The sequence below is a fragment of the Passer domesticus genome, chromosome 4 (genome assembly GCF_036417665.1).
Source record: "Passer domesticus isolate bPasDom1 chromosome 4, bPasDom1.hap1, whole genome shotgun sequence".
NCBI classification, from domain to species: Eukaryota; Metazoa; Chordata; class Aves; order Passeriformes; family Passeridae; genus Passer; species Passer domesticus.
In genome coordinates, this window is record NC_087477.1 from 64,702,082 (window position 1) to 64,774,170 (window position 72,089).

The 72,089-nt window shown below is 35.4% G+C and overlaps 2 long non-coding RNA genes across 3 annotated transcripts; one reads left to right on the forward strand and one right to left on the reverse strand.

The window, feature by feature from the left end:
- Window positions 1-7,209: 7,209 nt before the first annotated feature.
- On the forward strand, window positions 7,210-21,301 carry LOC135299422 (uncharacterized). Its single transcript, XR_010361407.1, has 4 exons — window positions 7,210-7,457; window positions 8,202-8,277; window positions 13,587-13,701; window positions 16,567-21,301. It is a non-coding gene; the product is annotated as an uncharacterized LOC135299422 (long non-coding RNA).
- A 36,952-nt stretch (window positions 21,302-58,253) lies between these two features.
- Window positions 58,254-61,400, reverse strand: LOC135300059 (uncharacterized). Of its 2 annotated transcripts, XR_010361931.1 has the most exons (5): window positions 61,343-61,400; window positions 61,026-61,125; window positions 59,775-59,882; window positions 58,727-58,834; window positions 58,254-58,373 (listed from the first exon to the last, which is right to left on the reverse strand). It is a non-coding gene; the product is annotated as an uncharacterized LOC135300059 (long non-coding RNA). The 2 variants fall into 2 exon arrangements; XR_010361930.1 differs by lacking the exon at window positions 58,254-58,373 and having other exon boundaries at window positions 58,382-58,834.
- Window positions 61,401-72,089: the final 10,689 nt, after the last annotated feature.

A 72,089-nucleotide genomic window follows, 5' to 3' on the forward strand; every position in this document is an offset into this window, starting at 1 on the left:
GAGTGATACTGCAGTGTACTGAAATCACACTGAAAATAAAAATTAGACTTAGCAGAGCATACCAGATCTAATATCAATGTGATTATTAGTACAGATCTCTATAATATACTCTCTGTCATGATGTGGGATATCCCCTGTCTCAAGGAAGAAACACATGGCTTGACCAAGCTCAAGCCTATTGCTCTCTCCCAATTCTTGTTGATTGCTTTTTATTGAAACAATTTGAAATAAAACATCTACACAAACAGGTGTTCCCATAAACTAATGTAGCTATCCATATATAGTAAAGGACACCCTGCAGTTCCCTTTGTACTAGTCTGGCCTTCTTTGCATCAGGAGTAGTCAGTTCACTCATTCTTCCCTAAGCTTCACAAGCATGCTGTCCTTGCCTGTCATCTCTGAATTTGCTCTCATTATAGTTGATTGGTCACAAATAGCCATAGAATCCAATAGGGAACAGATGAAATTAATGAGTCACTGCTCTTCCTTTTTTTAAGGATGGTGGCACCAGTCTGCACTCTGTATTATATAGTATTTTTCTAAAGTACTAACTTATATTAGTGCTTTGAATACTATAGAATATATTTTGATGAAAGCCGTGAGACTTGCAAAAGAGGAGGTTCTTAAGCAGCTAAGTGATTATTCTTCAGACATTCTGTTTGAGTACAATACCTACAGAGTGCCTGAAGCATGCTTATGCACTTTAAGCACTTAGAGAATGTCAGTCTTACTGGCTCTTTTGAGAATGTCACAAATTAGCAGGTTTCTAAGTCAGCCAGATACATGAAATGAAGCATCTGAATCTGCAAGTCTTCCACCAATTCTGGAAATGTTAGTGAGCTCTGACAGTAACCTTTTTTGGAACATGAGCTTTGAGACTGTAATGTTTGAAATAGAATAAACTCAGATTTTCTAAGTAAGGAATATAACTAATAAAGAGTCTTAAAACATTCTTCCTTTCCCCCTCTGTTTTCTTGGGGTAGACCCATTTTATTCCAACAAACTTCAGTGATTAGTAGTACCTAGGAGCAACAGTTTGATTCCTGCCTTTAGAGGTTTCCTAGCTCTCTGTGAAGTAAAATGGGGAGTTATATTTATTGGATGGAGAATTTTACTAATACAAATAAATTGAACAATAAAAATATAAATTAGAAAGTAATTTAATTTCCATGTATACAATTATGAGTATTTACCACACTTTTTAAACTTCTTTAGTATATATCATACAAAATTTAGTTCTTTAAACAGAACATATGTAACTCTCATCTAAAATTTATTTCTGCGAAAGAGGAAGTTATTGCTAATCCAGCAGAGATCAAAACAGGCTTATCGACTGACTTTTCAATATATGCATCTACTGCTTTCCACTCCCAGCTCCTCCAAGAAACATCATAGTTTGATATATGTATTTAGAAATCATGTAATGATACTACTCTGACTAAAAGCTTTATTTCAAAATTATCATCTTGAGTAACTTAGTGAATAATTGCCATTATTCATTTAGCAGATGAGGAAATGCTACTAGAACAATACTTTTGTGTAAAAGTTAATACTTATTGAAATAAAGTACTAAGAAATATATAGGAGAGGAAAATAATAAGTTGCAGATTTACTCCTTTTTCACTTCTCCTTTTTTAAAGCCCTATCACTTGTCAGAAAGATTCATCAAAAAGAACTAAGGATTTTGTTCACTCATTTGTCCCCCCCAAAAAAGATATACTTTTTTCCTAACCAGTCCTAGAACATTCACTGTCAACAGCTTGTTCCTGTGCATTCAACAGAAGATGTGCAAGCTTAAAATGGGATTCCCTCCTCAAACAGGAACTCAACCAAGTTGGATGGTACTGAAATGTCAAGTGGCACAAATGGCTGGCTCACAGAGATAAGCACTAGAATGTGGCCAGCTGCACCTGTTTATGCATTTTGGATTCCCAGTGGGCTAATTGTGTAATATTGCTAAGGAATCAAGAAACTTATTTCAACTTTTTTTTTTTTTTTTTTTTTTTTTCTGTCTGATGCTGTGCAGGATTTTACTGCAGACTGGGTATTGTATTTTCAATGCAGAGTACCTCTCCCAGGGTATTTTTTCAGTGTTTCTTTTATTAGCATAAATAATTAAAAACCTGCAGTACAAGAAAAAAACTATTCATCATCTCACTGTTTAGGGAACCTATAGGAAATGTGAGTCTTTCCTTCAATAACTTTTGTAATACCATGTATGCATGCATTTTTCTTCTCCCAAAGTCCCCCAGTGTCTTTGTGACTAAAGCTAAGCAGTCTTCAGGCACTTTATTTTCAGAATTCATTTTAGTCATATTTTAGCTTTAGGAAGAATTTTACCCTCCTTATTAGATTAGCCTTGTGGAGGAAAGGTATTTCAAAATTTTTCATCATGAAGGAAGGCTGTGATGTTTGGTTTAAAAACTTTATTTTACCAACTTAACAGTTACCCAGTGTATATAATCATTTGAAAGCATTACAGTCGTAGTGGAATTTCTAAAATATGGTGTACAGAAATTATGTCTACTGTTGTGACATGTAAGCTCTTCTTCCATTTCTGGTCATTTGGACACTACTCATGGGGCTGGGATGGGATTGGGAAGTGCAGAGTAAACATGCCAGCTGCAGACCTGGAGATCTGTATTTCTGCAGTACATATTCTTCACAGAAAATGAGACAAAACCTGAGGAAACAACAACAGTCAAAGTGGAGAAGGTGTTGTGTTTTTTCTGTATTTGATGTATGAAAATGGAGAGCAAGGAGATGGTATATTTGTATCAAATAGCATGATTCTGTTCTGGATAATGACTGTCAGAAAAAAATATCATGTCCACCTAATATGGTGAGAGTTTAATTAACTTACCAGCTATCACTACTCTCTTATCTTTCATTTTGTGGTATTCACAATGACTATGTTGTCAATGAACAAGGAAAAAAATAAAATCAAATCCAACCATATGGTTTGGAAATAAAATCCATATTAGATTTGCAGCCTCTAACTCTGCAGTTCTGACAGAAATACAGCAGTTGAGTTTATTTTATAGTCATTAAAATGAACAGATTTTCTTCATGATATAGTTAATAAAGAGTTCTGTTAAGTAAGGTGTCATTAACACACATTTATTCTGAAAGAAATGAACCATTTAATTTGTCACTTCCCTTAATATTAAATTTGTGTGGGGACCCTTGAACAACCAGCCTGCACTATTTTTTACAATGTGTATAAAAATGACAATGTCAGAACATGAAAAATAATCTACTACATAAACGTTTTGCTGACAAAACATACATAGCTAAAAGCCTTATACCAAACTATTTCCTAATATGGGAATCAGCCCACACACCTGTCATCTTCATTCCTGGAAACTCCTCATCCAACTACCAATATAATCAAGTAACATACAATCATAGAATAATTTAGCATGGAAAAAGCCTTTAAAATTATTGAGTCCAACCACAAACGTAACATGGACGGGACCACCAATAAACCATGTCCCCAAGTGCCATATCTCTAAGACGTTTTAAAATCTCCCAGCAATGGTGACTAGACCACTTCCCTTAGCAGCCTGTTCCAATGCTTGATAACACTTTCAGGAATTTTTTTCCTAATATCCAATTTAAACCTCTCCTAGACAAACTTGAGGACATTTTTTCTCATCCTAGATGCTTCATGCCTATCCGATATTGACATTCATGAACTCCATAGTGTTATAAGGTACATATCCCCTTAAATTATTTATCAAAATTACAATGATCTTGATCCCTTTAGCTGTCAAACAAAAAGAAACCAGAGAAAAAATAGTAATAATAATTTTTAAAAAATGCAGTGGAGTTTCACTCCAAAGTAATCATTAATGTGACACCCAAGAGAATAAGCTGACTGATCGGGGAGAAAGTATTTACAAAAACATTGTCTCAATATAGGGACAAATTTAGGAGAAAACACTCTGGAATGAGTTGTCTTTTCCATAAGGGTTCCAAGAACCCCTTTCAACCACCAAGAAGTGAATACTAGTGAAAGTAAAAAAACCCTGACAGCTTACTGACAAACAGAATGCCCACAAGACACGGGAAAAAGGTAAATAAATGTTAGATATTAAACTGTCAGACCTTACCCCCTCACACACACTGGAACAAAAACCCAGAATGCCAGGTTAAAAAAAATATTGCTGGCTCACACCACATAGCAGAAGATGGTGCAGACTTTTCTCTCCGGGAAAAAAAAAAAAAAAAAGAAAAAAAGAAAACAAACAGGAGATTCATGCAGCAGCTCAGGCAAAGAGATGAAAACCTACGGACTCTCCGGCATTGATTCACTCTCCAGAGCAGATGAAGGAGATGGGCCAGAGCCTCTGGCATGATGTCTCTCCCTGGCTTGGCCTTCCTGAGGTGTGGGGCTGAGATGAAGCAGCCCCTCTCCTGCTAATCCTGGCCAACACCATTCCCACAGGTCCTGTTTTCCCTGATCTTGGACTAAAGAAGCTGTCCAGCTAGCCTTGAAATGTAGCCAAAGGATTGCTGCTGCAGCTTCTCCAAAGCCAGGGAAGGGGAAAACTTCTTGCCTTAAGTACCAACAACCAAGCTAGCCAAGCAAAAAACCCCAGATCATACTGCACCCTCAGACACCTGGGGAGTGAGGCCTTGAAAAAGCCCACCCATGAGCCCAAGGGTCCCCCCTCCCCTGGACACACCTTAAAGATACAGCAACCATTTTGGGCATAAAGCAGAGGATCAGGGACTAGACTATCACCATAAATTACCCCAAGACAAACATACAAGACAAGGGTGGATGAAGAAATGGTTTTAAACTGAGAGAGAGTAGGTTTAGATCAGATATTAGGAAGAAACCTTCACTTCTGTGGGTGGTGTTGCCCAGAGATGCTGTGGATACCCTGTCCCTGCTAGTGTCCAAGACCAGGTTGGTTGGGCCTCTGAGCAATCTGGTATAGTGGAAAGTGTCTCTGCCCATGGCAGGGAGTTGGCACTTGATGCACTTGATGATCTGTAAAGTCCCTTCCAACACAGGCCCTTCTATGATTCTATGATTACAAGAAGACTTTTTATCTTCCAGTTGTGGGACTACAGTTTTTAGCAGACTCCTCTTCAAAGGTACTTTGTCCAAGGGCAACCACCTCATAGTATAAAACTTCTGTTCACTCTGTTGTGGTCATTAATAGAGATTCAAGCCATTTAGCGCTAAGTAAAAGAGAGTAGGTCATAAAATCTGAAGCAACAAAATCATAAAAATTTAGCGAGAACGAATTTTTAGCAAGTTACAGTGAAATAAAGACTAAGGAAGAAAAACTTAGAGGCAGAACCAGAACAAAAAGAGATATAAAGCAATCTGATATTTGCAATAGCTCTATTTCAAGCATGATGTTCTCTCTAGGACCGAGATGTTGTTCAGCAATGTTGGAAATCAGGAAGCACAAAAAATCAGGATGCACTAAAATCGAAAGTACGTTAGAAGTTGCATTTCATCTTCACTGCATGGCCAGTGATGTAGAAGACATGATTCACTGACTAAAAATAAGTGCAGAGATGAAGATGTCCTTGAAAATGCCCTTAGTATTCTAACTGACCTTTTCTCTCTAGGAAATAATACGGTTTATGAAACATTTGTCTTCAGCCAGGGAAGACAAAGGAAATGAAAAGCTGACCAGCTTTCCTGCCAGATCATACCAATTGGCATGCATATGGAGTGTATTGAGCTGGATCTTTCAATCAAAATGTAAATCATGTGTCATTACTTATTATCCAGGCTCTGAGCAAGCTTTCTGCAAGCCAAAACTCATGGCTGACAGATTTTTGAACACTAAATGAGTTGTGATACCGGCAGAGATACAGACTCAACACAGGAAAACTGATGTGCAATTTATTAGCATACCAAAAGGAAATGAGACCATATTCCAAAGAAGCCATGCCTCATAAAATTATGTGGATATTGCGATATTTACAGAAGCTGAAGCAAGTAACCTACATTGGAAGAGACGTTCCTCTTATAAAGCTTTGTTAGTAGCAAACACAGAAAATAACCCAAACAAACAATCTAACAAAACTTTACGGAGTTCATCCTATCTGTAATCAAAATCAAAATCATGTAGGAGTATAAAAGAAATGCCATTGTGAATTTGAAAAAATTCAAGTAATTCGATCAAGGAGTATGGGAGCAAATTGTACAGATTCAAAGGAAACAAAATACATTATGAAAATCTTTGGGAAATACAAAAGATATAAAAGTAGAAAGTAAGACAAAGAACCAAGGAGAAATTGTCAAGAAATATGTTATTTGAGATATGATTTTTCAATAGAAGACTCCACAGAAATTAACTGAAAAAATGAAAATGTAAAAGCTGGAACATGGTATATGAAAGCAGATTTAAAATTTCAGGAAGCTGGAGGTTGAAAACACACAGGATGAACAGGAGAAAATTGAATCATTTTCATAAAAACAGGGAACATAAAGGTCTGGCAGACTAGAATGTAAGAAAGGATGCATTGTCAAAAATAGCTCAGAAAATGAAACACGTAACATACTGCTGGTAAAAATCTGAATATATTTTAATAGTAAAGACAAGGAAATACATACAGCCTAACCTGCTAGTCCAAATATTTCAACGATTTCAGAAAAAAACCAAACGTGATTTGTAAGGAAGAGAGTAATTAGCAAAGAAGTTGACAGAATTCAGGAAAGTTTAAAGAATCAAATTAGTTTGCTAGAATTACTAAAATCATTTCAGTGAACAGAGGAAGCTGGGCAGCTGGGAGAAGACATGGTTCCTTTCTGTGAAAAGTACCTCAGTGCAGAGTAGCAAAGATATCCACAGAATGTTTTTTAGAAATAAAATCAACAGGTTTATCACACAGATATAATAATGTAATAATATGGTCTCATAAGTCAAGCATTCATATCAGAAATAAAATGTGTTGTATGTTATTTATGTCATCTCATTTTCCATGCCAGAGCCCATCAGACCCTGAGATCCCTTTTGGCCTTGTCATGTCCCAGGCCCCAGGGCCACATCTCCACCCCAGCACAGTGAGCCCCTCTCCCTGCGCTGCTGCAGGGCCCAGGCTCCCCGGCCATGGGCACGGCTGCACCGGGCTATCCACAGCTCCCCAGCCCAGCCCAGCCCTGGCTTGGCTGCAGCCCAGGGAGGTGCCCAAGGATGGGGCTGAGGTGCCCGAGCATGGGGCTGAGGTGCCTGGTTGGCCCCAGTTGCGACAGCGGGACAGGCCGGGCAGTGAGGCCCAGCCCTGCTGCCCTGGAGGGCCCTTTCTGCTCCTGTTCCCTGGACCCTGGCCATGGCCAGGACAGTCAGTTGTCCAGTACAAATTCAGTGTGGTAGTCTCTCATTACATAAGCCCTTGCCAAGTTTTCCTCTGCTATGTCCCTACAGCTACATCACTGAGACAACAAAGCCAACAGTGTTTACTTAAAAAGAGACGCTCATGTGGTACATGCTCCTTGCTTTGCTAACATAATCTATTTCCACTCTACTGTGAATACAATCTTTTTTTCTTGCAAATCTATCACTTGAACAGTGACTAAATTTTTACTAAGTGTTTCCAAAATAATGTAATTATTCCTATTTCACAGCCTAGATATGACGTGCAGTAAAATCACAGTGAAAAGCACACTCTCATTTTGTGTCTATGCATTCCTTTCCTAGTCTAATACCACTAAGTACACATTTTAAATCTCCTACTGATTCCAGTTAGAGCCCAGAAAACTAGAAAGTTTTGATTGTTATGTCTTGGTATCTAAAATTCAATAGTTAAAAATGTTACCACTATTGTGTTATAAAACTTAGTAAAGAAGAAAACTGAATGCAAGAAATCATAAGAAAGCAGCAGATCAAATTGAAGTCCTCAGACAATGATTCCCTTAAATCAATAAGGAGAATGTCAGTAGACAGGACACTTAGAAGAAGTATATTAATGAGACTAAAAAATGTGACATGGAACAAGTAGTCATGTTAGCTCTAGCATCTTTCTTCTGTTAAAATATTGCATCTTTAACAAGGTAAACTGTGCTTTTTGATTATAACTAATAATATAGACTGATTTTTAAATGCTTTGTGACAGGGTCTTGTATTTCCTGGGAACAATACAAAGTTTCTCAGCTTTAACTACAGTCTCAAATATGTCTCTAACCAGGAGAATAATAGTTTTCCTCACTTTTTCTATTGTCCCTGCAGAGGTACTCCAAACATCTGATACAGGTCAGCCAAGGTGACACTGTTACCCAGCCTGGCAGCCCTTCAGAAGTGTCAGGTATGTTTCAGTCACTCGTATTCTATAGAGGTACTTCTATGCAAAGACAAACAACCAGTTTTGTGGTTTTAAGACAGGACGTGATTGCAGCTGGGTATTCCATAAGACCAGCTTGCTTTGAAGTGGTGAGCAGGGACCATTTAGTCATAGCTGCTTTGGGACAAAGTATTTTCATTCATATTAAAAAAAAGATGACCAATAGCATTTTTCTGTCATATCATAAACCAAAAGTAGTTGTGTTGAAATACCTGGACAGAATCCTAATTGGAAACAGACAGAACTTCCTCTCAAAACACAGACAAACCAAAATCAAAGCCTTAAAAGGGTAGAATTAATTAAATATGAGTATAAGGAAATGCCCAAACTGAAAACATGCTGCTTTTTGCCTAATCTTCCTAAAATGTTCTGTAATTCAACACTGACAATTTTGGGGGTTGATGTGGGGTTAATTTTATTTAGCAATTAAGTTAGTACATTTTCAAAATACTTGTTCTATTTGCATGAATAATCAAAATGCATTTTGCTTTAGAAGGGCATTTGGCTGGACTTAAATTATAGAAATTCGGCACTTTATTCAGTGAAGAAGTTTGGAAAGTGTCATTTGTTGTTTGTCTCTAGTTTCAGAGAACATCTGCAGAAAACAATTGTCTCAGTATAGCATCCTTAGAAACTACATTTGTTAAGTTTTATAAACTCAGTTGGTGTGATTTTTGGTTTAAAATAAATGTTCAGGCATGTAACAAGGGTGAATGCCTCTGTGATATGATGGATAGGAACAAAACTACCTACTAAATACCTATCTATTGCTTAGGGCAGGGAATTGTAATACACAGTCTCCTCAGGTTTCTTCCAACCTGAATTATCCTATCCTCCTATGACACGCAATAAGAAGTTAGGGGAGGGATTTATTGTGACAGTGGAAAGCTGAAGATGCTGCAGATGCAGGCAAGATGTGGCTCAATCATGAAAACATCTCTTTTGAACTCTCAATCTCTTAATTTATTAGCAAGATGAAGGGTATGATGAACATGCACAAACTCTTATGCTCTACTTTATGTTCGTCTGTAATTTCAGGATGCAGCATACCTTAATAATAGCACTTAAAACCAACAAGTGTCTTTGTGGTTGCTTAGTATCTTTTTTGGAGTGAGCTGCAATTTTTGTTCTTTCCTGTTAAAAGAGGCAGATTCTGAACACTGAAATTTAGTCTCCAGGCAACCATCCAGCTCTTGGGTGGCTGGCTAGACACCACTTGAATTATCTCTCTGTGTGTAGCAGTTAACAAACAACTGTCTGGTATAAGTCATGGATTGAAATTACAGCAGTGAAAGAGGCATAGATTTTCTGGTTGAAACTCTATGGTTCCATCTTGACATGTGTTAACATTATCCAGAAGAACATGTGCTGATAAAAAACATGGCGGAAGAAGTCTTACATGGTATTGTGTTTACAAATTCACACGCAAAACTTATTTAGTTCTAATTATGGAAACTATTTAAAACTGTACATGCACATGTGTGTGTATATCATCTGCATAGGATATAAATATACATGTATGTGCATACATTTATGCATAGCTACAAATATAGTTCTGTGGGTAAATAAACCAAAATAGTAGAATATAACTTGTGGCAGCCAAATTCCAATATGTAACTCTGGCATTTATTTTTCACATGCTACATCATAAAGTCTGTGAAACTAGTCCAGCAGATAATCAATTCATATTACCATTTAAAAATTACCTATTATAAACCTTTCAAAGCATGACATATTTAATACCCCTAATCCCTACTTACTCATCTTGGGTTTTGTGTCTTCATGTACAAATTAATACTGAATCTCAAGTAGAGAAATACTAATGGAATAGTCCTAGGTTCAAATCAAATTCTGTTAATATAACCATATTTAAATTTAATTTTGTATATATCAAAGCTTTATTTTTCAGAGAGAGTCTCTTTGCTACCTTTTTTCTGGTTTTTTATATTTTCTTCCATTTATTTTATTTTTGTGTCCACAATATAATTGGAGCCTTTTTAAAATCTGAAATTAGAACAAGAATAGTTAAAAAGCATCGTATTCTCAATATGATACTTATGTACAGTTGAAATAATGATGTCACACAAAAAACTTGTGTTTGCTTTCATAAGAACTGTTTGATTTTCCCATTCACTTTGACAATTTGTTTCAAAGAAAGTAATCAAAAGAAAAATTTAGTTTCTCTAAGTATTTGTGTTTATATTTAATACCTTAAGACTAAGGTATCTAAGAATCCTTTTGGACTATTGTCGATAATAAATGATAAGCTTTATTACAGAAATAAATTTCTGCTGACCTGGTTGTAAAAACAATAAAAACAATACTAAAAGAGCAAAATACATCTGGGGGAAGTGACTTACTTAGTCATCTGTTCTTCCTAAAATAGAATATAGGAACTCAGCTTTCACATCATAGTTCAGAAAAAAATATATGTTAAAGTTACTGAACTAGAATTCTGTCTGTTTCTCATGCAAATGCCATTAAAATGTACAGGAAAGGTTACTAAGGCCTTAAAAATGGCTGAGGATTCAAGAAAAGCTCCAACAGAAATCAACAAGATCACAATAGCTTTTCTGTTCAGCATATCAAGAAACAAAAATGATCTTACTCAATTATCAAGGACTCACAGAGAAACCTCCTAAGTCACGGAGAAAAGGTGTAAACTGAGTCTTTGGAGTGCTGGTTCACTTTCTCCTGGTACCTATTATGAAGGAAAAATTCTTTATATAGGTCATAGTATGTTGATCCTGTGAGCACTTCCGCTTGCCAGAAGATGCTCCAAGCCCTATACCTACTTTATCTTCTGATCTCTTGGATTTGATGTCATGTGAAAGTAGTCCCCTCCAAAATTATGACTACACATGTTCCCCTACATTGGAGTAACTTAGTGTTAGACTGTAGTTTGTGCTGTCAAAACTTGTGTGTGTGAGCAGATGCCAGATTTCCACAGAGTTGATGCACAAAGGGAAAGTGCTAGAGCTCCAACTGTCAACACCTCTATTTGTGAGCAGATGCCAGGTCTCGGCAGAGTTACAACACAATGGAAAAATGCTTCAACTGTCAACACCCTATATGGGAGCAGATGCTGGGTTTTGGCAGAGTTAAATGTAAGAGAGAAATACAGCATTAGCACCAAGCTTGCAAGGGAAGTCTGGGCTTTGCCAGAATTTATATCAAAGAATGAAATCGCCTAGGATCTCTCCACTGACCATTGCCTCAGCTCATGCATTGAGAATAGATGTCAGAAGTGTTTATATATTTGTTACCCACTTCCAAATTCAAAGTTAATGTAAGTTGGGAGAACAACCAAATCAAATCAAAACAAACAGATCCAAATAGTTGTCTGTTTTCCTACTGTTGAATTTAATCTGTGATAGCAAGGTGTTGTTAAACAATCAACATCTATCATTGTAGTTTGTAATGGTGAGAAAGAATATGCTTATTAGAGAGGCTAAAAGACAAAAAATTCTACAGTGATGCAGAGGGTTTCACAAATGAGTGATTAGATGGCTTAAGCACCAACAAAAGTATCAGCAAAACTACTTATATTGAAATATGATGTTATAAAAGTGTGACTTAGCAGAGTTTGATTACAATGTTCACTGTATACTTACTTCACAGATAATGTAAAAATTATTCAAAACAACCAAGTGAGAATCAAAGTTATCAGGATAAAATCAAACTTATCAATAGAGAATCTTAGCATACTGTAATATAAGGGTCTATGTGATGTCAGTCACCGACCAAAGATCCACGTAAGTGTTTCCATCAATGAGCAACCTCGAGAGGTGTCCCAGCCCAGGAGACAGAAGCCAGCTCAGAGATGTCTCCCAGCTGAGATGGAGCCAGCTTCTGAGCAGGAAGAGCTCAAAGAAAGCTTGCTTAGGCTGTTGTGTTTATGGAATAAAGTGATTGGCTTGTAGTTAAATTACATGCAATAAGAAAGTTATGCATGAGACTCCTTAATTTTGTTCCCTGATAAATGAGCCTTGGAAAACCATTCATATATCAGTCATGGTTGGTGCTCCAAACTCACTGTGGGACTGTTTCTTCATGAGTTTTCAGAGAACAGATTGGAACTAGATATGTGCTTCACCCAATACTGGCTTAGGCCTCTATCTCTTTCGGAGACTGTACAGAATTACTACTAGATTGATTAATGACTTGAGTACATCCATCACAGAGGGACCATGTTTTCAATATTTGCTTCTGTAAGTACCTTTATATCCTTGTATGTAGCGGCAGCCACATATTTTGGGAATAGTAGTGCTGCTAAGTAATAGAAAGATCTTTGTACACTTTGATTCAGAATGGAATATAAAGAAATATAAGAATAGTATTCTTAGATTCATTCCAAGTGAGGAGAATTTTAATGTGCTGTTAAAGACCTCTGTAATTTAGGTCCACTGAAAATCTATAGAATTGAAGAATCAATAGAATAGTTTGGGTTAGAAGGGACCTTGAAAGGTCATTTAGTCCAACTCCCTGTCACAAGCAGGGACATCTCCAAACAGATCTGGTTACTTAGAGCTCCATCCAATCTGACCTTGAAGATTTTCAGGGGTGAAGCACATCTCTGGGCAACTTTTTCTAGTTAGTGTTTCATCACCCTCATTATGAAAAATCTCTTCCTTATGCATAATCTTAATCAAAACTCCTACAGTTTAAATCATTACCTTTTCAGTTGTCACAACAGGTACTGCTAGAAAATCTGTCCTCATCTTTCCTATAGGCTCCCTAAAGTAATGAAAGGCTGCAATAATACCTTCCCTAAGGCTTCTTTTTTCCAGGCTGAACAACCCTTGACTATCTCAGCCTTTCCTCGCATGAGAGGGGTTCCATTCTTCTTATCATTTTTATGGCCATGCTCAAGACTCACTCCAGCATGCCCACATCCTTCCTGCCCTGAGCTGAACACAGTACTCCGTGTGAGGTCTCACAAGAGTGGAGTAGAGGGGCAGAACCACCTCCTCTGACCTATACAAAAAGCTCTCAAGAAATAAAAAAATATAATATTATTAGTTTTAGAGATATAACTACTTACTACTTACATATTTAAATGAGTTTTCTACAAGATTTTTTTTTTTCCTAACTTGGGATGTGCAAAGAAGTGCTTAGAGAGATGATGGCATTTAACACCTGATGTGGATTGTTTGTCTATATGCCAACTCAATGTTATGTTAGGGTTTGAGCTATTCGTTACATGTTCCATCATTATAATTTATCATATAATATTTTTTTAATTATAATAATTCATCTTTCTGTCTTTTCAGTGTAGATAAGGAGTTGAATCTGATTTCACTAAGAATGAAGAATAACCTTTCTAGAAGTATATTCCAAGAACTTGTTCAGGAGAAGCATATTCTTGCATTTTTACCATACAGTAAGGTGTGATAGAAATAAGGGATAACTCTGGATGGTGTCTATGGTACAGTTGGTTTAATACCTACAAGTCACTGATGATTTAGAGTAGCCAGTGACTTAGGAAATTGAAGAATGAACAAACTGTTGTTCAGTGTATATAGGAAGCAGGTGAACATGGCATTGTCCAAAGGCAAAGTGGATAAACTTGAATTTATTCTGAAGTATACCAGTTATATCAATATGTCTTATGCCAGAGTCAGGTCAGAGCACAATGAGAAAACTTTAACTGGATGCATACGATATAAACATTGCATATTAATTGCTGACCTTAAGAAACAGGAGCCAACATAGACTATTTTCTCAGTCATTCATAACTTTCTGAAAATGTCAGTCTGAAGTTGTCTAAATTTAACCCAATTCATAAGTAAACAAGGAGTTATATTTTTCCTTTTACTGAAGAATAATGAAAAACTAAATGCTGCAGAATTTTCTGTGGGTTCCTTTCAGGTGGCAGCTAATTAATATAATCAAGCCATTTGGGATGAGAATGACAAAGGTAATAGACAGGGAAAAAGTATTGTAAAAAAGATAGAAAACTCTTTTAGAGATGTAATAATATATAAAATTTCTTAAAAATTAGGTACTGGTTTATTTCCTATATTCAACCTAGAACTCTCAAAGGTCACCTAGAGAAACTGACTTCTGATGTATAATCCAAACTTTATCAAAGTTATAAACTTATTAAAAATATATTAGGCATGTCTAAAACTTGGTTTCATGCAAGAAAGTTTTTTTTGGTTTTTTTTGTAAAATTTCTTATTAATAGAGCACCTTGGACCTTAATTTGCAGAAAGTTTTAGAACATTTAGAATCACTTGCTATTTAGTGGGACATGAGATATGACTGAGAAATATTTGGGTAACACAAATGAAAATATTAAGAAATTACTAAATACTTTAATTCAGTAATGAGTATATTACTGCCAAAGGCTGACTGTTCTAACTTCTGAAAAAAATCAGATCCTAGCCTGATTAGAGATATTCAACAAATGAAAAATCAATTGCTAAAAATTCTGTTACTTCATCTAGCAATCCTATTACTAAAGCTGATAACTTGATAACTCTCTAGCTGCACAGGGCACAAGATGTACTCCAGTTTAATTATATGCTTTTAACTGTGTGGTTGAGAAGCTGTCTCCTGCTTCAATTATCTTTGTTAGGTGCAGTTCTACTATATATATTTTTTTTATTTATTTTTTTAATAGGATATACCTAAAGTATTCCAGATACTAAACCAGCCAGACAGGAAAATATTCAGACAATTAACAATACTTCACAGTATACCAATTTGCCTTTGCATACAGCAATATGCTTGTCAGAACACCCAGCATAATTTCATAATTAACCATACTATAAATGTTTGAACTTTTATTACCACACTCAGCATTCTGTGAATCAATCTTTGTTGAATCACCTACATGAAATTTATAAATGTTTAACACATTATATGTAAAGATTATTAAGGCACAACATAGCTGCCAGATCAACATCTAATCTAATTAAAAGTTAATCTAAAGTTATGTAAAAATGCAAGGTTAGCATTACAAATTGTCTTGCTTTACAGTATTTCTGTAAAGAGGGGGAAGAGAAAAGAAAAAAAACTAATTGTAAAAATCTCACATAACCTTTTCTACAAAATTTCAGGTCAAATGTTTGCCAAGCAGTTTTTCAGATAATTAATAGTACATGTGAAGGAAAAAAAAAATCGGTATTGTATGCAGACAGTAGTTCATATTTCTTAAGTACTTGTTTTCTGAGGTATCTACTTAATCATCACTGCATTCCTGTTAAGTGAATCATCATTATTATCAACATATGACAGATAAAGAAAGGGATAGATGGCAACCTGTTGGAATGCAAGCCTCTCTGAGTTCCTCAGAGAGGGAGATGAATGCAGAGGTTGAATTGAAGCCTTTGGAGAAACTAATATATATTAAGCCACATAGATTTGAAGTAGAAGTATAGGTTTAAGTTTTAAGCAAACAGATGTGTAAGTTATAGTTTAAGTTTTAGGTTTTAAGTAAGTAGAAATGCATTCTAAGTGCCTTAAGAAACTGTATTAACTAGCAAAGGTCCTAGCTAAAAGTTCAGTAACTTAGCCCTAGTCATAACAAAAACATAGCAAAATTTTTCCACTAGAATGGATAGAATTATTCACATAAAACAGATAAAATTACATGTGTAAACAGATAGAACTATTCATGTAAATAGATAAACTTATTCACGTAAAATTTAAGTAAGAAAATAGATAGTACATTAGCATAAATAGATAATATTATATATGTAGTTATTAAGTAAGAAGTGACACTACTTTCGTGCTACTTTCCCATAACAGAATCAAGTTCAGATTGGTTTAGAGAGAATGTTTTAGAATCATGTCTTTAACTAATTGGATGTTTTACAAATCAAAAGTCTCATAGTGGAGTACAAGGATCGTCATCATCATCTGTCACCATATTTTATGAAAAATCCTTTGCTAGGACTTTTCTCCTAGCTGAGAAGCCTCAGAAAAGAAATGTAAATTATTAACTATCTGATGCCTGTGGAATGTGGTCTGGACATTGTTTACCAACAGGTGCATCTGTGATTGGTGCATGTTGGTTGTTTCTAATTAATGGCAATCACAATCAGTGGGCTCGGACTCTTTGGGAGTCAAGAGTCTTTGTTATTCCATTCCATTCCTGTTCTTTCTAGCCTTCTGATGAATCTTTCTCTCTCTACTCTTTTAGTACAGTTTTAATCTATCATTGTAATATAATATATATCATAATATAATAAACCAGCCTTCTGAAACATGGAGTCAAGATTCTCGTCTCTCCACTCGTCCCAGGAGCACCCCACAAAGCATTCACCACAATCATCTTCAACATCACCTTCACCATCATCATCATTATCATTGACCACCACAGCATCAACACATCAGCAACCACTAGAAGAAGAAGAAAGGAAGAAAGAAATGCTGTGGTCCCTGCTACTGCTGCTTGGAACATCAGACTATTACTACTGCTGCTGCCCGGGACATCGAACTCTGTGCCTGAGAACAACAGCTGCCACTGTTTCTGCATGGAACCTGGGACTCTGTAGCAGAAAGCAGCATTCCAGCTGCTGCTCCAGCTTGGGACTTAATGCCAGAAAGCTTTTGCATGGACTTTAACACCTTGAACTCTTTGCCGTGGAGACTGGATCATGTAATAAACAGCCTTGTAACAACCAACACCTGCTCATGTCTCTTTGAAGACCCTGGACTCACTAAAAGCATGACAGCAAGCCATGTGTCACCAGATGACAGGTGATTTAGCCAACATTATAGAGGAATTTTGCAGCAATACAGCAACTAAAACCTTGCAACTGCTGAGCTTTGTGCTTTTGAATTCCAAAAAATCTCTGTGTCAAAACAACTTGATTTCAAGACTGTGGAGACTATTTTTGCTGCATTTCTCAGAATCCTAGTCATCTATCAAATTTGATTGTCTCTTCTCTATGCTTATGATACAGATAAATTTCAATAATAAATATATTTTTCCACCATGAAGATATATCATGATGCAGATGGGAAACAGATTGACACAACAGGTACAGTTTCAGGTCAGCTATTTTCACAATCCTGTCTATATACAGAGAAATCTACTGTTCACTTTCAGGCCTGTTGCTACAATTAATTTTTCTAGGACATGTTGTTACATGATATTGATACATAATATTTCTAAAATTATATAAGGCTGAATTAGGTTGATATTAAATGAATTTGTAAAGCTAAATTGGTGTGGAGACTGATACAAAAAGTCCTACTGAAAGCATATCTGTATAACCAGATCAGACAGGATATGAATTCTTTTAAAGCCGTAAAAGTTCCCTTGTTGAAGAACAAAATACAATGGACCCTCTCATTTCCATTTCATCAGTTCTGTGGTTTATAAGAAAATCTCACTGAACTGAGGAACTTCAGTTGCGTCTTATATCACTTCAGAACCTGAGTAGGCTGTTTGAAAATCTACAGTAAGACACTTCCAGTTTTCTCTTTCTTGGCCACACAGACACGTGCACTTAAACCAGCCCTAACAGGCAATAGGATTTGCATGTGAGCCACTGCATTGGGTTTATCTTAAAGTGTCTGTATTTCTGCAATGTTTTTTTCTGTTAAATTTTTCCCCAACGTCCTTTACCCAATACCAGAGACAAAAGAGTACATGAATTTATTTGCTTTTTTCTGATTTTCTATCATGATTTTTTTATCTGCTAAATAATTGACCTGTGCGAGTCAATGTTCTGGAAACACACTGCAAGTGTAAGAGAAAAGTTTTCACCATATTCAACCCTACTAAGTTGTGATAACCCTTGTAAAAATTCTTCATTTTCTTGCAGTAAATTGAAAAAAAAAATCTTCTGGCTCTCTATCAGTGAAAAAAACCACAAAACCCGAAAAAAATGAGAACATCATAAAATGCCAACTTGTTTATTATCTCATGATACTTTCAGCTGAAAAATACTTTCAGCTTTTTATCAAAAACTATATTTTTTGCCTTATCTCTCCCTTTTATCAAGTCAAGCCTTGTACTATTGCTTGCCCACCAGGACTGTAGATAATCAGGTTTAAAGCTCAGCTGTGAACATTCTCCCTACTAAACCTAGACTAGACTTAAGGAATCTTTTTTTTTTTCTTTTTACTTCCTATTAGTTTTTCATTGGTATCAGGCATTGTTCTCAGTAGAAATTATTACTAACATCTATATTCTGGCAACAGAATGAAGGGTGTTTCAAGAAACTAGGATCTCTTCAATGAAGTGAACTGTCTCTTGTTCATATTTGTCTAATTAATGCTTTTCTCTCACGAGGACAAGCATCTTCCTGTATAAATTCCCATATAATACACTAAACATAAATATAAGGTGGGTGGGGTTTTTTGTTGTTAGTGATGTGGATTTTTTACCAAAATATTGAATAAGTTGTGGAAAATTGAGCATAAAGATATTTCAAAGATTTTCAAGAAAGGGAGGATAGATACATCTGTGACTGAAATATCAAAGCCTGAACGCAATTTGTAGATCAAGAATATCTAAATTTACCATTTACCAGGCAGTAATAGAGATGGCTCAGAACAAGGCTTCAGATGGCTGTAAGCCTTGTTCTTTTTCCTCAATTCTTACTGCTAATGTCTTTCAGAAGAGGAATATTTGATTCACACTTTGGAGTGACTCATAAGTTTGAATCTTGCTTCCATTTCACCTTCTTAAAGGCACTCAAATACTGATTTGATGATCCCTACATAGGCCTATAACGTGACAATGAATGTAAAAGAAGTTGCTAAAGAGTTACAGCAGCATATTAATGTAAACACATATGAATAACATAGTAATGAAATGACAAAATGGATTTGTTCTCAGTTACAGAATAAACTGTAGACAAATTGTGCATCCATGCATGCCTCTATGGGATTGTGGAAACACAGCAAGTGTAACATGAAAGAAACATGTGGCTCTGTATTAGCCATAAAAGGCAAGGCTTAGTAACAGGGCCTGAGGGTGCCTGTGTGGAAGGAGGCCATGGACCTCCCTGTGCCAGTCAGAGCAGGTTCTAGATGACTCTAAAAAGAATGGAGACATGTCTATCATTTTTTTTAATGGGTTTGAGGCCCATCATGCCTCAAACCTTCAACCAGCCAGAGGAGCACACTGTACCTCTGATCAGATGTGCTTGAGGAAAGGTGGCAGCTGCTAGAGGTAGGAGACAACAGAAAAGAAGAAAGGTGAGAGGAGGTTGGGGAGGAATCTCAAAAACAGGAGATGTGAGGAGGTAAGTAAAGAGAACTTTTGAATGAAAGAGGTATGCTCTGAGAAACTGCAGCCCATGGAGGGCCCATGTGAGATCAAAGACACCCCAAACAGGACTGTGGCTTGTGAAGGACACGCACTGAGGCAGGAGAACAGTAAGAACCAAGAAACAGAAATAAACGATTGTTCTCGGACTACGGCAGTAGGAAGCCCTACTTCCAAAGGGCTTGGAAGGGACTGCGTGTCCTGTGTGATGAAGAGAAAGGGAATTAAATTGAGCAAGAGGGAGAGAAGTGATGGACTGAAGCGGAGCCTGGGGAACAAGTAGAAAAGTAGTCTTTCTAAGTATTGCTTTAATTAACTTCCCTTGTTAATACCTGAATCAGTAATTCAAATTACATGTTAATTCACAGTAAATTAAACTGTGTGGTGTTCCTCAAGTCAAGGCTGCTTTGCTCATGAAAAGGTCATATGTGTAAATTTTCATTTTCAGTGTACCTAATAAACAAATAAACTAATGCACACTTAGCAATTAATGTACACATAACATAGCTATCATGTCTATCCCGTTAATGCACAGCAATTACTGCTGTGGTTTAACCCCAGCCAGAAACTGAGCCCCACACAGCTGCTCGTCCATTCCCTGCACAATGGAAGTAGAGAAAGAAGCAGGAAAGTCAGAATACTGGTGGGTTGAGATGAAGACAGTTTAAAAGGTAAAGCTAAAGCCACATGCAGGCAAATAAAAACAAGGAATTAATTCATTACTTCCTATGGGCAGACAGGTGCTCAGCCATCCCCAGGAAAGTAGGAGTCTGTCACACCAATGTTGACTTGGGAAGGCAAATGACTTCACTCTGAATGTCTCTTTCCTTCTACCCCAGATGTATATGCTGAACATGAGGTCATATGGTATGGAATATCTCTTAGGTCAATGGGAATCAGGTGTCCTGGCTCTGTCTCAACAAACTTCTTTTGTACCCCAAGCCTGCCAACTGGTGGGATGGGATGAGAAGCAAAGGCCTTGACTCTGTTTCAGAGCTGCTCAGCAACAGTTAAAACATCCCTGTGTTTTCAGCACAAATCCAAGGCACATCACCATTCCAGCTCTGTGAAGAAAGTTATCCCAGCATAACCAGCACACTTACCTTAGTATTTTCTTCTTCTATCAGGTCTCATAATCAAGCCTTTTAATCCTTCTCTTGCAGTTTTTTTCCTGATAAGCAGGAGGAATGCTCAATCCCTTGACATTTACAGGTTCACATGTAAGCATTTTCTGGCTGGATACCTTAGATATTCCATTTTTTAAAAAATAAACTCATAACACTTCATCATTGAAATTAAATAGAAATATGACCCCAAAAGGTTTAAATTTTTTCGGACTTCAGAGTAGCTGGAAAAATACCAGGAAGAAAAAAAGTCTGAAGGGCAGAATATTTTACTATATAATGTCATCTCATTCCAGTTGTATGAGAAAGGAAAGGTAAAATAATTATCCCACTCATAGAACTTACTATCTCATCTGCTTATGTATGTTAGTCTAAAACATTATTATATTGTCACCATGATATTTATTGTTTTTTGATTAAGTGTTTACTGCATGCTAAATATAAGAGCTGTATTTCAATACTTGAAATGTTTTTATTGCATGCAAGGAATGTGCATTCCAGAGTGTGATTAGCTAATTAAAGTGAGGTGGAAATTGAAATCAAAGTCTCAAATGAACTATTGGGTTTGTTTGTATACAAATACAGTTTTTGAAGATGAGAGAACCTGAAGAATTGTGCTTGAGAACAATGAAACTGCATAATTTCTGTTAATATCACACTTGACACAACTTCTTGATATTAGTATATATTGAAATATTTCTAACATTCTAATAAAAATAATTCTGATTCAGTCTTCATCTTGTAGTTCTTATACACTGTTGTTTCTTTTTGCTAAAAAATATAGAAGATGCCTTAAATATCATGACATTCATTCTTTATAGCTTTTATAGAGCTAAAATTTAGAAGTAAAACGTGAACAAGTGTTTTAGGCTTCCTTTTTAGATGGTGGTGATAAATATATATGTATCAGGTTTTCTTTAACTCTGCAACAGGCATCTAAAACAAGTCAGATGATCAATTTGATAGGATTCTATTGATCTTTGTGACTACAGAGGAAATCCAGAGTATTAGTATGAAGAAGGCACATGGATTGCATCATGTTTTGCAATACTGGCTTAATAATAATTTCTTTAGAAAACAGAAAAAAGATATTTGCTTTTCAGATTTGCTGCCAGTTCAGACACCTCCAAATACAGAGCATTCTGTAACAAAATTAGTATAAAAAGAAGCATTTTTTTTCTGTTAGCATAATCATCCAACAGCATAAAGTAAATGTTTTTCTTTCTTTTTATATGTTTAACAGCACAATGGATGAGGAATACAAAGAACCCTTTGAATAATTTTTATTAATTGTTCTGTGTTTCAAATAAAGCTGAATGAAGGTGTTTTATTATGTTTTAGTAAAACAACAATTTACGCTTGTCTTTTTTTTCTTATTAATCGGGTAGGATGAAGACTATTTTGCAGAATAGCAATGCAGGAACAGGAAAGTGAAATGTCTTCTGAGCTGTTAGTGAATTTCAGATTGCCAGTCTTCTTCAAGCCATAAACAGAAATAATTTCACATCTGCTTTGAATTTATTGCTAGTTATAAACAAGTCCTTGTTATTTTGAAGTACAGTATCAATATTTAATATAGCATTTCCCATCAAGAAACAGCCCCAAATGGGGCAGGGAATAGTGCAGAACTGTATAACAGAGTCAGCAAGTACAGCCTCATTTCCTCTGTGTGAAAGTTATCACCATAAACCCTTTGCCAGCTTTCTTCTTCCTCTATTATATCTACTCTCTGGTGGATGTCATATTAGAGACTGCAGCCAAAACTCCCTCCATTCTTCACCTATTGGTGCATGAAGGAATCTGTGACAGATGCTGCAGCATCATGCAGTATTCAGAGACCAATGTATTAATTTAATAAATGTTTTTGCAGCTTTATGGCCTTGCCAAAGATTGCATTCTCAGTTAAACTGAAAGATAAAGATTGCCTCCTACAGGAACTGAAGCTGGTGTTTAATACAGTGATGTCAGATGGGTTTTATGAAACAACAACTAAAAAGAAAAACATAGATAAGAAATTTCCATCTTTAATGTGATTAACAGTATTTTAAAAATTACAGCAATTCTACCTAACACAGTAGTTAGTAACTGTGGGGAAAAAAATATTTCAAGCTTATAGAATGATCCCCCTTGTCTTACAGAGTGAAGTGTCATCTGAAAACTGAAACTTTGGAACCAATGATCAACTGTATAGATAATTTTTTTCAGATTTCAGAATATTTTCATGTAAAAAATGAGTTATAATTTCATAAGACAGAAAAAATACATCTGTTGGTAGTAAATAGAAAATAAACTTTTCTTGTTTATCTTTGTTCCAACTAAATAACAGTGGGTTTTAGCTGCGACTTGATTTATTGGAATTTGTTTTCATGATTCTATGATCAAGACTCAGGTGCTCACACTTGGGATGATCACTGTGAATGACCAGATAATCATAGAAAAGGAGCAACGTCTGAAGGAAAGGCTTAGTAAATGTCACTTCTTTATAGAAAGTAATAAAAACACTTGAGATGCTGAGGCAAAGTAAGAACCAGTACCTTTGAGAATTATAGGAGCATACACAGAAATCACTGAAGAATATTTTCCTAACAATGTAAGTGCTAGAGCTTAGTGATAGGTGGTGTGTTGAACAAACACAGGCAGGAAATAGAATTTCACTGGCTTTTTGGCTTTTTTAAGCAACAGTGAAACTGTATGCTTGGAATCTTTTAATGATGCTCTTTTTAACACATAGATTTACTCAAATGCAAATGCATGCTATATATAATGTTGAGTCAGCTGGGGTCATTTATGGAAAAGGAAAGAAGCTGCAAGCCTGAATGCTCTACTTTATTCCATAGAGTTCAGAAAATGAGAACTTATATTTTTAGCCAGTATTGTTGTCGTGTACTGAATGTGCTTCAAACTGGAACAAATAAAAGGATCTATGAAAATTAATTTATACAAATTCAAGACTAAGTCTGTGGATAAGTAAGCTGCAATTTGGAATTTACAGTGTTGTGTGTGGTTTTTTTATTTTTAATTATAGAAAGTCATGGGTTAATTTTGAATGAATTTGTTTATTCAAGTAAAACAGATATCAATTTTATTAATTTTATTTATTTGTCTTTAACAGATTGAAATTATAATAATTTTAGGTTTTCCAAGTAATAAAGTTACATCAGTAACAAATATTTATAAGCTACTATATAGATATAATACTGTAAGTCATAAATGTAAGAGAAAAAAATCTTTAATTAAATAAGTAGAACATAAATTGGTTTTTATCTAAATTATACAGATTTAAACAAAAGCTATATTATTTATATAATCAAAACACAAAAGCAGGTATAATTCTCATTTAGCACAACACAATTTTTATTCTAACAAATGTAAATTTCCTGGGGAAAGCAACTTTTCTTTTTGTAGTAAATACATTTTCTGCAAGTCATGAGGCCAATAATTTAAAATCTATCATAATTTGTATAAAGTTTCTTACTTTAAAATTATAGAGACTTCTTTCATATTTAATGGTAGGGAAAAAAAACCCAACAGCATGAAAACCAACTAAAACCAAATTTTTAGAATATAGAACTCAGTCTTCCACTTCATACTAGTTCACTGTCAAAATACAGGACTAGTACAACAGAATTAAGGTTCATTATGTCCCCTGCACCTACTCCACTTTATTTAGAACCAGACTGACTCCATTAACATTTTGTCCAGGTTTCCTAACCCTATACAATCTCCTCTACTTACTCCAGAATTTACAGATGTAGGTACAGAGATGCACTAAATAGAAACAAGTCACTCCTAAGACCCCTACAAAATGAATGATCAAGGCAAGAACAGAATAGAGACTTCTCAAATCTTTACCATTGGTCTAATCAATAACAGATTTTTTTCTCCTGCTTTACAGTTTCTGTCAGGTTATATTTTGTGGCCTTCTTTTATATACAAACAAAATAAAAAACCATAATGACAAAAAACCAAGAAACCCAAAACTCAAACCAACAAAAAAAGAGAGGTGTTCCAAATTCTCTTTCATTGGAATTTTATTGTGATGTTAGTTCAGTGTGCACTTATGCAGAGTATAAAAATGGTAACTTATTCTTTACAGATCACTGAAAGTAAATACCATACCTTATCCTTTTCTTAGATATACACACACTTTCCACTTGAACATTTAACTGTGCTACAAGTCATAGTTCTTTTTGAAAATCTCCAGACAGTTTTATATCAAAATAAATTGTCTGCATTGATATACTTGGTGTCAGTTCAATGACTAATTGTGAATTTAAAAGGCTCAGAATCATGTTAAAATTCAAGCATCCTGTCTCTACATCTGATTAGTCCATGCCAAGGGGCAATGAGCAGTCAGTGGGAAAAATACTGCTCCATTAAACAGTATCTCTGGGCTTCCAAAGCCCATTTTTTTCTGACAGGCAATCTTTTTTTCAGAATCTGAATAATTCCATTCTTGAGAAAATACATTTTGATTATTGTAAATGATCAGGTGTTCTTTTTTTTCCTTTTTGCTGTTCTCACATCAAGGTTCAACACAGTCCAAAGACACACTCTGATACACTGAGCTGGCCAAGAAAACTGAGTCTTTGAATAAATTGTGTTTCAAATTTGTAAGCCTGACAGTCATATGTTTATGTCTGTTGCTCTCCCTGTCTAACTTCCTAGATGATAAAATTTTAGAGACCTGAATAATAATGTCATAAACAGAGTCTTTGCAAACTAGTGAAATACAGAGACAGTTTAATGATGTTATTTGTCTCTTTTTACCATATATGTTAACCTCAAATGTTAAGTTTGGTTTCTAGTTTGGATTTTTTTTTTTTGAAGGTTTTTAATTTTAACCAATAGCTAACACCAAAACTGTATTTTTAGTTCAACAACTCTTACATGTGAAAAGATAAATTGATTCTGATTGATACAGAACATGACTATGTGTCATGTCTTGGTGTATCAATCCCAGAGAGTCAAAAACCTGTGTCTTCTGTGTTTTGAGATGAATAGCCACTGTGATAGCTCAGTCTGAGATTTCTTTACAGACATCTTACATTCAGGCATATTTGCCAAATCAAATGAAGATTGTTTCCTCTGATAATGCTTCAAGATGAATATGTAAAAATTTTAGTCAGCTAGAACACTTTTTCTGAAGACTTAGATCAGTGACTGCTCTTTTCACGCTCTGTATGGCTGGACATATTTTTCTGATTCTTGTGTATTTCGACACATATCAGTTTTTCTCAAATTCCCACCAACCACAACTTTTCACCAGACTTTCATGATCAATTGTTACTCTAATCTTATATATACTATATTTTGTGTCTTTATATGTATTTTCAAAGAGGAAAAAAGGAAGTTAACAGGGTGAGCATGTGGTGGGTTGACACTGGCTGTATTACTCGGTACCTACCAAAGCTACTCTATCACTCCTTCTTGTCAGCTGAAAAGGGGAGAAAAAATACAATGCAAGCCTCAAGGAAGCCTGATGGTTGAGATAATGATAGGGTTAGATCACTCACCAAATACCATCACAGGCAAAATCAGCATGACCTAAATTTAATTTATTACCAATTAATATCAGAGTCAGGTAATGAGAAATAAAAACTCAATTTTAAAAACAATCACTGATCTTAGGAATATTTTGCGAGTGACAGAGCACATTATTTTTATAAGTCCTTTAACACATTTCTTCATGCATCTTCAATATTAAATTTTATAATGTTTTCTGACATTCCATTAAAAAAATTAGTTTTATTAATTTGTGAATTATTTACATAAGTGATCAGATATTGAAGGCAGTGGGCAGAAGATGTGATGCTATGTAAGCAGTTTAAAAGATTTAACAGACCTTTTTAACATGTCAATCTTTTCACTCTGATGACTATTAGAAGACCTCAAAAAATTCTCCATATCTTGTGTACTCTATTCATATAGAGTATGGCTTAAATGTAGTTCTATAAGTAGAAGTGTTCCTACTGATTTAGCTTGGGAAAGTTCAAGTCTTAGATTATATATTTTTGAGAGATTAATTTATCTGTTTATAATTTTTAAACTTTTTGTGACAGAGACAGTTGCCATATATCTATGTACAAAATTTTGTGCAACAGAACTTAAATTTTTATTCCTTTTTCAGAGCAATACATTTTGTCCTGTACTTTTAATAAATGTCACGTCTAAGCTGTATTACCTATGTGATTTTTTCCTACTTAATCTAAGCCAAAGTAATTTTTAAGTGATTAAGTGAGAATGTCAGAAAACCTTTGAGTTATTAATAAAGGAAATATGAAGAGTCTGTTTATATTAGAACATACACTACCCTACCTGGTTTTATTCTGGCTAATAATAATGAAGATAGAAATCAGATACCAAGTTCTTCTGTTGCTGGATCAGAAAAAGACAGAGGCAAGAGCTGTTTCAAAAACAATGCGGAGAGTTGATATGAATGCATGAAAGATTGTGGAGACCAAAATAAATAAATTCCAGAGGCAGAAATTAGTAAGATTAATAAAGACTTAAAAAGTGTAAAGAAATAATAAGGTGGAGGTTTGAAGGATGTAAACATAAGAGATCATGCTATTTGAATTCTCCTCTTATTCCAAGATACATTAAAATGAAAGAATAATGCTTATTAAAAAAACCACCACCAACAAAAGGCTCTAGGAGAAAAGGAAACACAAAGGTATGCCTTTATTCCTCTACTTTTGAATGGCCAAAAAGATAACCAAAATTTGTGTTACCATCATAGCCAGTATAATAGTACCAGATATAGGTACTCTGATTTACCAATAAAATACATTTTTTCATCCCTTAATGTTTTTAAAAAATTATATAATGCATTAAAAGGTTGACATGTTACTCAGGACTTACAAAATATTTATCAGAGATATGTGTTGGAATTATATTCCTAATTTTATAGAACAAATGCAGTCTGAAGAGATAAAATTAGAACTTATTTAACATTTTCAGGATACATTCTGTAGAAAATTTCTGAATGCTTTGAACTAAGTTAATATATTTGTCATTTGAAACTTAGTTTAAGTAAGCAAAAAATGTTAGAACTAGCAACTGAACTTAAAAAAATTGTGTATATATTCATTAAAGTAGTATATTTTATGATAGGCAGCTTCAGCAAAAAAGGAAAAGAGTAGTTCTGGATGTTGAAATATGTACTTCTCTAGAGGCCGGTTAAGTAGGAACATAGAGAAAAAAATGCAAAACTATGGCTAAATCATTTTTCAGATAATAGAAATTTTATCAATTTTCAGAGAAATCCATGTTGGCATAATTGTAATGAAGGATTGCAATTTCTTGTCTTGTATAAAGGAGAGGATTTCAGAAGCAAATTTCCCTATAGAGATGGGAGTTTAACAACTTAACAATATGTTTAATGTAATAGTCTTATTTTGAAGCATATTTTTTACTTTTCCTTTTTGCTTTATAACATAATAAAACTGTATTTCATAACTGTATTTCATAACTGTACCTTGAAGGTTAACCTATACCTATCTTCACTGCAAAATAATTCTTTTGTCAGAACTCATGTTTACCCACAATAATTGCTTCCTTGATTGAAAATATGCTAATTGAAAATGTTAATATGTGTGCATTTAATATACATATAAAATATATCAAAATACATTAGTCTTTTACAATGTTTAAACACATAGCTTTGAATACCCTTAACAGTTTTTAGCTGACCAGATCACTTTAATTTTTTTTGTTTCCCCTCAGTATTGCTAAGGAAGTCCTTTCTTCATTGTATCCCTTATTAGTTCAGGGAAGAAACACATAGGTTTATTGACTGTGTCTAGGAGCAGGGCAAATACAGAAAACCCAATTAATTCCTAATAAATAAAACATAAAATGTCTCTTCACAGTTCACAGTTTTAAGACCTGACCAAAAAAAAAAAAAAAATCCAGTACATAACAAAACAGAACCAGAGCAATGAGTTGTCACTCCAGGTACTGATAAAATCTGTAGCCTTTCTCCAGTCCACCAGCCAAGATATGTGTCAGTCTTAGTATGAGCACAGGAGGTACCATTTTTCCCTGTACTTAAACTTTTCATTCCTTTCTTAATTAAAACCCCATAACTTCCCAACCATATTTTTTTGTTTCTGAGTTTTGGATATTTTGTGCAATAATTTGTGTTTAAAAATATAAGGGGAGTAAAGAGACAAAAGAATTCCATCACACTAAGCAGGTATACTTCAGCACAGACTATTCCACTCTAAATACTGATCTGCTGTAAAGGCACAGCATCAGAAACCTATTGGTGAGACAGGAAGCCTGACAAGGCAGTTGCCCCTGGAAAAAGAGAAAGAAAAAGAAATGGTAGCGTAAGTGTATTTTCTTCTTCCAAATTTTAAGTAAAGATTTTTTTCCTTTCTCCCCTTGCTTTAGTCAACTATGAAGAAGCATGATTTTTAAATCTAGTAGACTAATGGATTACCAAAGGCTATGCAACATCAAACTATGTTTCTGTCTTTTACCGGTGGATGTGTTTTCCTTCCCTATTAGATTCACTGCAAACGTTATTACAGACTGAGGCAAGAGAAACTCTTCACTGGATTTACCTATTTGTGCTTTCTTGGGTATGTAGAAAAGATGGGGAATTTGAAAATAGATGGATTGTGTGACTGGCAACATAAACACTCTTTGAAGGTTATAGTCGCCTTGAATTTATATTGTAGGCCAAAATAGCAAATTCTCAGTCCAAGACGTGATAGAGAGCAAAAAACCTTGGGCACCAAGACTAATTATGTCTGAAGTGTGGCAACAACTTCTTTAAAATAAAGAACTACATATATCTAGTCCTAAAATCCATCCCATAAATTCTGATACACTCCATAGATTATTCATAGCCTCTTTTGTTTTCAAGTCACAACTCTCATGTATTTCCAATGCATTTATACCAAAAAAATTATACAAATTATTCAAGTTTAGCATTCCAGTATGCTTATTTTTCAAATTTATTTCCACTTTTTGAGATATTGTGTTTGGGGGTTTGGGTAGGGGTGTGTGTATGTCCCCATTTTTTAATATACTAGAAAATTTAATATACTGGATCTACTCTATTCAGTATCTTACTACAGCTATTTCAATGGCACAGCTTTTTCACTGAAAATACACCAAAATATATTTTGTTTGTAGCACAGTCATCACAATCATTGGATAGTTCTTTTAGGTGCCAGTAAGACTTATGAAGATACATGTTGTGGTTTAACCCCAGCCAGCAGCTAAGTACCACACAACAACAGAGAATCAGAAGAATAAAAGTGAGGAAACTTTTGGGTTGAGATAAAAACAATTTAAAAGGTAAAGCAAGAGCTACACATGGAAGCAAAGCAAATCAAGGAATTGGCAAAGCAAAACAAGGAACTCATTCACCACTTCCCACATTCTGACAGATGTTCAGCTACTTCCAGGAAAGCAGGGCTCTATCACATATGATGGTGACCTGGGAAAAAAAAAACACCATTGATTTGAGCATGTCAGCCTTAATTCTTTTGCACCCAGCATTATGTACAGAGCACATCACATGGTACAGAATATCCCTAGGGGCATTTGGGATTAGTTGTCCTGTCTGTGTCCCCTCCTAATTTCTTTGCATCCCCTGTCTCTTCACTGGTGTCACTGCATGTGAAGCAGAAAATGGCTTGACTTGGTGTCAGTGCTGTTCAGAAATAATGAAAACATCCCTGTGTCATCAGCACTGTTTTCAGCACAAATCCAAAAAAACAGCCCCATACCAGCTACTGTGAAGAACATTAATGTTATCCCAGCCAAAGCCAACACAGTACAATGCTTGCACAACCTGTCAGGAATTGCACAGAGATACATGTTTTTGAATGCCAAAGCAAAAAATTATAGGAATGTGAAGTTGCTGAGAGTTTTTATTTTAAACACATGGAAGAATAACCAATTTTAAAGCAATATTGAATTTACTAACCAGAAATACAAAACACACAAACAAACAAAACAAAAAAAACCCACCCACAACTCAGAACCTGTAAGCCATGATTTGACTTACATAAAATTTTAAGTTTTTTTCTGACGTAAAAGAAAAGAATATAGTTTGAAAGTTTTGTGAGACTATTATTTTTAAAATTGTTCTAGAAAATCAATGTATTTTTCTGGCTCAACTACTAGAATTTCTAAGTATTCATATTATAATAGATATTTTTAAAAACCTAATAATTAAGAACTCTTATTCTTGAAACACGGTAGTTTTTCAATAAAATATGAAAATAGATAAATATAAATTAATATATTACCAGAAAAGAGTAAAAGCTAAACCTGGTGTTCTTTCCAAGCTGATAGATAATGAGACTGTTTAATTCTTCTATTCAAATTGATGTACATCTCACCTGTTGAAGTCTGCTCTCTTATCCTGTTAACACAAAGAGGAGATATTTTGAAATGGGTTCACAGTATGTGTAAAGAGCAAAGTTTTGTGTGGCAACGGGAAAGGAGCAAGGTAAGTTCAAGTTTTCTAAGGCAAAACACAATTTCATTATGATGATTTAAATTGGTTTTGTCTTTATTATTTGTGTTGTCCCTTTTAGTACTTCATAACTCCAGCAATTTTATGAAAGAAGGTTCAGAAATACATTTCGTCATTAAATTCTCATATTGCAGGAGATTTTTTTATAATAGTTTTAAACAACTGATATTTAGGTATTTTAACTTGGAAATAAAATTCCCACTGCAGAGCTGAAGTCTCAGCTTCCCGACTAGCATCACAAAGCTGAATGAATCTATGCCCAAAGAAATCTTACTCAAGCTGCCAGAGCATCAGAAATGCAAAGCTTCCTGCCAACTCAGCCTCAGGATTCAGATTCCCTGCATATCCTAAAAAGAAACCCACTCTCCATGGAGTATCCTGGCTAAAGATAGACCTAGTAGGTGATGAGGTATCCAGTTTCATGGCAGATAGTTGACATTTTCAGACTGCCAGAGAGGCTTGTTGGCAAGAAACCTTATCTTGGGAAATCTGCCTGGTTTCTGACAAAGACTCAAAAAAATCAACACCTTCCTGCAAAATTTCACAATTTTATTCATAAGTATTCAAATTAAAAGATATCTAAAAAAGCCCCACAAAGATATATTCTTTTAGAAAACTTCCTAAATATGACTTTGTCAAGGCTACCACTCTGAACTGTATCCTTAACATTGACTCAATTAAGTAACTTTATTGAGGTTATCTTACTTCATAAATATATCTCAAATTTTGCATTACCAATTAAAATATCGTGTAACCAGCATTATCCTTTAACCAGGTCTGTGATAATTACTTGCAACTTTTTGGTTTTTAGGGGAGGTTAACAGTTCAGGCTTTTTGTGTTTTTCTTATTACTTCTTTGGAAAATTACATGGGACTGTTCAATTGTTATAAGTATGTAATCAAGCCATCAATGTAATAAAATGCCTTTTCAATTAATTAAACTTTCCCAGTACTTTACACGTTAGACTATCTAGATACCTAGATGTCTATTGATGGCTCTCCTAATATATATCTCATGTTATGGTGAAGAAATGTATCCAGTTTGAATGGTTCAACTTGAACAACATGTTTTGAGGAAGCAAAACAAAGCACAATCAAAACCAGCCAGCACAGTCTGGAATTATTAAAAAAATTTTGATTAACACTCTGTAGATATCACACTTCTCAAAAAGTAACAGGCAAAATAATTCTACAATACTGTCTAGATTTCCCAGACCAGATAAAAGTCAAAATTAAGTTCTTCCCATGTAGGATAAAATGTTTCCCAGTTTTATGGCAAATGTACTTATATTAGGTAGAAGCAGTTGAATTTTGAATTGGAGAGATCTGAACCAAGAAAATCTACAGGTAGACTTATAAATACTTTCTAAAAAAATTAGCTGTGCTGATCCTGGTAATTTCCTCTTCATCTCTGATTTTGTGAGCCTTTAAGACTTGATCCCTTTCTAGTGCTTGTGAATTTAACATTATTTTAAGAAAATGTATTGGGATTGACATGTTTCAAATGCTCCTAGGCCATAGATATAATGAAATACTCTTAATTTTATTATAACCCTCAAAAATTTAAGACCAAAGGCTAAAATCACTATATAAACCACATATCTAGCTCAAAAGAGAAAATAAAATGTGTGCCATGTCATAAGTAACATGCTTCTAGATGATTTGTGTGTCCCTTGCATTGAAGAAATTAATTTGAAATTATGACTTTAGATTTTGTGCTGCATATATGGTACAGGAAACTGAGCAGAGTGTGGTTTCTATAGAGTGGAATATCTATGTTTTTTATCAGGACCTTTATGTGCACTAATTAATTTATTTAATCTAAAGCTTTATTTCAGTTTAGCCACTTGTTGAGCAAAGACTGTATTAAAATTTTAGAGTAAATTATTAATCTGATGATGTCTCCTCTTTGAAACACTGTATTCAATGCTGTTTCCCAAATAGGTTGCTGAAATATGCTCTATGGTAACTTGTAGTGCTACTGCTTGTTTTCCTTACTCTGGCCTTTAACTTCACTTGACAATCTCAATCCCATCTTGAGTTGCAAAAGACATTTTTGCTACTGTTTCTGTCAATGACAATTGATAGGAAAAAAAAACCAAAAAAACCTAGTAATTGTAATTTGGCCCTTTTTTTTAATGGCTCTATTTTCTACTTTTCCAGTAAAGAATGATTGTGTAAAGCATTGATGTAGTGTGTTGACTCTTCTTGGGTGCCAGTCACTCACAAAAGCCTTCTCATGGACAGGAGAGAGAAAATACAATTCCTACCAGGAAACCTTTTTCTGTTGAACTTCTCTCCTCAGGGGTCTGCCAGGACCCTGCTCCAGCACAGTTTCCCTGCAGATGCACAGCCTTCTCTCAGGCATCCCCCTGCTCCAGTCTGGGTCTCCTCTATGGGCTGCAGGGGGATCTCAGAATTCCCATGCTCTTCCATGGGCTGCAGAGGCACAGCTGCCTCACCATGGTCTGCACCACAGGCTGCAAAAGAATCTCAGCTCCAGTTTTTTCTTTACTATCCTTTAATGAACTCTGTTACTATATGTTTATTTTGAGTGCAATTTAGTCTTCATTTAAAGTGACCATAGGGATAAAATGGTAAAAAAGTTCCCATAAAGCATTCTGTGTATTCATATAGTCAAGTATTTCAGTGAAGGTAAATATTGCATACTCCTGCATGTAAAAAAGGACCTTGGAACTTTATTTGTGTGCTGGGAGGTGATCCTTACCAGTTAAAGGCAAATAAACAAACAAAAGGCTTATGTCCACTACCAAAAGGAAACTGAATGTCTTTGATTATATTGAATTTTATTATAAACCATATTTGTAATTCTGCACATTTGCCATTTAATACTTGGCTGAAGTACTATCACTATATGTTCTATATTCTTATCTTAAAATCTGAATTCTGAATTCATTGTTTGGAATCCAAGTGGTCTTATGCTGGAGCAGAGTAAAAGAAACAGACATCAGAAGTAACAAATTGTACTGCTTTTCCTTCCTCAAGTGCCCTGGATACAGAATCAAAGAATCAGAGAATGGTTTGGGTTGGAAGGGGCATTAAAGTTCATCTAGTTCCAATCTCCCATGATGAGCAGGGACATCTTCCACTAGACCACAATGCTCAAAACCCCATCCAGCCTGGCCTTGAGCACTTCCAAGGATGTGGCATCGACAGCTGCTCAGTGCAACCTGTCCCAGTACCTCAACACCCTCACAGTAAAGAATTTATTCCTTATGCTTAACCTGGTATGCTTAGAAGCAAGGTTCTGGTTATGGAAACATGACTAATAAATTGTGTAAAGCACTAACTTTTTGGTATTATAGCAATAGCACGTGGACAAGCCAGCATTGTTCACATGGGAATTTGACATAAAAAATCAAATGCCATCATTTTATCACATTTTAAGATTTTAATTCGTTTTAGTAAATAACTGGTTTTGTAATATACGACTGATAAGACAATTAGAAAAGTTTATTTTGTATCTTTAAATACAGCAGCTCAAGATTTGTCTGTGAGTATCTAACACAGGATTACTAAATATAAAAACAATTTGTTTCAGAACACTTTTGGAGGTGGTAAATTTAACTAGCTTATGAAAAGACATTTAATTAATGTTAATACCTCAGTTGGTGTAATTCTGGTGTTGATCTAAGATCTAATGAAGGAAATACAAAGTCGTGTCTGAAGAACAGCTGCAAGCATGGTTGGCATTAAGAATCAGCGGTATGAAGTCTGTGTTACAGTGTTATGTCTCTACCATTGTGTACATTTTGTATTGTGTGATTTATATGTGTGACTGGAAATGCGATTTGAAGTTGTTTGTTAAAAATAATGGAACAGATTAAAAATGTGTGTGTAGATATACATATATATATATACATATATGCGTGAACACTTGAACTGTGAAAATACCTCTTTTAATGCATCATTTATTGAAAGAGAACAGAAAAAGATGGATGTAGTATTTCTATGTATCTTCTGAAAAAAATTAAAATTATCTAATACATGCCTCTTTGCATGCAAAGTTTTTTCTTTCAGCCCACTTTTTTTAGTGGTACAAAGCAACCCAGTCAATCTCCTCTCTGTTCCTTTAAGTTTAAGTTTGAATTTAAGGGAATCTTTCAGCACTATGAGTGACTATATGAGACATTTTATTTTGGAGTATGTATGCATGTGTCTTAATATTAATGTTCTAGAATACTCTTCCTGATGCATTCCAGGGTTTATGCTTGTTCATTCTACAGTTTGTATCTTGAAAACATTGCAATGAAGCATCATAGAGTAAGTAGAAAACTTTTTGATTAGTTCTGTTCATTTTTGGATTTCCAGTCTGTATGAGAAAAATAATTTGTAGATATTGAGAAAGTCATTATGAAATGAGACTGTTGTGCGTGTAAAACTCAGTAGGTCTTTCAATATGCTAGTAAAATTATGAAACTGTTTTAGGTTGCATTTTTTTCCCTAGTAAATAATACTGAAATGGGAATCCTGTAAATACTTAGAGAAAACCTTTCTTTTTCTTTTTTCTTTTTATTTTTTTTTTTAAACAGCAGTTAATTGCAAAGGAAATGAGATGTTAATTTATCATTTTGTACTTTTGGAGCATCTGGCTTCTCAAAAGCTGAGAATAGGGTAATTTAGGAGGTCAAAATATTAAAAAAACAGAGAAAGAAAAAGAAACCAAGAAAGGGTGATAGGTCATCTGCTTCTTTTATACTACACCTATATATGCAGCACAGTAATTTAAGTCTACATGCACTTAATAATCTTAAGACTAATTTTTAAAGCAATAATATTAGAATGGAAATAACATCTGAAATGAATGTTATTGCGTTTTGCTGCAATTAACTGCATAGCAGTTAATTATTAGTAATAATGTAACAGCTAGTGCAGAGCTTCTGAAATAGTGTATGGAGTGTGTGCATATATGTCTGTCTGAGTGTCGGACAAGAGGACAAACCAAACATTTCTCTAAGCAGAAGTGGTCATTTGATGATTCATAAGCTATGGAAACTTGGAGGCTATTAGATACAGAAGGGACAGTGATTCTTGTTCTTGTTACTGTTTTGAAGTTGCAACTGTTCCAATAATGTTTTAAAGAAATATATCAAGGAAATATAAAAAATTAGGAAAACTTTAAAATGTCTCCATATCAAACACAAATGCAAAAATTTGTTTGTCTAAAATTTCACTGGATGGTTTCAAGTAGTGAGAAGAACATTGGAAAATAATTTTTTCTCAGTTCTTGGAAAATTCACTCTCTTTTAGAGCAGTCAGTGAACTTTTAATGTGAAATTATAGCAGGTCCTTCTTCAAAGTGATCAATCTAAAAAACATGTCTTATTTTTCAACTGCATTAGATGTTATTCTCCCATTTTAAAAAGCAAAAGATTTTTATTCTTTTTATTATATCATCATATTGTTTTTTCAGGTTGGTTTTTTTTTAACTAGGAAGCACCTTTATTTTTTCACATCTTTGGGCACTTTCCAATATTTTCATTAGTTTTAAAATATTGTGGCACTGTGTGCTTTAATAAGCAGTTCTTTGGACGTCTTAAACAGTTGCAGCTCTTAGTGATTTTTGCTAAAGAAAGAATATTGTGAAAGTATATCTAATGTATTCTTTCTGTCATCGTTTTGGGAGGGAGAACTGCTGCAAAGACAGTTAAATTACTCTTCATATATAAAAGCATGATTATGAAAGAAGTACCAAATGCTTTTAAGGCTTTCTAATATACCAGTGAGTAAGATGGCTGAGCTTTATGGACCCTTCTGAAAGTTTTAAATTTCCATCTCACATCCATTTTAGAGACATGCTTATGCATACCAGAAGTTTCAAGATTTGAGGCTTCATGCCAAAAACAGGCAAGCAGAAAAGCCTTTTCAATGTAATCTGAGCAAGTCACACAGTGACTTCTCTCCAAAATTTAATCTTGTAAAGATTAAATATCTACTCTGTTATGCTTTCTCCATGAAGTTCTCTCCTTCCTAACACATTTCTCAAACTACTATTTTAATCCATGCAGATTCAGGGACCTCCAGGGTAAACGGCAGCTTGTTCTTTGTAACCATGACATTGCTCTACCATTCCATGATTCTATGACCTCTAAGTTCCTATTAAAAGGGAAAGGAATGGAGAGGAAAGAAAGAATAATCTGGGATTTCATTCATGTCATAAAACATGCAATAAAATAGTGTCACTGAAACTGCAGGAGAAACAGAAACTCTCCCACAACATATTTTAAGTGTTAGAATTAGGCATTACTTTGTTCTGGCCGGCATGTACAAAGGAAGTAATTCCATCCACACATGCACATGTTGTGCAGTGGAAACCATTCCATCACATATGGCTCTTTAAAAAATTTTTCTCATATTTTCTCACATAAAACACCCAAATAAATTCTCATTCATTGGTTCTCTATTGCACAATTCTTAGTATTCAATCTCCTGTGGGTTATTGATCCCTTCACCTTCAATGCTAATTTGGTCCTCATTCTTCGGTTCTCTTATTGATCTTTTCCCAGACCAGGTGTCTCTGATTGCACCAGCAGGTTTGTTATCCTCTGTTTATCTCCTCTGTATCTTCTGGTTACTCACAATCTGTACATGTTAAACTCTGAGTGTTGGAATCTTATTTTTGTTGATGGAGGCTCATCAAGCCTCACCCAGGGAAACTCAAATCCTCAGTAAACAGAGTCTTTTGAAGAGAAACTTCAACTCCCCACTCCCTGGGCGAAGGCAAATGTAGGCAGGACCAAAGTTAAAACAAGAATTTAAAAGTTGTATAATTTCCAACAATAGTATATTAAATATCCTTTAAAGATAACTTAGTGAGAAAATACTGCAGAATTTTAAGAAACCTGGTATAAATATCAATTCTTCCCAAAGGGATTGCTATTTAACCCATGGTACTTTATAAACAGATGAGACAAACAAACAGTTTAGTGTGAGGTGTGGGGCAGTGTGTCCAGACATTTTATAGCTGGCTGTAGAATTCACAATATAGTTCTTTTTGTCAACATCAGGTTGTAGTTCATCAATTACATGTTTCAGTTTTTGCTTTCTCAAATACTGAATTTTATAGAAATGTACAGTTTACAACTTCATAAAACTAGTAGGTGAAGTAGAAAGTTATTAAGGTCTCTTTAAATATATGCAAATATCTGTTCACACGGTACTTATAGTTCAGGAAGGGCAGTTAAACTATAGAAAAGGAATGCCTGAAGAAAATTAAATTCAGAGTAGATTTTGAAACAAAAGTTGGAAACCCTGCTTAATGTTAAAACAGACAGAATTGTAAAATAGGCTTCTAATTGGTTAATTAATACTGTATAAATAATCATCTCTGAGGGCCTCTTTTTTTTTTTTTCCTGAAAGGGTCCTGCACAAATTAAAATTGCTCCCCTATTATCTGAATATCATCTCCTTTCAAGGCAGAGTAAAGATAAAAATTCTTACTGAGTCCTTAGGGTTCAATTCACCTGAAAAGTAGTTGTGACCTTCTGTACTGAGCAAGTCTATAAAAAAACAGCAGGTGGTGTCTCTGTGGCAGCTTGACCTATCCAGATGCAAGGTTATTTGACATGCAAAGTGCACTTTTGTTATATCGATGAGGGCAATCTCATCCTTCAGAGGGGAAAGGGAAATGACAACTGTGTTGTAAGTAACTGAAGAAACAGAAGTTTTACAGATGTTCTTTAAGAAAACTTCATTGAATTATTTCATGGAATAAATGGAGCCTAGAGTACATCCACACATCCACAGCAAAAAAAAAAAGAAAAAAGAAAAATACTGCCTTAGTTTATAAAGGTTCTAGCTCCAACAAAGAAATCAGTTGGTTTTCCCTTTAGCCACCACTTCCTCAAGTTTACTGGGCAGGAAGCCCAGGTTCCCAGTCACTGGAAGTTCCTGACACACACATCTGGACAAAGGGAAAGAGACAATTTCAGGATCTTTATATAAAATATTCCTTCTTCTGAGCTAGCACTCTGGTAGATATTTTTAAATGATATCCAGTAGCTTTGTTCTAACAAAACTGTACACCTCTCTCCTGAATGTTGCTTTGGTTGAGCCATTATCTTCAGAAAAGAAGGGCAAGACCAACAAGCCTGTCTCCAGTGTAAGAATAGGAGACAGGTCTGTTTCATAGCAAAGAGTATAGTGGAAAATTTCTAATAGAAGAGTAGGAGTTGGTGTTCGTAAGAAAGGAGGAATTATTTCACTAGTAGGGAGGGAATTCTTGAAGAAGCTTGATAATAAGCTAGTGTTTGTCTTCTGCAGATCTGTAGTTATTGCCCTAGTGCTGTCAAAGCACCAATTAACCTGTGGGAATTTGTTTGTGTATTTTCATGTTGCAGCTGAGGAGATAATAAAGTGCATAAAACCAAATAACAATATCTGCTAAACTGTGTTTATGGTTTGATTATGTATACTGCCTCTATATTTTGTTTTACCTTTATTGATAAAACAATAATAAGGAAAGATCTTTACAGGAATTTATACTTTTTTCTGTTTTCATCAGTGATAATCATTTCGATAACCATGGTAAACCATTCCAATCCTATAATCAGCTGTGGTGTAAAATATAAGGGGTTATTGATCAGAGGCCAGGTTAGAATAATTTTAAGAACCCATTACTAAAAATGTATTTCTAAATAGTGTCTTAGTTGCTTCAGACACAAATCACATTCTGCATGAATGAATTTATTTTTAACAATAATTGTATATTCTAGGATCTATTTTCTATAGAACAAAATATTACAGAAGTTATTTAGCCCATTATTTTTTCTTCCCGTGTTTTTGTTTGTTTTATTTCTATAGAGAATAAAGTTAAAACATAAAATGATTCATTGTCTGGATGTGAAAATAAAACATACTTCATTTCCAAGTGGAGTCACTCTGTTGAGAAAGTAAAATATTTTGATATTTTCAAAATATTACCCTAATTTTTAAAGGAGGTCAGCTGAAATTATTTACTGAGTTTATCTTATTTCTTAGACAAGTTCAATTAACTTCTGGCTCAGTATCTTTGCTTCTTATAAGACAATTATTACAATTTTAAGCTAAAAAACCCCAGATATAAGTATATTATTCAATTATCAAATCATAGCAAAATTTTCAAATTCTTATGTTTATCACTTCAAAAGTACAGAATCTCAGAATCATGGGTAAGATTGAGAAGGACCACAGTGGGCCATCTGGTCCAACCTCCCTGCTCAAACAGGGCCATCCTAGAGCACATGGCACATGAGATGGTTCTCAAATATCTCCACTGATGGACACTCTACAATGTCTGTGGGCAACCTGTTCCAAGTGTGGTCAGTGCACAGTAAAGCTCCTTATATTCTGGTGGAATTTCTCTGCATCAGTTTCTGCCTGCTGCCTCTTGTCCTGTGGCTTGGCTCCACTGAGCAGAGCCTGGCCCCATCCTCCTGCCACCCTCCCTTCAGGTTCTCACAGACATTGATGAGCTCCCCTCCCAGCTGTGTCTTCTTGAGGCTGAACAGGCCCAGCTCCCTCAGCCTGTCCTCGTATCAGAGATGTTCCAGTCCCTTCATCATCTTTGTCCCTCTCCTCTGGACCTGCTCCAGGAGCTCCATGTCTCTCTTGTACTGAGGAGCCCAGAACTGGACACAGAACTCCAGATGAGCCTCACCAGGGCTGAGTAGAGGGGCAGGATCACCTCGCTCAGCCTGCTGTCAGTGCTCTCCCTACTGCAAATAGACCAGTATGACAATTATGATTGTGACTACAATGTCTCCCTGGTTAATATTTTAAAAATGATTTTATCTTGTTTTAAAATGTCAGAATTAGCAAAATGTTTTATTCCTAGAAATTACTAAAGTTTAGCAGAGAAAAAGATCTGGAAATGCTAATATGGTTGAAAATTTCATATTTTCCAGCATATTAAAAATATTTTAAAAAAAAAGCTTTTAGGAAGATTTATTTGATGTAGTGTGAATCTTTCCCATACTTGTAAAATGTAGAGCACATGCATCATTATGGACCAAAATGTGAAGCACTAGGCTCACCATAAAACAGTGGAGTACTGCACAGCACAGGTTGAGCTTGACATATGAAATGTAGGCTCCTTTTGTAACTTGATGATGTTTCTATTTTTAGTAAATAGAATTTAAACACCTGCTTTGCTCCCTCATAATTTCAACATCTGTGGAAGATTTCTTGTGCTTTGTCATTCAGTTAGAGGCACTAGTGACAGTCTCTGACTGCTTCATTTATCACTGTACATTCTGTTCTGCATTTGGAACTGTTTGTTTCAGAGATGCATCCTACTTGAGTTCAGCAGGCAATTTTATGCATTGTCTGAAATGTCTTGCTTCATGCAAATAATAAAATCTTTTTGTAAGATATTTATCAAGGTCTACGTAATAAAACAGTTTGGAGTAGGCTTTGGCCTCCAAATTCAGATACATGTCCTTTTTCAACAGAAACTGAAAGCCCTATATAGTGTTCCTCTAAGGAGCATCTCAGTTGTTTGAACTGTAGAGGTTAATTTGCAACAGAAGTCAGAATTTTTAAATTGCGAAGGAGAAAAATGGACTACAGCACTGACTGTTAATAAAATTCCTAATATGCTCCCTTTTCATAAAAATAAATTATTTCTTATAACTTAATTGAGTTTGTCATCTTTTTTAACTTCTCTAGAGACTGCTTTTAAACCTTGAAATTTTGCCTGCAGGCTGCTACAGAGACTTGTCTTTGTGTATTACATACCACAAGAAAATATAGATATATATATATATATTTGAAATTTATAATGCAGCATTTTGTGCTGAGGTGAACATTTAGTGATATCACACCAATAATGGTTCAAAGTGGGAGAGAATTTTACAGCCTGAAATGTTTTGGATATGGGAATTTAAATTCATTAACCTTGAAGAAATCTATTTTAAATTCTGTCATTAATTTCACAAGCCAGTCATTATAATTTTCAATGCTATGAAGAACCTTTTCAGTTGGGTATTAGAAGGTTGTTTTCCCTTAGAAAAAAAGATGGATCTTTCTTACTCACTGCCTTTCCTTGAGCCCTGGTTTTATAAAAAATGTTTATGATGCATTTGGTGTTTGCATTGTCTGAAAGTTAGTTTGCCAGTTTGAACAGTAAATACAAATATACATTAAAGAGAGAGAATCTAAGACTCTTTAATGTTAAGCTTCTCTGTCCCATTTTTAATTATATAAGAACTTAAAAATATGAGTAATATTTTTAACTTTAATGGCAGTAACTGTTTTGATTTCTTTGGCTTTAGGTTAGCACTAGTGATATTTACTATGGAAGCTTCAAAGTTGTGTTGATTTTATCTTGAATAAGTTTTCTTTCATTAACAGCTCATTATCAAGCTATTGTAGAGACAGTCTCTCTGTGTGATGTATGATTTTCTAAAAAATTAATGACATGATAAAAATTCCCATAACAGGAACTTGAACTAAATTTGGTCAAGTCAGAAACAGGACGAGTAGCTTGAATATCTTTCCACATACTGTCTTTTTCCTGATGTCAGAGTGGTTAGAGTATGGATAAAGAATTAAGTTTTTTCTGGGGTTCATTAGTATACAGACTTCAGATCCAGCTTAAAATGTTAATGAATGACAGTGAATTGAAATGAAAATGGAACTGGTTGGTTTAACATGTAGGAAAATATTTATTTTTAGAATAAAGGTCAAATTATAGAAGAGCTGAAACTTTCTTTTATTAATCTTTAATCCAAAGCATCAGACTCTGTGTTCTGGAAGATAAAAAAAATAAAGTGGCTTTTATAGTGGAAGAATTAGGTGTTAAAGATAAAATACTTCTGTACTTTTTGTGAAATCTGTAGTGTCCTACAAACATTGGAAAAGACCAAATAAAATTTAAAATACAATTTTCCCTTTACCTCCCCCTCAATCTTTTTTGTCCCATAATTCAGTATGGGACAAGATATGGTATAGTCCACCCCTTCCTGAAAAATAATATTAAAGAGCAGTAGTGATAAAGGAATTTTAGGGGAAAAAAAATCTTTCCAAGACTGTTATGGCAAGAATGAGATTAGTTCCCAAGAAAAAAGTGTTTTGTAACCTTGATCACTCTAATTTACCTGGGTTATCTTCCAAGAATCCCACAGTTTGATTTTCTGTCTATGAATGGGTCCAACACCTTCTATACTGGAGAGGAAAGAAATAAGAAAAAAATCCAGGAAAAAAAGATCCAGGTTAGAATTTTTTTTTCCTGAAACTCTGCAGAAAAGCAGCACCTTTAACATGTTCCCCCAAAATCTGTCGTGTATTTTTCTTGCCAACAGGCATATAAAAGTTCTCAAGTATAAGCTCTGAAGTAACAGGATAATAAACGCTTAAAACTTCCATACTGAAAAAATGCTTAATATTAAAAAAAACACACCTGAAAGAAAAAGTAAAACTTTAAAAATAGTAGAAATCTGAGTAATACTGAAACAGGATTGCTTCAATCATGTTAGAGTATTAGCAGAAAACTTCTGAATCTGTTGAATTCTTGTTATAATATACACATTGATTTTTGCCTTGCCCTGATGCTTGATTTGTATTATATTCATTTTTTCGTATTATATCCACTATCATAAATTTTATTAAGATTTATACTTAAAAGAATATTCTAATTTTCTTTCAGATATTTCCTCAGCTGCTTTTTCATTCTTTTCTGTGTTCACAGTTTAATTTAGATACACTCATTATCTCTCTTTTTATTATTCTTTCTCTTCATGTATCTGAGTAGCCAAACTGAAAACTCTGCTCTATGCAGGTTATTGTAGCTGCACTCTCTGATTAGTTCTATTTATTACAGTGCTTTGACGTTTTTCTGTAAAACATTTTCTTCTGTACTGTTGAAGTACAACATGTATGAATCATATACCTGGGGGATATTGTTGTCTCTTGTTTGGAAGCTATGATCAAACAATTTTTCACTGATAGGCTTATTTGTTCTAGCAGTTTCCTTTGCATTTAATGTGAGTTTAACAAAGAGTTAAAGGAAAAGTATGTTAGAAAGCTTACCACCTTTGAATTTCTCTGATCTTCCTCTTATATAAATGTACACACATTCAGGATGGAAAAAAATAAGAATTTATTGACTGTATGGATCCCAAGCAGTAATTGTGACATTTTGGCATGTGGCAACTAAAAAAACATCTTATTTGGGTGTGTTACAGGAATGGTCAACAACCTTGTTTTACCCTATCCTAAATTTCTAAAAAGAGAGAAAATTGTGGGCTTTTGAGAAAGCAGTTTGCCTTAAAATGATGTTTAAAACATTTAATAAATCCATATATTTCAAAAATAGAAATAGTTTTCATATATAAGGTTCTTCAAACTCTTTTTGTAATTTTTTTTTTTCTGATTGGTCGCATTATGTCATTTCGATTAATGAAAATGTCTGATGGAAAGATTTAGTCTTTGTCCTTTTTTCACCTAAATATTGGGTTCTCACCTATTTTGTCTCATTGGTTTTCATTCCAAGGAGGTAAAGCAAGTGACTTGCTCAGTCTGTAAAACCAGCAGTCCTTCTGAAGGATTCTATATTTTAGTCTACTCAGTTTAAAAGTAACATACCAAAAAAGCTTACACGATCTGCAAAACCAATCTCTATGTCAAACCATTATCTGTTTATCTAGATGCAGGGGTGTAAAGCGTGAACATGCACAGATAAGCTGGGGAAAGAGCTCCACCCAGACCTCTAAATTGACTGATTTTACTCTAGAGGAAGAGTGGGAGGAGAAAGACACGGTCCTGCAGCTTCAGAGCAGCTTCATTGCTCTGGTAGACCATGAGTGAAGAAGGCTCCAAAACGGTGCCAGAGCAGCCAAGCCTGAAATGCAAGTCAACATCAAAGGAAATCGGCAGGCAGTAATAGCTGGAGACCCTATCCCAAGGCAAGTTTCCCATCTGCCAATCCTGTTTGCTGTCTAAGGACACTTGTTGCTTGCCTGAGGCCCAGATACCAGGTGATATGGAGAGGCTTATGAGACTTGTCCAGCCCTGGGATTATTTTCTGCTGCTGTTCATGCACATGGACACCAGTGGTATTGTGAGGAGAAATGTCAACCACGTCAAGAGTTGTTTCACAGCTCTGTGTGTGAGACTGAAGGGCATAATAACCCACACTGTTTCTCCTCAGTCCCAAATTTTAAAGAGAAAGGCTTGATTAAGATCAAATGGGTACTGCAGATCAACCACTGGTTGCACAGGCTGTGTCATACAGAGATTTGGCTTTTATGCCACTCTATCTCTTTTGAGGATTGGGGACTGCTGAACAGGTCTAGTACTTAGGGTCAAAGTGTGGAAGTAGCAGTAGAAGAAGAAGGAAAGAAATAGGGGTCCTATTCTTATATTTTGTCGTTTTAAAATTAAAAATTATTAATAATTTCCAAAACAGCAAGGATTTTCCTGTTTCATCCAAAAGAAATCCCAACAATTATGCTTTGAGTACACCATTCAGTGTATATATTTATATATTTTCCCTTTTTTGTTCCTTTTCTTGCATATCTGATGTGGAGACCTAGTCTTCCAATAAATACCTCAATATTAGTGCATGTTATGTGTTTTATAAAGACTCAGGGACACTATCACAATTTGCCCTTGATGAATAATGAGAAAGTCATATGTATTGGTAATTAGTGAAGATTCTTCTTCTTGAGTAAATGGTAATCATAACTGCCTAAGGCTGGATAGTGTCCTGATAATGAGAGGAATGTCCTTTATACAAGAAGAAAAGCACGACAGAGATGAGAAAGAATGCAGATTTAGAGAATTGTAATGACATGAAGGAAGGTGCATGTTTTCATCATTTGACAAGAGGATATATTCTTTTTTATCCTCATCTAACTCGCTTTCTCTGCTAACTTGCCAAGGGAGGGTGCTTGCAGGCAGAGCCATTGCACTCCACTCAAGGCTGTATGGTTCAATGTGTAGTTTTTATTCAGGATATCATGATATTACCCTTTTCATACATATTTAACATCCACGGTGCACCACCCATTTAAAAGTCTGTCCTCCTAGTTGTACCCCCTAAAGAAAAATCTCTCCACTGGACCTCTCAACAACGAAACCCCCTGTGAGCTTTCAGTTGCAGAGGCTCTGACATTGGTGTTTCAACATCATATTGAGGCTTGGAAGTGACTGAGGACAAGAAAGCAGTGGGTGTGAGGATTTTTCACAGAATTGATCTGATGTAACCCTAGGATCTCTATAAACTACAATATATATTCATAAAATTAGACAAATTCATTTAATAACTAAAGAGAAAATGTCATGTGAAATTTCGCTGAGCCACCAGAATCAAAGTGATCACTGCTTTGACATCAGCAGCAACCTGTAACAAATGGAATACCTCAAGGGTCAAAACTAGGAAATTCTGGGGTTTTCCAAGTGTTCAATATCTTAATGATCTGGATCTTAGCATAGAATTCACTCTCAGCAAATGCATGAATATTACAATATAAGGAAGTGACTGATATACCAAATGTCAGAGCAAATGTCCTGAGGGACCTTTAAAAAGCTTACAGCTGAGCCAAAAGGAATCTATTAAATTTCAGCAAGAAGACTGTACATCAGTACAGGTTTGTTTAACAAACAGTTAAATAACAATGTACCATGCATGTAGATATGATTGTGTCTTATCATCTCCCTGTCTCCAGTTACCTGAAATTTAGGGACTATGCCAACCAACTGTGTCATCTTTGTGTAAACCTCCTGGAAAAAATGGTAACAGACTTCCAGGAGAAGAACTGGCTCTGGGAAAAATAAGTCAACAACATCCTGGAGCTTTTGTTTTTGTGGGGTTTTTTTTGTTTGTTTGTTTGTTTGTTTGTTTCTTTGTGGTTTTTTGGGGGTTTTTTTCTCTGGTTTTTTTGTGTTGTTGATGTTGTTGTCATTGTTGTTGGTTTTGGTTTTGGGGTTTTTTTTTGGATATATGATATCCCAACTGATGGCTCATATCCATTGCCAGCACTGCTTAGAAGAGGCACTGGTCTAAGCTGGACTTGGAGGGAATTTCACAGAATTCTTATTAAATTGCAAATTCTTTCAGTAAATCTCTAATGCCAGCAGACTGATTCAAAGACCACTGAAATCAGCATATGAGGAATTGGAGTGAATTATATTCCATATTGGCGTCCATTCATTGTTTTTATACATGGTCAGTAAATCTGTAGCAGTAGCAAAAATGTGTACATTTGTGTGCACAAGGAGGAACATGATCAGACATTTACTGATGAATTACGATGTTAAATCAGAATACTCAAATTACATCCAAATGGCATTTCAAAAGTAGCATAGTAAACAGGACTTTTAGTGGAAATATTTCTTCTAAGTTCCTTATCTGAATGGGTTTTGTTCTTTTAGTTGCATGATAGAAGTTATTATTCTAAAGAGCTGAAGAAGGCTACTGATTCATGTACACTGATCTATTCCCACAAATTAATAAGGAAAGAAAATTACTGAGTATATATATAGTAATGTGTAAGCTATAGTTCGTGACAGGGAACTCCACACATTGTTTATCAAAAGAACTTGGAAGTGACAGGAAGAAGTTAACAGAATGTTCCCAGTGGGACATTAACCAAAGGTGCTTATATATTGTATGAACAGGGCAATACTGAATATCAGTATAGTGGTTATATGATCTGCATATTTTCTAGCAGACAGATTATGATGGATTATCTGTAGCTAATATGCAGGAATTATATGGCAAAATTAAGGGAGGGTTATAGAAAGAAGCACAAAACTGAAGATTTAGTCTTAAAGTACTAAAAAATTTAGTGTAATCATTATGCAAAATGAATTGGTGGAAGAAAACCATGATTGGTATAGGTTGTATTTGTTTTAAAAAATGTTTTGGCACAAAACAAATCTATTGGTAGGTGAATGTTGGTGTTGGGTCTCATTTTATATCCATCATATCCTATTGGAAGATTTCACTTCACATTTGTTTTAATTTGGTCTCCTATGTAATGTAATGTAATGTAATAGTTTTAATTTGGTCTCAATGTAATATGAAATTCAAAGCTTTCAGAAGAGCTATCATATAATAAACTTTGCTTCTTTCAGCGTGGGCTCTTTGGAGAATCTCTTTGGATGCCTCACATTCTATTTTCTCCTGCTTCATGAAGTTGATGACAGCAGATCAAGAGACATGTCTGTTGTCCCCACCACAATTGCCTATACAAATACTAATGTGCCAAATCTTTAAATCAGATCCTGTGAAATTTTCAAGTGGCGCAATGTGCCTGCTGTCTTCTCCGTCTTCCCACAAAGTTTGGTGATGCTCAGCGCGAGGCACCCTAGACAGGCTGTGGGAGATTTAATTTGAACACCCAGGTCACAGGACACCCTTTTTCCTGGCACAGAGCAGATGGATGGTATAAGTAAAGTAACTTAAGTTCAGATGAGAAACTGGTGCTTTCTTCCTGGGCTACAACAACATCTGTGACATTTTGGTAGTGCTGTTCTGCTTTGTGGTTTGCGGCTTGTGGTTTGTTTGCCCCTGTGCCACTGTGTCCTGAGATTGTCTTCTGACAAGAATAAATATATCAATGGTAGAGGAAAAGGATTGACATGGCATTAAATTAGTGAAAATCAGAAACAGAAGCAGAAATCAGGGAGAAAGATGTGATGGCCAAAATCATCATCATCATCAACATGGTTCCCTAGAAACTGACTCTGGAAAATCTTGCCCATATGGTCTAACTAAAGGGACAAACAATACACTTCCAGTGGTGCTGAGAATGACAGCATCTTAGCAATTGTCACATTTTCCAGATCCAGTGCTACCCTCTCCTCCAGGAGATCTGAACACCTAAAGGACTTGTAAGGCCCTGTAGTCTGGGACTGCATATTCTGATCAGGTTGATTACTTCTTCCTATTGTGGTCTTATTATTGTTACCTGAAAGCATGGTTTGGCAGCTCTGTCACTGCATTACATTCACTATTCATTACATCCTGCTCCTGACTTTCCATCTGATCTCTATGTGGACCCCAAGCTCTGCTGTCTCCCTCCTCTCTGTCTTCTCCTCTTCCTGAGTCACCACCTGGGTACTGGAGCACTACAGGGGACTCAGGATGGCTTTTCTGGTCCAAGCTGCCTCCCTTTTCTGGTAACGTGAGACAAATCAGCAGAGAGTACACAGATGTTGCAAAACCTCTTCATCAGAGGAGAGCAGAAGAATAAGCTTGTCAGTCCTTCAGCATCTTTGAAGACACAACACATTAACTTTCTGTCTAATGTCATCTTTTCCACAGATCACAGCTACTGAAGAGCACAGTTTCTGCAGATCATAAACCTGATCAGTTCCTGTGAGGGATGGTTGAAAATGAGCTCTGAATAAAATAGGTAGATGAGGAAGGATTAGTGGCACCTCAAAGACTTAAGGGCTAGAAGCATGTATGAGGGCATTTGCTCTCTATACATCAAAGAGAAACAGTTTTTGAAGTACAGAGTATTCAAAGTCCAGCGTTTTTGAAAACTCAAGTGCACTTACATGGTAGATGAGAAGTACTTTGATATTCACTGAGTGTAGGCATTTATTGGTTTAATTTCCTCTGGAAGGGGGTGGGTGTGTGGGTGGGGTATGTGTGTATGTGAATATGTGGTCTGAAGCAGCTTTGAGAACTAACTCAGCACATCATAAGTGCAGGGATTTTCTTAAAAAGCTCATTACTGCTCCCATCCAGTCTGCAAATATAGTCATAGTCTTAGACAACTAATTTGATTCTGGACACTTAATACTCGTCTTCTACTTCCAGTGTCTCTAGACTGCCCTTTTCCCCCCCATATCTTTTCTGTCTACTGGTGTGAAAGCAATAAATGATGTTTGAGTTTGTGGTTTTGGTTGATTGCTTCTTTTTGTTGAAGGAGGTTAGACTTCATGCAGTCAGATCCTAGTATCAGGGCTGTGGGAAATGTATAAAAAACATTATATCAGACTACCTTTGCAGGGAATAAACAAGTACTGTAGTTCTCCTGGAGACCCATTATATCATTTGAACTAGCTCATATCTCGTGCTCTGATGGTTGATGCCTTTACTGATTTATGGCAAATATAATTAAGCAACCTTTCAGCATCCAGTTAAAAATTTAAATGGTTTCTGAAGAGAGAACAGAGAAACATTTTTAAAAACCCACAGAAAAAGAAAAAAAAAACCAAAAACCAACACCTTAAAGAACCCACTTTGCTAGCTTTAACTGCTTCCGGGAGTTGTTATTTTGTTTGTTTTAATGTTGAGGATAAATAAGCTTTTCCAGCAGTGCAGTTCTGCCAGCATATGTACCTTTACTAAATGAAGGTGAGGTGAAAAGAAATAATCAGAAATATGCAGGATTAAATTAAGTTGGCCTCTAGGCATGTTTATATATGCAAATTAAGCAATAGAATACTTCAAGGGCTTTTGTTAAGTGTTTTGGAAAACAAAAACTTGTGGACTATTTTGTAAGGGTCAATTCTGAATGAGGCATTTGAGCACACAAGTTTAGTACATTTCCAAAACTCAAGAACCCTTCTTTTATCATATTTCCTTCCAAAGAATGCATATAAATTTTAAACCATTGAAATATGACATGCAAACGTAAATATTGTACATTTATTGAAAGAGCCAACACAACCTAGAATTTGGCTGGACCATCTTGTCTAGACTGTACTTTTGCCAAGAAATTTTGGAGCAGATGATCTTTGAGGTCCCTTCCAACCTGGTACGTTACAGTTCTGTGGTTTGAAGGTGCAACTTTAGCAGTATTTAATAATATTTAGTATTTTAACAGTATTCATTTATTTTCACTTTCTTAAATGATATGGTTCTCTGAAAACATATTTAAGAAGGGATGGAGAAACTGCTATGCAACTGCTGTCAGAGAAGAGAGGAGTGAGAATATGTGAGAAAAGCAGCCTTGCAGACAGCAGCAAGGCCAGTGAAAAATGAGGAAGAGGAGATGTTCTAGACAACAGATAAGAGTGGTGAAAACCATGAGGAAGCAGCTGTACCCCTGCAGCCCAAGTCCATGGGGGAGCAGAGATTCACCTGCAGCCCCTGGAGGACTCCACCTTGGAGCAGGGGACTGCCCATAGGAGAATGTCCCCCCGTGGGAAGCCTGAACTGGACCAGGCTCCTGGAAAGACCCGTGGACCCTTGGAGATAAGAGCCCATGCTGGAGCAGATGTGCTGCCAGGACTTGTGATCCCACAGAACAGACCCACAGTGGAGAAGTTTGTAAAGAACTGTAGCCTGTGGGAAGGATTTATATTGCAGAAGTTGGTGGAGGACTGTCTGGAGCAGAGGAAGTGGGAGAGGTCCTCTCCCTGAAGGGAGAGTGGCAGAGACAACATGTAATGTTGGCAACCCCCATTCCCCTCTCCCCTTGCACTGCAGAAAGGGATGAGGTAGACAAAATCAAGAGTGAAGAAGACAGGAAGGGGGAAAGCATTTTAAGATTTGGACTCATTACCCTACTGTGATTTGGGTGGTAATAAATTAAACTAATTTTTCTAAGCTAAGCCTGTTTTGCCTGTGATGGTATTTGGTGAGTGATTTCTCCCTGTCTTTATGTATGTCCTTATGTCCAGCCAGGGTGAAACACCACACACTACTTACTGAACCCAATCAAATTATTCATACTTTGAGGGGAAGGGATAAATATGAAAGTAAAACAAGACAGTGATATTAAAAAAAAATAAATAAATTGAAGAATCACCTCAATTGAAAAAGTTTTAAAAGCTTTAGAGCTTTACAGTGACAGACCTCATAGGCCACACACCCTGTGTGAAATTGGATTCCATGTGATTATTTCTGGGCAATAATTCAGAGCAAATAACATCAAGAAAGCCTTGCATAAATCCTGACAGAAAAAGTGGATTTAAATCAAACTAATAGGTTGCAAAACATATGAAATATGCTTTGTACTGTGCCTTGGAGACACATGGCCAAATCCATATTCAAAAAGTAAAAACAAACTAGAGTGATTTGAAGAATAAATCACTTGTCATCGTGATCTTTAAAAATGCCAGAATTTAATGCAAAAATATAATCCTAACATTTATTGCAGCAAAAATAAATGTCAACATATTAGACTTAACTGGCTAAGCCTTGTGGTAGCATTTCTACAAAGTGAAAGGAACATGACAAGTTGTATTTCACATTTTTTAGAATAAGATTTGGTCTTCTTTATCATAAGCAGTAGATTTAAACACTTTATTTTAATTTACTTCACAGTATTGAGAAAAACATTGACTCAGATAAGAAGTGGAATACCATATACACTTTTCTCTGAAGCAATCAATCAACTTTAGGAGCTAAATATGTAATATGACAACACCAGAATTTTGCAGTGGAATACAAAATGTAACATAAAATGTTTGTGACATTTAACAGACATTGCTTAGAAACATATCTACTATATCTAGAACATCATAAAAGTTATAGTTTACTATTGGTTTTAACAAGTATATCTTCATAAACATGTAATTACACATTACTATACAGAAGCACTATAACTATAACTGAGAGCATCTTTTGAGTGCTGCTAGGTACATATCTAGACACAATGACTGTTCTAATTCCTTCTCAAACCTCAGTTTTGGGCAACACTTGGGTACTCTTCCTCTCCTTCCATTACTTATAATATTATCCTCTGCAAGTTGCGTTCCTACATATTACTAACATAAATACACATAAAAATCCTAGGAATCAGGGGACAAACAGGTTTTAAAACCTTGTATTTGTAATAAATAATCCAGTGGCAGCAAAGCAATCCTGCATGTGGCAGAGCTGCCAGAAGTCACTAATGTATCTCACTGGTGTTGCTGCTGGTGCTGGTCTTGTTGGAACTCTCTGGAAAACCTAAATGATTTATCAGAGTAGATGAAAGAGGAAAACCTAGTGAGAGAAAAGAGTGGTGGAAATGGCATGAAGTGATCTCTAGTAGCATAGAAAGCACATTAAAAGTGTCCAGAGTGACAACTGGTCCTTTTTACTAAAGCTAATAGGTACAGGTGATAGAAATCCAGCAAACAGCCAGTTTTTTTAGCAAGTAGGTTAAAAAGACTACCTTAGAGCAGAGTATGATCACATAACAAGTTCCAAAGATCCTGGATTATTTTAAAAGATTTTTTTTTCCTGATATCAGACATAAACATTTACCCAAATCTTTGCACTTCAGTAAATGAAATTATTTTAGTTTTCACACAGTTTCCAAGCTTTCATAGGTTTGGTTACCAAAAGGTATGCGCCAACTGAATTGTTATGGATTTGTCCAGGGAACTGAATACTTTCATTAGCCTGTATAGGGACTGAGGCAAGGATTCTCCTTTCTGGTACACATAGGCAGAAAAGTTGGTACAAACTAAGTGCTAGGTCTGATGGAAAGCTCTGCAGCCTCTGCAAGTGCTTATTTTTGAGGAGACTCTCATATGGATCATCTCCCACACTGCTTTGGCAATTGGCATAGATCAGCTTTGGCTCTCAGGCATTTTAATTAATTTCACTCCCTTGGAATGCAATTCTAAAATGGGCCCTATGAAAGACACATTATATCCTTTGTTGTTTGTAGGGGGCTTTAATACCTTGATAAGCAAATTCCTCCATTTTATTCACATAAAATACTTTATGACATAAAAGTATTATATGCTATATATTATATGCTATATATTTCACATACCAGTAAAATAAGAAGTTGAGTATTCTTTCATTGAATGACAAAATGTATGACAGTATTTAACTCTGAAGTATGTGCTAAGAAAAAGAGTTGGAGCATATATTGATTATTGCATTTAAATTTGGAATGAATTAGCATTTTTGATAAAAAATAAGGCTCACAATTTTTTAAGTATTATACAGCTTTGTATAAATAATAAAAATTATCAAAAAAATCTAATTACATACACTGAAATTATGCTGCAATTAAAGAGTGATAAGGTAGCATAAAATTCTTTTTAGAGGAAATCAAGATTCTTTATTAGTGGAATCTTATATCTGCCTAGATTTTATATCCTTCAACCTGCAGATACATAAAGGTGTTTATAGACCTGAAAGTGGTAGCCACTTAAAAATGTTCAAAAATTTCCACAGAAAAAAATTTATTGAGCTTTTAGCATATCACAAACTACATATACTTCTGCTCATATACTTTTGTACGTTATATGAAAAATTCTCCTTATTTTCCTCTCCAAAAAATCCCCATTGTATTTTTATCTTCTCATAAAACATTCACTAAAGCAAATAGAATATTCAGGTAGCAATATTCTATTTTATGTTTCCTGTACTTTGTAAAGGAGCTTTTTTTATTTTGATTTATGTTTCATTGCCCCCTGCTGTTTGATAAAGAACTTTTTTTTAAAGAATCAACATCTCAGTTTACTTTCTTTATTAATGAAAAAGGAATTGGATTTGAAATCATCTCCTCTAGTTATGATCTCAGATTCAATATGCACATTTTTTTAACCTGAAACACAGAAGCGTTCAAATAGTTCAGTCATTCAATTAAACTATTATGGAAATACTGCAAAAAGAAAAAAGTGCATTTGAGTGCCATTTCCTGTCTTACACAAAATAATTATAAGCTTTAATAATATTTTCATATGCAGCGTTTTGTCTGTTTTTAGTCTTGAGATACAGAATGCCTCATGTGAAAAAGGAGATTCCTTACATATGCAGATCTATTAGCCCCTGCTCCTTGAGAAGGATTCTTTGGTGCTTGATGAGACTTTTCACTTAGATATTCTCATCACCTGTCTAACATAGTTCCTTTCATTTCAAAAATTATTTACATGAGAAAGCTGAAGACCTTACTGATGTTCATTTCTTCTTCTGGAAGTTACACAGAAATTTTGCCCAAGCAATAATTTTTCACATGGATAAGATTATCTACAATACTTCTCCAGAGAGATCTTAATATTACAAACCTGGATATGACAGATATTGACTGTGTCCAGCAGCAAAAAATCTGTGTCTGTGTACCCTGTGAATGGTCCCCTTCTTCAATTAATCTCATGCTAGGGGGGCAATGGTTCTACCAAATGTTATTTTTTTGTTTTTAATAAATGAAATATATAGGCAATGACAGCAAAAACTTGGTGCAAAAGGCTTCCATAAGTCACAAAATCTCATCAGTGCCATTAGAATTGTGGGACTATATTTAAAGTTGTGTGTTTATTTTAAAAACTGATTTTGGAAAAGGTACTTGAGCTTCTAACCCAAATCCACAGATATTCTATGAGGCAACTGAAGCCCATGCAGAAGAATAGTGACATTTGTACCACTGCCACTACACCTAAGGGGTAGATCTACCAACATAAAGCCTGAAGAATCAGGCTTAAATCTAATTTATCTTGGCTGATGAGATAGCGTGAATTAAAACCTCTGGTGTCTGCCTGCACTAAACAGAGAGACCATGACTTACCCACAACACCTTCTTTTAGTAATATGTCATTTTATTTCAGTTTGTCAGAGGCAAACTAAGAACACAGACAATTAATTAGCTCAGATGACTTGGATGACTTGATAATTTGTCTAAGCCCTGAGGCTTCTTATTAAATATCCACAGTTTATAATGTACTACAGAGCTGGAATACCCAAGCCAGATCAGATGCTGTGTAGGTGTGTTACATCAGTACGAATGCTCAGCTCTATACAAGTTAATTTAGAATATTCCTTGCTTAAGGGAAAATGCAGCTACAGATAAAGCCACAAATGCATTTTTTTCTGCTTCTCAGCTAATCAGAATCACAAGTCCTTTTAGTGAAAAATATTTATATCCTCTATCTGCCCACATCACAGAAAAGTGAGGAACTAAGCTGATTGCCCAAAGAATTACTTCAAAATTACCAAATGCCAGAAAGATTTACTTCAAAAATAATTTTTGTATATTTTAGTAAGGCTTTTGATACTGACCCTCAAAGTGTCCTTCTTAACAAGTTGTCCTTGCTCATCCCAACTGTGGGATGAGCAAGTCAATGATGTGCTGGGCAGGACTGAATGACCAGGTTCAAAGGGATGTAGTGGGTGGGGCTGCAGCTGGCTGGGGACTGGTCTGCAGAGGTCAGTTCTAGGGACAGGTCTGTTCCTCATAAATCAGGAGCTGAATGTGCCTTGTAGTACAAGGAGTTGAGGGGTAACATTGCTCTCTGCATCTTCCCAAAGGGGAGAAGGGGAGAGGGAGGTGCTGAGCTCTGCTTCCTGGGACCCACGCACAGGACATATGTGTATTTTTCAAGTGGCAGGGAGGTTCAGACTGAATATTAGGAAGCATTGCTTTATTGGGAGGATGGCCAAACCTTGGATCAGGCAACTAGAAATGTTGCTGATGCCCCAAACATGTCAGTGTTTAAAAAACATTTGGATCCTCATAATATACTTTAACTTTTGGTCAGCCCTGAAATTATCAGGCAGTTGGACTAGATAATAACTGCAGGTCCTTCCAACTGAAATGTTCTGTTCTATTCTATTCTATTCTATTCTATTCTATTCTATTCTATTCTATTCTATTCTATTCTATTCTATTCTATTCTATTCCATTCCATTCCATTCCATTCCATTCCATTCCATTCCATTCTCATTCACACAACCAGCATCTATGTTTTGTCTGCAAGAAATGAAAAGGAGCTCAAGACAAATAACAAAACAGAGAAAGTCTCTGAAGGAGAATGAGAGGATAAGTTAGGAGAAAAAAAGAATGTTTAGGCTGGTGGAAGACTATAGCCACGTGCTTTCATGGAGGAAGGTACAAGGCAAAAACTTTGGAGAAACAAGAAGGTGACAACGGGAATTTGTGAGAGAAAAGAAGACAAATGGATACAGAGGCATGTACATGCTGAACAGCAGAAAAAAACCCTGTAGTCCAAGGTCTAGCCCTGGAATCTTTGGTAATAGTATTATGAATTTATGAGTCTGTGTCTTGTTCCTCTTGCAACACTCTCATTCAGTCATACATATCCACATATTTCAGCTTTTTTTGCAGACACACCCCACTGGATCCAAACTTCATATCCTTAAAATGGGAAATTCTATATTTACTTCTCCAGAAATTCCTCCTACAGTCTTTATTCTGGTTAGTGTTTCTTTGTTTTTCTGAAACAGAGAGCAATGTGTTTTAATGTTCTCAAATTTTGTTTAAAATATCTTGGTATAATTACCAACTAAGAATTTGTTTTCAGTTTTTTCCACAGCTGGAAATTGTTGATGGAAAAGCCTGAATGACAAATTATCATTGTTATTTATATAGAAAGTTTTAACATGTTAGTACAAATCAATGGTGTTAATGTTTTTCTCTTAACGTTCTGGCTGCAGCTTTATTGTTTTGAGGTTTATTGAATCTTATTTTTGAGTTCTGGAATCTATTTATGCAATTATTAAGCAACATAGCTATTGGCTATGAAACCTACTTCAATTCCATCTTATTTATAATTTTAAAATGAGCAGCATGCTACACAGATCTAAGATAGATCCTAAGTGTACATTTTCACATTAGGAATAATTTTCTAGTGAATTCTCTTCCTCACTGACACACTGCTCTGATTTTTCATTGTGATCATTACATTAATTTATTTTGTGAATCTTTCACAACTTTTTGAAATATGTGTTCTGTCTGGTTTTCTTCCTAGATATTTGACAGTTTTCCTAAGAACCATATTATTAGGAAATGTCTTTTTGTGCCACTTTAACATCTCAATATTTTTATAACTTTAGCATCGCAATACTTTTCTTTCTTTCTTTTAAGGATCTGTGCCTCTTAAAAGAGTTGTCTGTTCTTTATATATCCATACTTATTGTTTTTACTCCTTCTAGGCTATAGTACAAGTGTCAGAGATCATTTTCTTTACCAATATATATATATAAAATAAATTCGGTCAAATATGTTCCAAATCTGAGGCTGAGCTATGAAGAGGCTTGATGTCAGCTGTGGGTGTTATACAATACCATGAACACTACTGATCAGTTCTGTAGATATGAAGAATTCTATACCACAGCCTTTCTTTGATGCTAGTTCCAAATTTTCCTATTCTTTAACAAAGTTGAATGAAATAGAAAATCTTCCTAGTTTTTTTAGAAATGGAATAAGTAATCAGAAGAACTGGTTCTGTACAGGTTTTGTTTCTCTCAGTCACGTTCTTCTCTCTTGCAGTGCACCTGAGGTCTTGTAATCTTCCCTAACCATGCCAATTGTTCCAGCTGATTGGGTTGCTCATAGAAAAAATAAAAGAAGCTGTTTCCAGAATGTAATTTGGCACAATATTTTATTATCAAAATAATTGTGCAAGAATGCTTGTTATATACTTGTGAGGCATAAGGATTTATCTGAAATATTTCTCAGCTTACATAACCTATTCTTCCCAAAGAAGAAATTACACACAAACAATCATACATAAATATGTAAAAAACTGTGATGATATACAACAATAATAAACTAATATAGGTGTTGTATATCTGCCATTGCAGGTTGCACTTCAGAGATTTTTTTCTTTTCTGTTATTTGCAATAAAAAAAACATTCTTTTCATTAAGAAAAACAAAAAAAGTCATAATAAAGCAGCTCACCATAGCAACGTGTTTGACATGCTAGGCTGGGAATACGTTGAAGACACATCAGAACCAGTCCAGGTAGTGTCTGCTAATTTAGATTCTTTGAGTGAAATACATACATACCTGCATAAAATGGGGCAAAAGGCAAATACACTTATTATTGTTTTCTAAAAAGATTGATCCAGATCACAACCCTACTATTCCACATAAACTTCAAATAAACATTAAAAAATAGTCTTGGTTTCAACAGGCCGTGATGTAATCAATACGGGAATGAAAACCAGAGAAAAATCATTCTTTCTTGTGATGTTAGACAACAGTGGTTCACAGAAGTCTCACAGACAGGTGATAGAAATAGCATCTTATTTCCAAAAGGGAGTCAAATTTGTGATTAGCTGTGACTTTTACCCATGTAGAAGGAGAAAAACTATCAGCCTTCCATACATACTAAGAGAAAATATATCACATGGGTTTTTTTCACACTTATCTGCAGATATTTTAGTTCTATAAACAAGATTAGGCTCCATTTATAGAAGCCAAACATCATTATTTCAAAGCTAAGAGGGAATGATTTTGAACTGAAAGAAAGGAGGTTTAGATTAGCTATTAGGAAAAAAAAAAATTACTGTTGGGGTAGGGAAGCATTGGAAGAGGTTGCCCAGAGAAGTGAATGCCCCATCCCTAGAGGTGTTCAAGGCCAGGTTGGATGGAACTCTGAGCAACATGGTCTAGTAAAAGGTGTCACTGCCCATGGCAGAGTGGCTGGAACTAGATTATCTTTAATGTCCCCTCCAACTCAGGCCATTCTATGATCCTATGAATATTGATTTCTGCACATGCACCTTGTTATTGGGGTTTTTTTCCTGCATGACAGCTATAGGGTTAGGAGAAGTATTAAGATGCAATAAGCAAAGACACTGAAACAGTCTTGCCATACAATACATTGACTCAGAGAAGACTCTCTGCTTAGAGAATGTTTCCACCAGATTATTGTCAGCAGATAATTTAACTCATAGAGTTTGAATACAAACCATTCAGGGTGAAAGATGAAAGCCCATTTTACCTGTATTGTTGTTTACAGTCCTACTTGCCTCTCTTTGCAATATTTTCAGGATGAGAGCAGATGTGTGATAATACTATTTGAACCACACTGCTGTGGCAAGTTCAAGTGCTGAGTCAAAACAAAAAAAGTCTGTTCAGAAATATTTACTTCTTAAGTTTTGCATTAACATTTCAAGAGTTTCATCACAAAATCAGAGAATTCTCAGGTGTAAAAAGCCTGACGAAACTTCTGGAAATCATCTAGTCCAATTCCGCAGTAAGTTAGGTTCATGTGTGTTTGTTTGTTCAATTTATGTTTGAAAGTAGACTTCATTAGAAATGTTTGGGTTTTTTATTTTGGATTTGGGTAAAAAGCTGATTGACCTTTATCTATGGAATATATACTAAATGCACAGCCATGCTATATGTGCCAAAGCAAAAAGGACCACTTGTAGATGCTTATATAAACATATGTATCTATGTATATATGTAAAATCTGTAGACACATATATACACATACTGCTATTTGCGTGTGTGTATAGATACCTGTTAAGTGAGAAAAACATGGTTTCTGTGCAAGTGTAATAAAGAATGTAATAAATATTAAGAAAGTGAGGCAGCTGTATACGGTTTCTCATTTCTTCACCATTCAATGCATAATTCTAATATGCATTTCTGCTCAGTGTCAAAGGTTTACCCTGAATATAAAATTATTATTTTATTAATGAGGTTCTCTTTTAGCTTTTTATTATATGAGTTTACCCCCTGTCCTCTTTGTGGTCTGAAATACTTACTGCAGTTACAAAACTGCACAAGCTTTTGACAAACTCAGTCACAGTGAGAATTAGTCTTCATGATAGTCTCATTCCCATGCCTTTATTGATTCTTCCAGCTGTCAGTCACACAAATGATTGTCTCTACCCCATGGTTTTTTGCTGTGTCTTATTCAGAAAGACCTTTTTTTTAGGTGGAATTAAGTATTCATCCAGAAAAAGGTATCACAGCTACAAATTGCAAAGGTTCCATTTTAGGTGACTTGGTTGCTTTTGAGGCCATGACAGATCTTTATCTTTCTGTGTGATTTTAACAACTGGATCTTTCTGTTGATTAGGCAGATATACTTACTACACTCTCTGTGTAACATTCTAACTTGGTAAGGAAAACCTTTAGTACTTGGCCATGATGGCCTGTATGCTGAAGTCTCATTTCACCTTAAATTTTCTCACTGTTACACCCTGATAAAATTCCAGAGAACAAAGCCTGTGATACTTACATCCTTTCTTTTGTAAATGTGGTGGATTGATCTTGACCAGTAACCCAGGTGGGTTGACCTTGGTAGACTGCCAGGTATTCAGCAAGATGCTCTAGCAATCCTCTCCACAAACAAGACAAGGGAGAGAAAATATAACAAAAAGCTCATGGCTTAAGATAATGATAGGGAGATCACTAAGAAATTGCAGTCATGGGCTGATTAAACTGTACTTGAGTGAAATTAGTTTAGTTTGTTACCAGTTATTAAAGAGTAGGATAATGAGAAGTAAGAACAGATCTAAAAACACCTCCTCCCATCCCTCCCAGTTTCAGCCTCACTTTCAGCTTCTCCATGTTCTCCTCTCTGGTGGTGCAGGGGGGACTGGGAATGGGGGTTGTGGTCAGTTTGTCATAAATCCTGCCAGGAGCCTGCTCCTGCAAGGGCTTTTGTTGGGTCACAGCTTACTGTGAAGATTCTATAGTTTCATCCCAGCCAGATCCAATACAGTGACCAATAAAATACATGTCTAGAAGTGCTATGCTATTTACCACACCCAGGGATTATGCTCCAGCCAAAAAACTAATCCTTAGAGTGTTATTTAAAAATTATATAAGTCATTACTAAATTAAATAAATTAGCAAGTCAAGCACTTACATTTAGAATGATAGAATCTGCCATCATAAAATATTTTAAATCATGTTCAAAGCAAACAAAGTTATTTTTCAAAAGTTTTCTGATAGAAAGAGATATTTATTTCTTTGAACTCCTTACAATAAAGAAATTAATAAATTAAAAGAAAAAACATTAACAGAAAATAAACCCAACCAAACACAAACTTTTCCTGGAAACTTCAGCAAAGTTTTGGGGCTTTTTCTTTCTTTTTCTTTCCCTAAAGTACTGATTATTTTGTAACAGTCAAACAAAATAGATTTTGTAAAATACTAGAAGAAAAGCACAGGTATTATTACTGGTTTTTAATGATGATATAGAGTGATCAATTTTCTTTTGCAAATACAAAAATGTGAAGATTCACATTTTTCCTAAGTTGAAATTCACTAGGGATTTAAGAATGTATTCAAAACTGTAATTGCAGATGAATTCTTCATGTTCTAAAGCCAAGAGATGCCAATGACAAAGATGACACCCAGCTATGCCAGAGAATATGAGAGAGTGAGACACAAAGATGTTGATAATGACCCAAAGAGTAAGGCTGAAGCATACTTGGTGATACATAAGAGCTGTATCTATTAGAATATGTCTAATGTTCATGACTGAAAGAAGCTATTAAAAATAGAATTACAAGAAATGCAACACTTTAGGTTTCCAACATTAAAATTCATATTTTCACACTTTATAATGTTATGCAAATGGAGACTTGCATGGAACAAATTTATGGACTATAAATTTATGCCATAAGAAATAGGTAAACAACATTTGAACAAACCTCCCTCTCCAAGATTAACAGCAATGTAGAAAAACCTTGTAAGATCTGAATTTGTGTTTCACACAAAAACACAGAACCACAGACCCTGAAGTTTACAGTATTTTTCCATTCATGAACTTTCCTTCCAAGCAGAGAACATAAGAGTGTATGTTAATGGTTGTCTGCACAAAATCTATGTATGTATGAGGAAGAAAAAGGACTTATAGCAAGAATGTACATGGAAACTTCAGAATTAAAGGAACATTGTCTTTTCTTGCCTAAGATTTGCAGTTGAAATTAGAGCTGTTCAGTGGTTTTCTCATCCACTTTTCTCTGGCTCTGTTTCTAAAGTTTGAACTTGTCCTAAGTGGTTCTCTTTTTGAGTAACTTGGAATACATGGAAGCATTAACATTAAATTTACATATAACCATTAAGGAGGAATAAAAATATTGGCTTCTTCACAAGCCTACATACAAGTACCAAGTCAAGTACTGACTCAAACTCTGCTCTATATGTGTGCACAATCAAGAGACTGAGAGGAAACCTCACTGCAGTTACAACTTCCTTCTGGGGGGAAGAGGAGGGCAGGCACTGATCTCTTCTGTGTGGTGACAGTGACAGGACCCGAGGGAATGGGCAGAATCTGACTGGGGGAGGTTTCGGTTGGATAACAGGAAAGGGTTCTTTGCCCAGAGGGTGGTTGGGCACTGGAACAGGCTCCCCAGGGAAGTGGTCACAACACCAGCCTGACAGAATTCAAGAAGTGTTTGAACAATGCTCTTGGGCACATGGTGTGGCTCTTGGGGATGGAAGTGTACCAGGTCAGGAGTTGGCCTCAGTAATGTTTGTGGGTCCCCTTCAGCCCTGTTAATTTTGTGATTCTGTGATTTACAATGTGTAGTCCCGAAACAGTAATTTGGTAGTGTTAGGTCTAAAAGATAATACAAGTAACGAATCTCTCTCTAAATTTCTTTTATAGTGATAGGTCAAACTTAAGTCTTCAAAATTTTAAACATGTTTTTTAAAACTAAAATTTTCTCTATCCAACCATTGTTGACACTAATAGTAAGAGAAGAAAATATCTCAAAAATGCTTTATAAGGTTAGTAAAAAAAATCAAAGAAACAACGAGGACAACATGAACAAAAGTCTGAGCCTTTCCCATTTTTTGGGGGGTTTTTTTGTGTTTTTTTGTTTGTTTGTTTTGGTTTTTTTGGTTGTTTTTAATTTTTTTTTTTTTTGTCCTATACTTGTTCTTTTATAACACTACTTCTAGACCACTTTCACTAACAAAATTTTTTGCGCTGGATTATATAGGCCTGAAGGCTTCCTATTCACTTACAGGAGCACCTATATATTCAGTAAGACTTTATGTAAAAATTAAAACTGAATGGAATTCTGTCTGTATTCCTAACTTACGGAAATTTCCAAATTTTGAACAACCGTTTATATAACATAGGATTTAAATACCATCTTTTTTTTTTTCTTAATGGATTTAAGGTCCAGAAAATGCTAATTAAATTTTTACACAGTATTTCTGAATGAAAAAAAAATCAGCCAATGTTATTGCTCTGTTCATGAGAAGAAAACACAGTCTTGGCAACTGTCCCATAGAGAAACTTGTATTTACTGTGATACTCCCTCTCTACTCTGTACTTCCCTTGAGTGGAGTTTAATCTGTGTTACATTGAAGAAGTGATTTTCCAGAGTCTTGAACTAGCTGAATTTAAACAAAAATCTTCTCAGAAGAGCTAATTTGCAATTTAGATTAACTTGAAAAGAAAAAAAAAATCATTACTATTTAAGAAAAGCTAAAACAGATATTTCATTTTCTTTGGGTAGCTATTTTCTAGGGCAACTTACTGATAACTCTCATAAAAATGAGTGCTTCCATCAAAGTGTTACAAAATTGGGTCACTTCTCTAATTGCAGTGAAAACAATTAAGAATTTCACATTGTCTTTTATTAAGTATTTTATTGAGATATTGAGTTTTTGATCAGAAAAGGAACAGGACTTAGATTGCTTGGAATACTACATGGAATTACATTATCACAAAAATGCAGTATCACCACATTATTTAGAATAAACAATGGCAGGTGGACTAGTTTTTAAGCATAGTTTTTCCTTAAAGGTATTTTTAAATTGATTTACCAAAGCTAAAGGAAAAAGGACTTAAGGCCATGGTTGATAAACAGCTGACCATTTGATCTCTTTCTGGTGCTGTAACACTGGAGGCCAACACAGTTTATAAATTAGATTTATTAAATATATTAAAGTTCCTTTTTATGAAAATAGCAAAGGAGGAATTTTGAGGTTGTATTGCTGCTGTCATTAATGAGACCATTATGGGATATATGAGCTTGAGAAATCAGAGTTTTGGCCATGATTTGAAATGAAGGAAACCATGTTTTAGATAGCAAAAAAGTAAGACTTTTCCTTTATGTGAATGACTTGATCAACATCCACAAGAATCCACAGGAACCAGATTGCTGACAGCATAATCTAGAAGAACTGAACATGACAAACCCACTTGTAGATAAATAAATTGCATCTGCATCAGCTCAATAAGACCAAATTGTCTAATTACTGAAACAGCTTAAGTGGGAAGCAGTGAAGTCTTAATAATATATGTTATTTGAAGATCAGGACATATGTAGCTGGGGCACATATTATTAAAAGGGAAAATGAAAAAATTTCTAGATGTGTCAGAAATCTGCATTATTCAGAAGGTCACTATTCAGCAACCATAGCAGATCTCTTCAGCCTTTAAAAATTTAATAATCCATGTACTTTAATAGTCTTTGCATCACTAAACAAGGATTTTATTTTTTAGAAGTTTTCAAGTTTTGCAGTACCACAACACTTCAGGTTTTCTAGTGCTTTTGAAAAGAAAAATGAAAGTAGATTCTGGGAAAACCCCATGTAATGGCTTAATTATAGATCTTGGATTTTCTGACACTTGCTATGCCATTCTGCTTCATACCATAGCTGAGATAAATAGCGTAGACTTCTCATAAGATTTATACACAGCTCCTCTTAATATAATACCACCTACTAGCATCATTTTACACTTTCCTATTAACTGCAATGTATGTTTGGTTTAATGCTTTTGAGTTCTTTATTTACTGACCCAGCCAGAAAATAGGTTACACTGTCATAATTTACTAGTCTTTAATGACAGCTTGTATGCATGCCAAAATTATCTTCACCATAGTGATATTTTCTAGATCTGATTTTACAAAGAATTCAATTTATTTCCTTTCATTAATTAATTAAGTCACTATAATCCTCTACACTTGGAAAGCAATCAAGAAGATTTAATCTTTTTTTTTCCAACACCACTCCATCCTGAAGGCTTCAAGTCATGTGTCACTCATCAGTCAAGCAGAAACATCTGTAATCCAGAAAGAATTGGATTAAAATAAAGATAATGGTAAAAAGCAAGATTGTCCCAGTACAAAGGTTCATGGAAAGTGTGGGACAGCCTTGTCAAGAAAACCAGGGTATGTAAGATTAACAAGTGTAAAAATGCAATCTGGCTACTGTCTTAAAACACTATGAAAAATTGTTTCTCTTAATACATTAGCAACAAAAAGAAGGTTAAGGAAAATCTCTATCCTTTGTTGGACATTGGATACAGGGGCAAACACAGTGAAAAAGGATGAGGAAAAGTAATGTAATCAGTGGTTCTTTGCCTGAGCCTTTAATAGTAAGACCAGTTGTTCTCTGGATGCCCTGAACTGGAAGACAGGAAAGAGGAGCACAATTAGTCCACAGGGAAATGAGTAACCTGCTACACCACAAGTTGAACACTCAGAAGATTTTGGGGCTGGATGCGATGCACCTGAAGGTGCAGAGGGATCTGGCATAATTACTCACCAATCACCTACCAACAGTTCTGGTTATGTAGGGAAGTCCCAGCTGGCTGGTGGTTCATAAATGTGAGGCCCAGCTATAAGTGGAGCCACAAGGAGGGTGCAGGGAGGGTGTCTCAGTCTGACATGAGTGCTGGGGAAGGTCATGGAGCAGATCATCATCAGGTGCTATCATGCAGCGTGGGTGGGACAGCCCTGGGGTCAGGCCCAGCCAGCACGGGTTTATGAAAGGCAGCTCCTGCTTGATCAACCTGACCTCCTCCTATGACAAGGTGACCTGTTTAGTGTATGAGGAAAATGCTGTGGATATTGTCTACTTGGACTTAAGCAAAGCCTTTGACACAGTCATCCACAGCTCTGATTCTGGAGAACCTGGCTGCTTATGGCTCAGACAGGTAACACTCCTCTGAGTTGGCCTTGGAATGGTGATACACATGAGTTCAAGAAGAGTGATTTTGCCTCACTTGCTGGTTCAACAGCAAGACATCTTCCTTTTTCTCCCTTGTTTTTTAGCTGCTACATGACTTGTCAGCTAAAAAGGACCACCAAATTCCTTCCTCTGTAAGTATTTCACCAGAGCCTGACTGCAATGTCTCCTGACTTCAATGCACTCCACCCTCCATTTAGTAGTCCTCCTTGGATTGTGTGTGGGAAGTTGGGCAAGCTGACTGTGTTCCAGCCAGGGAGTAGCAATCACATTATCCCCCTTAACATACATTTTGTGTGGTGAACTGGGCATACTGATCTCAATGTCCGTCTATTAAAATGTAATTTTACCCCCAGTCTTTTTCCCACAGGGTCTTTTTCCAGTCTTAATGATTCTGATTCTGTGATAAGTGTTTCTCTCCCTGGTATATTCTAAGTCGGTTATGTGATCCAACTGGTGTGGAAAATATTAAAAAATTATTTAAGAAAATATATTAGGTGAGCTGATGCATCCTACATCTGGTGCTCAGTTTGGTATTGTTTCAATGAGGTCAATATCGACTGATGCTGGCTCAGAGCACAGCTGAGTTAGATGTATAACAGTCAATACACTTTTTCCTCTATTGCTTAGCTAGAAAGCTCTTAAGATAAAACCAGTACTGATTTTGCTGAGATGAATCTGTTATTGATAGTTTTCACTGTGACAAATAGGAAAAATTTGACTTGTTGTACTAAGCAACTTCAGAATTTCATATTCTAAAGAAATTTCTTGTTGGATCAGTCTGAAATCCTCAACGAGGCAGTGCTCTAGAAGTGTCAACTGTTATTTTTATTTTCATATGGAAATACTGAAACTAATCAACAATACTTAAACCACTTACTATAAATGTCTATTGTGGTTAAAGAAAACTAATGTTATTGGTCAATGGTCTTTAAACCTGCTGGAAGCTGTTAATTCAAGTTAATTAAAACAAAACAAAACAAAAAAAAGAAATAGTCTGACATTTAACAGTGTGGAAAGCCATTACAATTGATTCTTGACTTAAGCACACATGATGCTTTCCTGAGTATGGGGAAAAAATATGCTGTGTATGAGGAAAAAAACCACAAACATAACTGGTACTGCATAGACTTGATGTGCTTCAAGTAAATAAAGAATATAAAAGCTGCTTTATTGCAGTCTTTATTTAGAAGGACTTTAATATTATTTTCAAATGGATTAATTTCTTCCCAGTATCTTTGGGATGAAGTCTCAAGTGAGCAAGGACAAATCAACATGTATTTCTTCATTGCACACTGCCATGGTTCTTAGAGTCAGTATGAGCCTTCTTAACAAACTCATTATGCTGTTATTCCTCTGGTGCAATGTCATTGACAATATGTTTTGGACTTTCACTATAATTTTCTTTACACTCTAGAGATCAAATGGCTTTAGAAAGCACTTCAGAACCTCATGTCAAAATTCTTAGTTGATATAAATGTATTTATGCTCCTTCAAAAAGAAAGAAAAACAAACCCCAGACCAAAAGATTCCATTCCAACCAAGTTAGATTAGAGGAAATTGTTTTCGGACTTAAACATTTCTATACAAGTAATATCCTTTAAGCTTTAAAACATATTTAATTTGTAAATATTTGTAGACTATGGATTACAGTGTACTCATTCAGAATGAGAAAACAATGATGTATAAAATTTAGGTTTTTTTTCTAGACTTCCATTAAATGCAGTGTGATATTTTATAGATGGAATGGGGGTGGTGGAGCACAATGTAACTCCACCTCTGAAAAAACTATGTTGATGCAGAAGTTTTCTAAAAATGCTAGACCAGAACCTGTATGGGCTTTCTCTGAGCTTGGAATACATCTGTGACTTTTTGTTTGCATAGAATTAACAATATTTTCTTTTTTTTTCCTTGGTAGATTCTGGAGATTCATGTTATCCCAAGGTTCTTCTAGCTCACCCTAGCTGTGTGTCCATTACCTTGCAAATAGAATAAGGTCTGGTTTGCACTTTAGTCCTGATCTTTTACTCATTCATGTTATATAAACATAGCATAATTTTCAAGCATATATATGAGGTTTGTCTCAGAGTGCCACAAAGCACCCAAAGATTTTGTGGCCAAATCCTTTAGAAGTATCTAAAAGTCTAAAAAGGTCTAAAATTTAGGGAAAGATCAATTATACTGTGACAATCCACATCTCACCAGCAATCACATCCTATATTTTAGTAAATTATGTTGGCTGACTGTTAAACAAATCAATCACTTGGGCTGCTTTTTGTAAGGTTCTGTACAGTGTGGTGTGAAAAAATAGAGTTTATAGGTTGATGTGGATGCGTAAGACAAAGCTGAGAAGCGTGACAGACTGTAGGCCACTTTCTCATTAAGGAGATGACATATGACGTAATTATTGTCTTGGACATGCAATTTTTATGCAGTATTACTTCTTTTGTTATTCATTGCTCAGCTTAGCATCTAGTGAACTACCATCTGTATGCAGAAGACAGCTATGAAGCTATTTTTTGGGGTGTATACAGAAAACCTAGTGAGTCCCCTTGCACGTGCAAGTGAGATTTCAGGACTGGAAAGAAAAGTAAAAAAATGGAAGTTTAAAGGACACTGAAATATTTAACTTTCAAACAAAACTTGAAAGCATATTTGTAGGTATTGTAGGTATTGCAGCTTTTCAGATGCACAGTTGTAGAACAGCTGAATTATTACAGGATGCCTCTGGATGACTGATTTAAAATCCCTCTTGAGACTGAAGTAAAATTGACTGTGATATATAGTTGTTTGGGCTTGAGATAGGTAGGTGATTTGGAATATGGTACTGTTCATAAAATTGCCATCTAGGTCTGAGCTGTGTGCCACTTTGATAGTTTAATTATAAATCTATCACTTAAATCTTCCTGAAAGATGGGTTGTTGTTCAAGCAAATTCTGATTTAATCGAGCAATACAAGATGAGGTTCTATGGTTTATAAAGGATAACAGACTGGACTGTTATAATGTGCCAAAGATGCTTTATTTTTCCCCAATTTGAAATGTTAATGCTATCCAGCTTAAGAAAAATAAATGTGCTATAGATCAGACTGCTTTTTAAAGTTCAGGTTAAACATATATTGTATAATTTTTTAAATCTACATTTCCTTGGACTTGTTTTAATTTTGCTGTGTCTCATACGATTACAAAATAGGATAGTTTTACACCTAGTGATCTGGCATAATTTCAGCAAAAATTCTTGTGATTTCATTTTGATGAATATCACTTATTTAGAGTCAGATTTTTCACATTTTTGCACAAGTAGGGCTCAGGATTTCTACAAAAGTTTCAAAAGGATCTGAACTTCTGAACGACTTATTTAATCATTTGTAGCTCATATTATCCTTTAAGGAAATCATTATTTCCTAAGTTAATGAAATGAAATTAGAACTTTGAACTGGTACTAATTAATATAGAAAAGAAAATGAATGATAACCTGGATTTAGTTCAAGTCTGGTGGGCTTGTGAGTACTGTGTTGTAGGAACTAGGTTACTCAAAAGGACATGCTTGGATAATGCATGCTGTTCAGTAGATATGACCAGTGCCTCAAAAGTTGTGAATCTGGTCAATGTGACTCAAGCAAAACAAGTACTGTGGAAATATTTACTACAATAAGAATACATTTATAATGTTATATATGTATTTCTTTATACATAATGCTATATATTTATCTGTATATGTATATAGTTATATATATTTATATATGTACATTTTGAATTTTCATGTCAATTACTTTTCTGAAGCTAGACTTCCACAAAGGAATCTGTTAAGGGCCTACTAATAGACAGTTCTGCTGTTGTCTGTTCGACTGCTGACAGCTCTGCTGTGTAATCTTCCGTGTGCCACACACGCTGGCATGTACTTGGGAAGTGGCGTAATTGCCAGAATTCTGTTGGCTGAGAACTTTGATTCTAGCTTTTCATTACTGCCACCCATTTTCTCCAGGTGCTTTCAAGTCTACAACTCCAAGTCTTCTAGCATTCTTTGCATTTACTGGGTTTAACAGGCAAGCCGTTATCTGGAAATTTCACTGGGTCTTATACCTAGACCAAAACTTCTTAAGCTACTGGATTTTTTTGAGGAACTGAGGCAAGTCCTAACAATCTCTGAACTGCCAGTGACCCAATACTATACTTTCAGTAAAATCAATAGAAATTTTCTAGGACAGATCTTCACAGAATAAATTAGGTGAAGTTTTTCCCATGATCCTTTCCTAACTTCTGACAATTCTGTGTCAGACTTTTAGATCAAGACTAGCACTAACTTTTTTGGGGGAGCTGTTAACTCCAGCCAGCCTTCTTTTCTGCAGGGGGACTAACTCCAGCCAGCAGTTAAACCCCACACAGCTGGTCACTCACATGTGGACACACACATACACAGAGACTCCTGGAGAAATGGGGGCAAGAATCATAAAATAATAGAATCATTAAGGTTGGAAAATACCTGTAAGATCATTTAATTCAGCCACCAGCCTTGTTGACCACCACCATGTTCACCATTGAATCGCATCCCCAAGTGCTATATCCACACATTTTTTAACTCTTCCAGAGGTTGTTACTCCACCTCCAGAATCAGAAAAGTCAGAAAACTCATGGGTTGAGACAAAAGGTTTGAAAGGTAAAACAGAAACTGTGTAAGGAAGCAAAGCAAAACAAGGGATTCATACACAACTTCGTATGGGCAGGCAGGTGTTCAGCCATCCCCAGAAAGCACAGCTCCATCACATGTAACAGTGCCTTTGGAAGACAAACACCATCACTTTAAACATCTCCCCTTTTTTTTTCTTCCCCCAGCATTAGATGCTGCTCCTGCTGGCACATGGTGTGGAATATCCCTTGGGTCAGTGGGGTTTGCCTGTCCCATCTGTGTCCCCTTCCAGTTTGTTGTGTACCTGACTCCTCACGGCTGGGCTGGGAGGCAGAAAGGGCCTTGACTCTGTGCAAGCAAGGTTCAACAATAATAAAATATCAACGTTTCCAGCACAAAACCAAAACACAGCTCCATACCAGCTACTATGAAGAAAACGGACACTTTCCCAGCCGAAACCAGTACAGAAAGAATACAGACCATGTAATATTAGAGGTTAATATTTATCATTATGAGTTCAATATCAAAACGAGGCATAAATTTCATCTTAGGAGAGCAAACTCTCTCAGGACAAATATTGTTTCTGTTAAAGCCCCTTTGTGTGACCCTTTATTGTGTGCAGTTCTTGTAATGCCTTAAAGCTAGTAGAAAGGATAAAAATGTACACTGTGTCTGTTTCATCTATGATGAAAAGCAGCAGCAAAAGCTAAGGAACAATGAATTAATTTGCCAA